The sequence below is a fragment of the Grampus griseus genome, assembly GCF_964374135.1.
Source record: "Grampus griseus genome assembly, chromosome: 7".
In the NCBI taxonomy this organism is placed as follows: domain Eukaryota; kingdom Metazoa; phylum Chordata; class Mammalia; order Artiodactyla; family Delphinidae; genus Grampus; species Grampus griseus.
This window is the reverse complement of record NC_139001.1, coordinates 8,600,405-8,672,078: the sequence shown is the minus strand read 5'-3', so window position 1 is coordinate 8,672,078 and position 71,674 is coordinate 8,600,405. Positions and strand designations below refer to the sequence as shown.

Below are 71,674 nucleotides of genomic sequence, written 5' to 3'. Positions count from 1 at the left end.
GCACAGTGGTTAAGAATCCACCTGCCAAAGCAGGGGACATGGGTTCAAACCCTGGTGCAGGACGATCCCACATGCCACAGAGCAACTAAGCCCGTGTGTGCCACAGCTACTGAAGCCCATACACATAGACCCCATGCTCCACAACAAGAGAAGCCACCACTCTGAGAAGCACATGCACCGCAACGAGGAGTAGCCCCCACTTGCCGCAACTACAGAAAAGCCCACACACAACGACGAAGACCCAAGGCATCCATAAATAAAATAAATAAAGTTTTTTAAAACCTTGAAAAAAAACCCAATTGCAGACATGGCAGATATTAATCCAACTATATCAATAATTATTTTAATGTGAATGGTCTAAATAGACCAATTAAAAGACAGAGACTGTCATAGTAGATACAAAAACAAGACCCAACTGTATGTTATCTACAAGAAAATTACTTTCAATATAAAGATACAAACAGATTAAAACTAAAGAGATGGAAGCCTTAAAAAGAATGGAAATTCTGCATATGCTACAACTTGAATGAATCTTAAGGACATGCTAAGTGAAATAAGCCAGTCGCACAAAAAGATAATACATATGTGAGATGTTGTCTGGAACGTAGTCAGATTCATAGAGACAGAGAGTAGAATGGTGGCTGTCAGGGAGTGGGACAAGGAGTTATTGCTTAACGGATATGGTTTCTGTTTTTCAAGATGAAAAGAATTCTGGAGATGGATGGTGGTGATGGTTGCACAAGAATATGAATGTCCCTAATACAATGGAAATGTACATTTTAAAACGGTTAGCATGGTAAATTTTATGTTATTTGTATTTACAACAATAAAAAAGTTTTATTAAAATTAAAGAATGGAGAAAAGGAAAGTAACAGAGTGTACCATGCAAACTAATCAAAAGGAAGCTGGGAGATAGCCTCATTCAACAGAGGGCAGACAGCAGAAGCAAGAAGAACTACAATCCTGCAACCTGTGGAATGAAAACCACATTCACAGAAAGATAGACAAGGTGAAAACGCAGAGGACTATGTACCAGATGAAGGAAAAAGATACAACTCCAGAAAAACAATTAAATGAAGTGGAGATAGGCAACATTCCAGAAAAAGAACTCAGAATAATGATAGTGAAGATGATCCAGGACCTCAGAAAAACAATGAAGGCAAAGATCGAGAAGATGCAAGAAATGTTTAACAAAGACCTAGAAGAATTAAAGAACAAACACCTAGAAGAATTAAAGAACAAACAGAGGTGAACAATACAATAACTGAAATGAAAAATACACTAGAAGGAATCAATAGCAGAATAACTGAGACAGAAGAACAGAGAAGTGACCTGGAAGACAGAATGGTGGAATTCACTGCCATGGAACAGAATAAAGAAAAAAGAATGAAAAGAAATGAAGACAGCCTAAGAGATCTCTGGGACAACATTAAATGCCACAACATTCATATTAAAGGGGTCCCAGAGGGAGAAAAGAGAGAGCAAAAGGACCTGAGAAAATATTTGAAGAGATTATAGTCGAAAACTTCCCTAACATGGGAAAGGAAATAGCCACCCAAGTCCAGGAAGCACAGAGTCCCAGTCAGGATAAACCTGAGGAGAAACATGCCAAGACAGATACTGATCAAACTGACCAGAATTAAAGACAAAGAAAAATTATTAAAAGCAACAAGGGAGAAACAGCAAATAACATACAAGGGAACTCCCATAAGGTTAACAACTGATTTCTCAGCAGAAACTCTGAGAAAAGCCAGAAGGGAGTGGCACAATATATTTAAACTGATGAAAGGGAAGAACCTACAACCAAGATTACTCTACCCAGCAAAGATCTCATTCAGATTCAACAGAGAAACCAAAAGCTTTACAGACAAGCAAAAGCTAAGAGAATTCAGCACCACCAAACCAGCCCTACAACAAATGCTAAAGGAACTTCTCTAAGTGGGAAACACAAGAGAAGAAAAGGACCTACAAAAACAAACACATAAAAACAAACACATAACAATTAAGAAAATGGTAATAGGAACATACATATCGATAATTACCTTAAACATGAATAGATTAAAAGCTCCAACCAAAAGATACAGGCTCTCTGACTGGATACAAAAACAAGACCCATCTATATGCTGTCTATAAGAGACCCACTTCAGACCTAGGGACACATACAGACTGAAAGTGAGGGGATGGAAAAAGATATTCCATGCAAATGGAAATCAAAAGAAAGCTGGAGTAGCAATACTCATATCAGATAAAATAGACTTTAGAATAAAGAATGTTACAAGAGACAAGGAAGGATACTACATAATGATCAAGGGATCAATCCAAGAAGAAAATATAACAATTATAAATATATATGCACCCAACATAGGAGCACATCAATACATAAGGCAAATGCTAACAGCTATAAAAGAGGAAATCGACAGTAACACAATAATAGTGGGGGACTTTAACACCTCACTTACACCAATGGACAGATCATCCAGACAGAAAATTAATAAGGAAACACAAGCTTTAAATGACACAATAGACCAGATAGATTTAATTGATATTTGTAGGACAGTCCATCCAAAAACAGCAGATTACACTTTCTTCTCAAGTGCACATGGAACATTCTCCAGGATAGATCACATCTTGGGTCACAAATCAAGCCTCGGTAAATTTAAGAAAACTGAAATCATATCAAGCATCTTTTCTGACCACAACGTTATGAGATGAGAAATCAATTAAAGGACTTCCCTGGTGGCACAGTGGTTAAGAATCCACCTGCCAATGCAGGGGATGCGGGTTTGAGCCCTTGTCTGGGAAGATCCCACATGCTGCAGGATGGACCAATTCATTCAAAGGCACAATCTACCAAAACTGCCACGAGGAAAAATAGATAATCTACATAGGTCTCTTCAAAGCAATTGAGTCAATAATTAATAAGGGTTCAAAAGGAAGAAAGCAGCAGGCCCAGATGATTTCACTGGTGACTTTTACCAAATATTTAAGGGGAAAAAAGTGATACCAATTGCAGGAGTAAAATCCTGTGAGAATTAATGATCATTGTGAAAGGCATTTTTTTAATGTACCAAAACAATTATTAAGAGCTTCTCAATAGATAAATCAGGAAGTAAATTGATGGTTAAGAGAGAATGTGTTAGCCAGATAACCTCAAGAAAAGCAATGGATCCTTTATAATATAACACATAATGTAAAGGTTTAGGGCTTCCCTGGTGGCGCAGTGGTTAAGAATCCACCTGCCAATGCAGGGGACCAGGAAGATCCCACATGCCACGGAGCAACTGAGTCCGTGTGCCACAACTACTGAGCCTGCACTCTAGAGCTCGCAAGCCACAACTACTGAGCCCATGTGCCACAACTACTGAAGCCTTCGTGCCTAGAGCCTGTGCTCCACAACAAGAGAAGCCACCGCAATGAGAAGCCCGCTCACCGCAACGAAGAGTAGCCCCCGCTCGCCACAACTAGAGAAAGCAGCACACAGCAACGAAGACCCAACACAGCCATAAATAAATAAATAAATAAATAAATATTTTTTAAAAAAAGATTTAAATGAGAATATTAAGCAAAATAATAGAGATTAGATTTTATCACAATTCTAATCTTTGTAAAATTGTTTAGTGTACTTGCATTTGTAACATTAAACAAAATAACCTTTAAGATGTCATTCTAAATTTTAGTTATACAATTCAATTATACATTTAGACTATGAGTCATTCAAGTAAAAGCCCAATTTGGGGATTCTTTATATCTCAAAATTTTATGAGGAAAAAATGCTGCAAAATCATATAAAGCAAAATCCATGACATATAAAATAAGGGATTAATATCCAGAATATATAAAGAACTCCTAAAACTCAAAAAATAAACAACCTGATTTTAAAATGGGTAAAAGACAGCTACCATCTATATCTTGGCCTTAACTTTGAAATTTTGAGATTATATGCAAACATGTGCAAAGACTCATGAATATGGATGATGCTGGAATTTCAGAAATTCTAAAATAAAACCTGAAACCAGAAAAAAGAATGGGTAAAAGACTTGAATAGACATTTCTCCAAAGAAGATATACAAATGGCCAAAAAGCACATGAAAGGTGCTCAACAGCCCTCATCATTAGGAAAATGCAATCAATTTCATTTGCACTGAGATACCATTTCACACCCATTAGGATGACTATTATTTAAAAACAAACAGAAAATAACAAGTGTTGGTGAGGATGTGGAGAGATTGGAACAGCTGCGCACTGCTGGTAAAATGGTGCAGCCACTATTGGAAACAGTATAGTAGTTCCTCAAAGAATTAAACATAGAACTACCGTATGATCCAGCAATTCCACTTCTGGAATTGAAAAGAACTGAAAGCAGAGACACAACAGACATTTGAACACCCATGTTTATAGCAGCATTATTCACAAGAGCCAAAAGATGGAAGCAACTTGAACATCCATCTACATACGAATGAATGGATAAACAAAACGTAGTGTATATACAGACAATGAAATATTTATTATTCAGCCTTTAAAAGGAAGGAAACTCCGACACACACTATAACATGGATGAATCTTGAAAATATTATGTTGGGAATTCCCTGGTGGTCCAGTGGTTAGGACTCAGAGCTTCCACTGCAGGGGGCACAGGTTTGATCCCTGGTTGGGGAACTAAGATCCCACAAGACAAGCAGCACAGCCAAAAAAATAGAAAAAAGAAAACAAAAATAGGCTGTGATACAAGCCAGTCACAAAAAGACAAATACTGGGTGATTACAGTTATATGTGGTACATAGTTTAGTCAATTCCTAAAGACAGAAAGTAGAATGGGGGTTTCCCAGGGCTGGCAGGAAAGGAGGAATGGGGAATAAATGTTTAATGAGTACAGAGTTTCAGTTTGCAAGATTAAAAAATTTCTGGAGGTGGGTGGTAGTGATGGTCACACAATAATGAGAATGCCATTGAATTTAATGCCATTGAACTGTACACTTAAAATGCTTAAAATAGTAAACTTTATGTTGTATGTATTTTACCACAATTTTTAAAATTTACTAGTAGTAATAATCCATGATAAATAGAGTGCCAGTATAATTTACTGGCTAACCTGGGACATTTTGGGCTGAAAGAGTAGATGCTTTTAATAACTACATCTGGACCCCAGGGGTAAAACGTGACTTTCCTGGGTAACCAAGCTGCCCTCAAGATATCCTGCTCCTACCTTAGTTGAAAGTGACAGTCTTTTTAAGTGTGACAAATATTCAGTAGAGTAACTATGGAAGAAATCTCACAGTTAACAATGCCTAGAAATAATTATGCCTGTTCTATAACCTCAAACTTCTTAAATTTGGCCACTAAACTTTTAAAATAAAATTGCCACAATCACTTTTGGATACATTTCTGATTTATGGTTTTGTCCCAGAAGTCTGTTCTACTCCAGGACACTCACCCTTGGTTCCAGACTCAGCCGTCAGTACATGTATGTGGGACACACCTGAACCTTCCTGCCTCTGTCCCGCCCTTCTTCCCCCTGTCTTCTTCCATCCCAATCCCACCCATCCTTTAAAGTAGGCCCCCCGGGACTTCCCTGGTGGCACAGTGGTTGGGAATCGGCCTGCCAATGCAGGGGGCACGGGTTCGAGCCCTGGTCCGGGAAGATCCCACATGCCACAGAGCAACTAAGCCCATGGGCCACAACTACTGAGCCTGTGCTCCAGATCTCGGGAGCCACAACTGCTGAGCCCACGTGCCACAACTACTGAAGCCCACGCCCCTAGGGCTCGTGCTCCACAACAAGAGAAGCCACTGCAATGAGAAGCCCGCACACCGCAACCAAGAGTAGCCCCCGCTCGCCACAACTAGAGAAAGCCCACACAGCAACTAAGACCCAACGCAGCCAAAAATAAATAAATTTTAAAAAATAAAAAAAAAAATAAAGTCGGCCCCCTACAAATGCCCCCTCATCTGTCCAGCCTTTCCTGACCCACCAGGTAGGATTTCTCCACTTCCAAACTTCAGTGGTACTTTAGTTGGCGTGAGGATAACAAGCTAAGATCTAGATTATCGAATGAAAGTTATTGACATCTGCTTGGCTACCAACCCTGAGAAATAGTCATAATTAAAATAGAAAAACTACCTTGGACCTCCCCCATGTATACTCCCTGGGCATTGCCTTGTTGTTTTCGGGAGTTTGTGGGGGACCTGAGGCCAAGTCATGGAGCAAGAAACTGATTGATTCATGGCCATGGTGGGAACTGACATTCCTCTGAGTGGTTTTGTGTGTGTGTGTGTGTGTGTGTGTGTGCGTGTGTGTGTAAAGGAAGTGGTAATTCTAACCCTCCCAGGTCTCAGGCTCTGACTCACAGGGGTCCCCCAGCCCCAGAGCCTGGCCTCCATGTCGCTAAGGCTCTGGGCAACACAGTAAGGTGCCTGGCTGAAAAATTCCCCTGGCGGAGCTGATCACGAGAAGGTTACACTCCCCATTCACGTAGTTTTATCAAGATGCCTGGATACTGCAGGCCTGGGCCAGGTCACCTTGATCACGCACATCATTGTAGATTTTAAAAGAGTCCTAAAGGTCACCTATCTCGGTAAGTATTTCACAGCCTTCCCCTAAGTTAATAATATCACCTCTGTTTTTCTGTACTCCCATAGCACATTGTGAGTGTGGCTATATGATGTAAAAAGTTGGTTTCTTTGTTGTTGCTTTTTTTCTTGCAAACATTAAGCTAACATCATGCTTAATCTATACCAGGATTCTCCTCCTATGGCTGTGAATCCCTGAGGTCATCAACTTAATGTAAGGAAAACAAAGACTAATCTTACTTACAGGAAAATGGAAGCTTTAAGTAGCCTTACAAAACCAAAGGGCAACATTAGCGCATATAATGTGACATCTCAAGATTGCGTCAAAAAGTGTATACTTTGACCACTTCACACCCACTAGGATGGCTAGAATCAAAAACACAGAAAATAACAAGGGTTGATGAGGATGTGGAGAAATTGGAAGCCTCATATTGCTTTGACCCTCATTGCTGCTGAGAATGTAGAATGGTATAGCTGCATATGGCCCAGCAAATCCACTCCTTGGAATATACCCAAAAGAATAGAAAATAGGGGACTTCCCTGGTGGTGCAGTGGTTAAGAATCCACCTGCCAATGCAGGGAACAGCCCTGGTCTGGGAAGATCCCACAGGCCACAGAGCAACTAAGCCCGTGCACCACAACTACTGAGCCTGCGCTCTAGAGCCCTCAAGCCACAACTACTGAGCCCATGTGCCACAACTACGGAAGCCCACACGCCTAGAGCCAGCGCTCTGCAACAAGAGAAGCCACCACAATGAGAAACCCGCACACCTCAACCAAGAGTAACCCCCGCTCTCCACAACTAGAGAAAGCCCGCATGCAGCAACGAAGACCCAACGCAGCCAAAAATAAATAAATAAATTTATTTTTAAAAAAAGAAAAAAAAGAATAGAAAATAGATGTTCAAACAAAGACTTGTATAGGAACGTTCATAGCAACACCATTCACAGTGGCCAAAAGGTGGAAGCAGCCTATCGTCTATCAGCTGAGAGATAGCTAGCAGGCTGTAGTATATCTGTACAATTAACTTGTCAACTGAAAAAAAGAAAAAAAAATACACAGCCTGAAAGTTGAGAATTATGTTTTACTTGGTGGACGGAACTAAGGACTTAAGCCCAGACACAGCATCTCAGATAGCTCTGGGGAGCTGCTCTGAAGAGATAGGGGAGGAGCCAGGGTATATAGGAGTTTTTGCAGCAAAGACCAGGTAGTCAGAACTTCAAACCTTAATTAAAGAAAACCAGGTATCTCAGGTTAAGGAATTTAGCGCTTTTTTTTTTTTTATGCACTTTTCTATGTATGGGAAGATGCAAGAGTCTGGGCTCACTGAAATCATTCCTTTGCTGTGCACCCTAGCCATCCAGGGCCAGTATCCGGTGCTTTCCCATCCTTAGCCCCCTCAGGGTGCACCGTTGCAGGTGGCTGCAGGGGCTGAGGGCTTGGCAGTGGGCAGCCCATTGGTCTCCATCCTGAGTCCCCTTAGCGCTCACCGTAGGGGGTGTGGGCAGAGCTGGGGAGGCCTTTAGTGGCTTGGTGGCGGCAACGTCCCTTGTTTACTGATATGGCCGGCAATGTTTTTCATTCACACACTAGTCATAAAAAGGAATGAAATACTGACACATCTGCGACGCAGATGAACCTTGAAAACATGCTACATGAAAGAAGCCAGATACAAAGGGCACCTATTTTATTATTCCATTTATGTGAAATGTCAAGAATGGCAAGTCCATAGAGATGGAAAGCAAATTAGTGACCGCGTATGCGTGGGGGGAGGGGCAACAGGGAGTGACTTCTTAACGGGTATGTGGTTTCCTCTGGGGGTGATGGAAATGTGGTTACAATATACTGTGGATGTTCTCAAAGCCACTAAATGTACACTTTGAAATGGTTAAAGTGTTGAATTTTATGTTATGTGACTTTTACCTCAATTGTTTTGTGTGTGCACTTTGACCAAGGCAAGTGTTTGTCACAGAAGCTGCTTCTCTCCTTGCAACTCTTCATTATCCCCCAGTGTCGGAGACCCTCCTCCCAAAGCCACCCACCTCCCAAGAGACGCCTGAGGACTGGAGGCCGGACAGGAGAGCTCAGCCTGCAGTGTGACCTTTGCCCTAATTTGCACCTTCGTCCTACTGCCTTCTCATCACTCTCAGAATCCCGAGGCTGAGCCAGCCCCGGAAGGATGCAGGTATTCCCATGCCCTGCATCAAGGGTATCACATTTGATCCTCCCAAATATCCAGCATCAATAGTTTGGACAAAAACCAACACCGAATGGATTCCATCCTAAGGCAGAATGTTCCAAAACAGGAAGAAATGAAAGTGAGCACCAGAGGTCTGTTTGCATGGGTAACAAAGTTCAGGATAATATGAAAAAGACGATATATATTATACTGTCTTTTGTGTAACGAAAAATAGAAAATGGGAACATGGGTGCGTTATTTTCATGAAAAGAAATACAGAAAGTATTAACAGAAACTAATGAAAAGGGTTAACTATGGAGGTGGGAGGGGACAATGTAGAAGGACTGGGGATGGCAGTGAGACTTGTATATCTTTTTATATCATTTTAACTTTGAACTATATAAATGTTTTATGTATGTGAAAAATTAAATTAAATTTTAAAAGACGGGATAAAGCAAATCCTACAGTGAAGTGCAAACAGAAACAAAACAAACTGATTGTATATCAAACGGATAACATGACCACACAGAAGGAATTGATTCAAGTACTCTAATTGTTCTAAGAACAAAAACATTTTTATACAGTTGACCCTTGAGCAACACGGATTTGAACTGCGTGGCCCCACCTGTATGTGGATTTTTTTTCACTAAATAGGTACTGCCGGACTACACGACTTTCAGTTGGTTGAATCTGCAGATGCAGAAACAGGGATACACAGACTAGCAATAAGTTATACACGATTTTGGACAGAGAGTGGGTGCCCCAGCCTCCATGTTGTTCAAGGGTCAACTGTACTTTACTTAGTACGTGTACTGTTAGTTGTAGTACTGGTCTTGTAGTTCTGAAACTTCTATGTATTATATAGTATTAAGCAAATACATATTTTATTGTAAGAGAAAAAAGATACTAGTAATAAGTACAGTACAGTAAAAGAAGTTAAAGAGGGCTTCCCTGGTGGCGCAGTGGTTGAGAGTCCGCCTGCCAATGCAGGGGACATGGGTTCGTGCCCCGGTCCAGGAAGATGCCACATGCCGCGGAGCGGCTGGGCCCGCGAGCCATGGCCGCTGAGCCTGTGCATCCGGAGTGCTCCGCAACAGGAGAGGCCACAGCAATGAGAGGCCCATGTACCGAAAAAAAATTTTTTTTTAAATTAAGAAGTTAAAGAGAAAACATATGAGATTAAATTTGAGGTGGAACTATCAGCTTGAACTCGTGTTATTTTTTTTTTAATATTTCCTGGTTTGTTCACTGATGGGCCCAGAAGCAACACCCCTACAGCAATGAGCACATACAACACTAAGTTCTTGTTTCCTACGTATCATTCACCACTAAGGGAACCAGGAACAAGGACTGCTTGAAGAAATGGTTAATTCTAGGTCTGGGGCTGAAAATGCACAACACAAGCCTGGAATATCTTGTCGTGCCAGAAAGTAGAAAAGTGCACAAGATAAATGTGATTGTGGCAAAGAGATTCAGGCTGTGACCTAGAGGCTCCCACCTCTCAGTGTGGGACATTGAGAACATCAAAATGAATAACAGTAGTATTAGGTTATAACACAGTTTTAAAATCCGTGAAGCCACAGTGATTTTCAGAAGAAAGAAAGAGGGTGGGGAGATTCTTACAGAAAAATGCCAGCTAGTAAATGTGGAATTAATAAAAGAATGAAAACCCACCACTTCTGTGACCCCCATTGCAGTATTTGATTTGGGCAAGTCTCATCAATGATTGCTAAAACTACCTGGATATTCAGTTGATCCTCTAACCATGTGACGATCCCTCAAATTACTTACTAATTACAAAGTGGAGAGGGGCTTGGTGATCGAAGTCAGCATCACCAAGGGTGCACAACAACCTGACAATATTTGCTCACCAAAGTGATGCAATGAGAAGTACATGATTATCACCTAGGTAGTGTTCCTGCCAAAAATATTAAACCTGAATCTAAACATGAGTAAACAACCGGATTAATCTACCATGTGGCACATCCTGCAAGGCTACTGGCTGAGACTTCAAAAAGACCTATGTCACAAAAACAAACAAACAGCAATAAAACAGCAGAAAGGTGAGAGACTGTTTTAGATTAAGAGAGACTAAAGGGACATAACCAAATAGCATACGTGAACCTCTATTGGATCCTGGATAGGAAAAAAATCCAGCTATAAAAGACATCGGTGGACAAGTCTATTGAATGCAGATGCTGTTATGGTTATGATAATGGTCTTGAGGTTTTGTTGGAGAACATCCTGATTAAGAGATGCTGAGATATTTAGAAGTGAAGTGTCAAGATGTCAGCAACTTATTTTCAAATTGTTCAGCAAAATAAAAGTATGTAAAATATACAGAGAGAGGGAGGAAGAGAAAGCAAATATAGCAAAATGTTAACCACTGGAGAATCTAGGGGACGGTATAAGTGTGTTCACTGTACTCCGCTTTTCTGTTGGCAATTTCAAAATAAAATGTTGGGGTCGGGGCTGTGGAGGGGGAATGTCGGGTGGACAGAGAAGGTTGTGATAGTTTGCCGCCAGGCCCAAGAGGTCTGCCACCCACACAGGAAGTTTAGAAAGGCTTCCTAGGGACTTCCCTGGCGGTCCAGCGGTTAAGACTCCGCACTTCCACTGCAGGGGGAACGGGTTTGATCCCTGGTGGGGGCACTAAGATCCCACATGTCGCATGGCCAAAAAAATTAAAAATAAGAAAGTCTTCTTAAATTACACTAGACTAACTGTCCTCTTACGTCTTCCGAAAAGAGGGAAGGGTCTCCATTCCACGTTCCTTGAACATCCTCACTCCCATTCAGCACCTGGTAAAACCTCTGCCAGTTACAGACATTCTGAACCCAGCATCTATTGGGAGAGGTTGATGAATGGAAAACACACCTGGCAAATACCATACAGGTACAGAGTAGAGTCTCCCCAGGCCCTACGCCCTGGGATGGCGATCCCCACCCCCCAAGCTCCAGGCCTGTGAAGCCCCTGGCTGGTCCCAGCCTTGAGCTTGGGTGGGAGGGGGTCCACCTACCACACCAGGGTTTCTCCCCTTTCTTTTCATCTAGGACTCCAGGGACTTTTCCTAAGTGGACCTCGGGTTCTGCAGGAGTGGGAGCCCTGGACTGTCCTTCACCCACTTGGCTCAAAATTGTATTTGTTGGGCTTCCCTGGTGGCGCAGTTGTTGAGAGTCCGCCTGACGATGCAGGGGACACGGGTTCGTGCCCCGGTCCGGGAATATCCCACATGCCACGGAGCGGCTGGGCCCGTGAGCCATGGCCGCTGAGCCTGCGCGTCCGGAGCCTGTGCTCCGCAACAGGAGAGGCCACAACAGTGAGAGGCCCACGTACCGCAAAAAAAAAAAAAATTGTATTTGTTCATTCGTTTGTTCAATTATTCAATTAGTTGACAAGTATTTCTTGAGCACCAGGCATTGTTTGGAGCACGAGGGACACCCTGACGGACAAGCAGCTGTGCTCCCTGCCATCATGGAGCTCACAGGCAAACTGCAACCACCACAAGCGCCACGAACGGGAGGAACACGGCGCCAACAGAGAGTTCTCAGAAGGGGAACTGCGTAGGTGACATTCGAGTGACAGGCAGGATGTATATCGGCAGGCTCTGGGGATGGGCCGGATTTGGGGGACGATGAGCACGAGGGTGTGAAGGAATACTCCCAGGGTTGGCTTGAGTAACCAGATAGACGCTGGTGGTCCTCACAGGACATCCTGGAGAGGCTTCAGTGGAGGGGGGTGCACAACAGTCAGGCACGCGGAGCAGAGGCCCGTGCTGGGGCTCTGTGAAGACTCACGGCGGCCAGACACGCCCTGCTCCTCCAGAAACCTTGGCCACGCCCAGAAGAACACTCAAGGACAAGTCTTCAGTCCTGGGCAGGCTCCTCTTATTCTGCTCTCCTTTGTCCTCAGAAGCAGATCTGGGCAGCATCCCATATTCCAGGTGACAAGCTCCTCTGGCTGGCTGGCTGGCCCGGAGGGTGCCTTTTCTTTCTCCCCTGGAAGCTAGGATGGGGACAGGGGAACAGCTCAGGGACATACATGTAAACACAAATTCTCTCTCTCTCTCTCTCTCTCTCACACACACACACACACACACACACACACACACACACACACTCGTATACACGATTCTGCCTCTCAGGATTGGCCATCCCAGAGGTGTATGATTTGCTTTGCAAAGGTTGGAGATCATTTTATTTTCCTAGGATCGCACTGGAGAACGGAACCCTCCTCTGCTACTCTCTTTCCCCCAACACATAACACATGGTTTCCCCAAAACAAGAAATTCCTGGTGCAAGTGCACTCTACATGGAATGAGACGAGGGGACTGAGTCTCACTTGCAGGTGGACATGGAACAAAATGGGGCAAAACAGGGCAAAACAAGCACATGTGGAAGAAGAGTCCTAGGAATACAAACCCTCTGGAATTAGCAGAAACTGTGGGTTGGAGTCTGTATTCATCTCCTGGGGCTCCTGCAACAAGTTGCCACAGAATCGGTGGCTCAAAACAACAGAAGTGTATGCTCTCACCAGAAAGCCAGAAGTCCAAACTCAGGGTGACAGCAGGACCACGCTGCCTCCGGAAGCTCGAAGGGAAGTTCTGTTCCTGCATCTTCCAGCTTCTGGTGGCGCCAGACGCTCCCTGGCCTATGGCCGCGTCACTCCAATCTCTGCCTCTGTCTGCACACAGCCTTCTCTTCTGTGTGTCTCTCCTCTGTGTGTCTCTGATAAGGACACTTGTCATTGGATTTAGGGTCCATCCAGATAAGGATCCCACAGATCTCTTCATCCTAAGATCCTCAACGATGTCTGCAAAGACCCTTTTTCCAAATAAGGTCATATGTAGGAGTCCCCAGAATTGTAAAGTGGACATATCTTTGGGGGCCACCATTCAACCCACTACAGCATGAGACTTTCACAGAACATGGGAGAGGAGAGGCAGCGGTTCATCTCGCTTTCTTTCTGACTTGGCGCTGGTGCCTTGTGGTGAGGGCCACTCATACTACAACTGCGCCGACAAAACCATCACTCCTTCAGGCTCTCACCACTTCTCGAAAAGAAAACAGAAGGCATTCTGGGAAATGCTGGGGGGCCCCAAACCCGTTCCCAGCCATGCAAATTATACCCTCTCTTCAGGGCCTATTCCCAAGCCCCCTGCTTTGAGGCCCCTTTGCCGGCCACCCTAGGCCCCAGCTGTGTCGCCCTCCATTGAACTCTGTGACCTTGGGCATCGATCTTGTTTGAGCCCCTCGACAAGTGTTTGCTGGCTGTCTACTCTGTGCTGGACCCCAGGCTTCCGAGAAAACTCATCTGGTAATTAATCCTGCTGATGGCTTTGCATGCGAGATTTGGACTTGTTCTGGGAAGTCCCAGATTCCTGGGGGGTGAGTGGGAGGTTCAAAAGTCAGTACAAAAAGCTTAAATCCCTGTAACCAAAATCACCCTCAGAGATCCCTTTTAAACCACCAAGAACCGGACCTTGAAGCTCAAAAGCAAAAATCAACTTGTTCCCTTGCAATGTAGGTAGGATCTCCCTTGCCCTGGGGCAGATCTAGTTTGAAAATAGGGGTGGGAAGAGGAAAAGGCATTAATGAGACTTTTCTTTTTTATTTCTTCATCTCGATTTTTTAGTTTGATTTCCTAAGTGATCGGCATGTGTGTGGCAACTCACTGGATGGTATGCTCACGGAGGAGCTCCCTGACGGCAGCTCTCCTCTTGAGTGAGCCAAAGAGCAGCCTGTGCAATGCTGGACAGGGCAGGGGCTGGATAAAGGTGCTGAGAGAGGAGGGAGGGAGGGGAGTGGTGCCCACAGCCGTGGGTCTCGCTTCTCCAAGCGACTCTAAGGTATTTTTCTGGAGATTGCTCCCATCAAGAGGAATTCTGGGGCAAGCGGTCCATCAAGGGCTTTGTCACCCCATAACCCGGGTCCAGTGCCTTCCCTCTGGGCTAAATGTCCACCTGAAGCCACGACAGGGACAGGCCCACACCGTCCAATTCTGGACTTTCAGCTGCAGCCACGTGCAGAGTCACTGTGCCCAATGCCTGAGAGCTCAACGTACAGCAGATGCTCGTTAAATGTGGAAAGTCTCAGAGAACTCTCAGGTCTGCCAACCTCAGCCAGGGTGCGGGGCTCTCTGTGTTAGTCAGTGTTCTCCAGAGAAACAGAATCAATAGGATGTGTGTGTATAGAGACAGAGATTTATTTTAGAGACTTAGCTCACATGATAGTAGACACTGGCAAGTCCAAAGTCTTCAGAGTAAGCCAACAGGCTAGAGACCCAAGGAAGAGGTGATGCTGCAGTTCAAGTCCAAAAGCAGTCTGCTGACCAATTCCCCCTTTCTCGAGGGAGCTCAGTCTTTTTCTCAAGGCCTTCAACTGATTGAATGAGGCCCACCCACATTAGGGAGAGCAATCTGCTTTACTCAAAGACTTGCTGATGTGAATGTTAAGCCCATTCCAAAAAAACCTTCATAGAAACATCTGGAATAATATTTGACCAAGTTTCTGGGCAAGGTGGCCCAGGCAAGCTGACACCTACAATTAACCATCACATTCCCCTACCCGAGCCACACTGAGGCCCTCTGAGTCTCTCTCTCTCATTCTCTGTGCCTACTCCCTTCCCTGCTGGGCTGACCCTGAGCTCTCCCCTGCCCTGTTCTACCCAAAGAGGTCCCAGGGATTTGAATTCCTCCTTCTTGGACCTTCCTCTTTCCAGCCAGGTGGATCCCATCACTCTGGTGGCTCCCAGAATTATATTTACGCCAAGCACCTCCTGGAGGGAATGGAGCATGATTGGCTGCACCCAGTGAATGGGAGGAGTGCCTCTCCCTGTGCCTCCCTGCCCCTGCATCACTGCCAGCCTGGACCAGGCAGAAAACAGCCTTAGATAGAAGCCCATAATCTTGCTTTATTTTCTTCTAGAGCTTAATACCAAATGAAATTATAGTATTGTTCTACCGACTTATTGTTGTCTCTCTCCTACCAAAATATAAGCCCCCAGAGGACATGGACTTCATCCCCAGAGCCTAGCCCATTGCCTGGCACAGCCAGGGCCTTGGAGGATTTGTTGACTGGCTAAAAGACATTTACTGAACTTCTCCTTTGTTCAAGCAAGGTGTGGACACAAGCTCAGCTACATCAGGAATTCACAGTTTCTGAGCATCTCCACACACATGCCCAAGACCCTTCATTTCTCTCTCCCTGGGAGCTAGACCCTCCCTTCCCTGAGGACAGAAGCTGTGTCCCTGGGTCTCCTGGAGTCCGCCCACCATTGAGTGTCCCAGGGCAGTGACTGAGACCCTTTCAGCCCCTGGAGGAATATGAACTGAATCAATGGGGAGATGCCTGGGGACTAGCTGGAGGAAAGGGACCTGGGCACACAGGAGGGCACAGGTGGCTGCTACCTCGATTCAGCTCCAAGGACTCATCCACAGTCACAGTCGTTCCGGGGCTTTGCAGAGGAAAAGGGCGCGGGGGTGTGCTTTGGAAATAGAGTTCCAAATTTGTATTCAGCTCTTCCTGCACCCCTGGCCCTGGAGACACCCCAAGGCCCCCGGATCCCAAGGAGGTACTGTTGATCTCTCCCTCTCCCTGACGCAGCAGTCCCTGGCGATCACGACCCTTAGTCCCGCAGCGCCACCTGCTGGTCAGCATCGCTCAGCCCGCGTCGTGAATCCACGTCCCGGCCAGGGCCCACGTTAAGCCCAGGTTTATTTTCTACTTTAGCCTACTTGGCCCGGGGAGAATCCAGGAATCCACCGTACACACCTCTTTCTTACACAAAGCAGAACTCCAGTAGGTTCCTCTTTTTATTTCAAAAGTAATGTGCATTTATCATAAAAAGAAAACACAGGTAAACAGAAAAATCACCTATATGGCATTGCCAGATAAAATATAGGACATCCCATTAATTTCGGATTTCAGATAAACAACGAATAATTGAGTGGGACATGCTTGTTCTAAAAAATTATTTGCCATTTATCTGAAATTCAAATTTGGTTGGATGTCCTTTATTTTTTATTTGCTAAATCTGGTAACTCTATACCATAACCTACTTAACACTGTGGTTAACAGGTTGAGGTGTATTTATACAGCTTTTTTTTTTTACTCCCTATATATACATTTTTTACTCATAAAGGGGGGAGAGGCTCATAAGATAGACTGTTTGCAACGTAATTTCTCCATTTAACAACATCCCATGAATGTCTTTACACGGCCTTGAATGTTCTCTTATAGCCTAGTTTTCCATGCAGACGTAATGTAAGACTCTTTGACATCTGCCGATGATTATCGTTTCCAGATCCCTGATTCTTTTTTTCCAGGCACTAAATGTCCTGATCATCCCTGGCTTCCGGTACTTCGCCACAGGGCTCCCTTTCCTCTGCTCTCGCTGCAGGGCATTTGTAACAGGTACCAGACGAAATTCTACAACACAAATAAACAAGTGCTGTCCTCAGAAAACACTGTGGGTCTGGCTCAGGAACTAGACTGGGGGGGTCCAATCCCTTCCCCGCTGCTCCTCACTCAGTAACTCCATGACCCTGGACGTGGCCGGTAACTGCACAGAGGTGGCCTCCTTGATTGCAAGATGCGGGTGGTGATCACGGTAGGGTTATTGTGAAGACAGATCTTTCTCTTTCCCCCTAGATGGCAACCTCCACATGGGCAGGAAACTCCCCTGTCTATCCCAGTCACCATTATATCCTTATAGAACGTGCTCAATGCTTGAACATCACAGGCACTCAAAAGATATATGTGGACCAAATGACCAAAAGATGGATGCTTTTCCACGGAAGGAAAGGATGTGACTGTCCACTTTGGGGGAGATGGTGCAGTGCTGTTAGGATCTGTTAAAGGATAAACTGAGGCATATTAAAAATTTTAAGAGTTTATTTGAGCAAAAATCAACTCAAATCAGGCAGCACCCAACTGGAAGTGGTTACGGGGACTCAGCCCGTAGGAGCCAGGGGAAGGACAGATGTATAGAGAAAGTGTGGACGCAAAGAAAGGAAATTTGATTGACTAGTGCTCAAAGCCAAGTTGGTGTTTGTGATTCGCTGTTCTTAGCATTTGCATTTCGTGAGCCTGGGGCATTTACAGGCTTAGATTTTATCTGCTTCCATAGGCACCATGGCATCAGCCCACCTCAGTCTACCGGCCTCCTTGTTTAGTTAAGTTAACAGATCTGACCTGTGTTCTAACCACAAGCTCCAGGGCAGCCAGATTAGCCTCCCGGCCCCACCCCACCAGCAGCACAGCACCCGCACTTCCTGCTCAGGTGACTCTGTCACTAGTGATCTGAGCTCTTTCTGCAGCAGAAAGTCTCTCCACTCTCTGGGAACCAGGGTGAGGTGGGGGGAAAGTGTGGGCCTCGGGTCCAACAGACCAGACTTAAGGCCGTGCTCTGCCACTTTCTGTCTATGTGACCTTGTATTCATTTCTTATTGCTGCAAATTACCACACCCTTAGCAGCTGAAAACAACACAAATTTGTTATCTTAAAATGCTGTAGGTTGGAAGTCTGACACAGCTTTCACTGGTCATAACTGTGTTCCTTTCTGAAGGATGGAGGGAAAAATCCATTTCTGCTATAGACTGAATATGTCCCCCCAAATTCATAAGTGGAAACCTAATCCCCAGTGTGTTGGTATTTGGAGGTGGAGCCTTTGGAAAGTGATTAAGTCATGAAGGTGGAGCCCTCACAAATGGGATTAGTGCCCTTATGAAGGAGACCTCAGAAAGACCCCTTGTCTCCTCCACCACTAAGGATATAGCAAGAAGATGGCCATCTGTGATCCATGAAGCAGGTCTTCACCTGACATCAAATCTTGGACTTCTTAGCCTGTGAGAAATAAGTTTCTGTTCTCAGCCAGCCAGTCTGTAGTATTTTTTTATAGCAGTCCAAGCTGGCTAAGACAATTTCCTTCCCTTTTAAACAGCTTCTAAAGGCTGCCCACATTCCTTGGCTCATGGCCCCTTTCCTCCATCCTTAAAGCCAGCACTCTGACATTCTTCTAATAGTCACATCTCCCTCTAACTCACCCCTCCTGCCTCCCTTTTAAGGACCCTTGTGGTTATATTGGGCCTGCCTGGAAAAATTCAGGATAATCTCCTTACTTTAAGGTCAAGGATTAGCAGCCACAATTCCATCGAACCTTAATTCACCTTTACCAAATAAGCTAACATATTCATAGGTTGTGTGTGGATTAATCCACACAACCTATGAATTGTTGTGGGCACCTTGCAGGGGGCCATTATGCTGCCTACAACAGATGTAGAATAATTACATAACTTCCAAGAGTCTGTTTCCTTATGAAGAAGAGTTCCTACAATGGTTGGAGCAGGGATTAGGAATGGTGATTATATTAGTCATCTAATTGCTGGGGAACAAATTACCCCAAAACTTAGTAGCATAAGGCATTATCATCTCCCACCTTTTCTGAGGATCAGAAATTAGTGAGCAGTTTAGCTGAGCAGTCTAGAGGGGGGTCTTTCATTAGGGTGCAGTTAAGATATCGCCCCAGGCTCCAAACATCTGAAAGATTGGCTAGGACTGAAAGCTTCCAAGGCAGCTCCCTCAGTGGCTGTGGGCAGGAGGCCTCAGTCCTTTGCATGTGGCCCCTCCAGAGGGCTGCTTGAGTGTCTTCACAACATGGCAGCTGGCTCCCCCCAGAGAGAGTGATCCAAGAGAGCAAAACAGCAGCCACAATTCCTATTTTTTAACCTAGCCATATGCATATACTACCTATTTAAATTATTTAATTATTTATTAAATATTTAATAAAATAATTTTTCAAAATAAATAAAAATTACCCATAACATTACTCAGTTTGGTCTAGTTCAGAAGCTCCCAAGACTTATCAGCAGAACTATTTCCTCAAATGAAATTTTACAGGAAATCCTAATATCACAACCATATACAACAGCAAGTGGCCCAGCAGGATGGGAGGCCTGGAGACTGTCTATGAGCCTCTCACTCCTCATTTTACAAACCTCTGGATTCAACCTTTTATCTAAGCAAGACCTTCCGGACTTTCCAAAGCTAGAAATAAAGAGCTTTGATGAGATCTGAAATTGTAAAAAGCCTATTCTTCCCTCCTCCTGGAGTCTTTTCCTCTTGATATCCCTTTATTATGAAGATATTTTATTTTATAATTTTTTTAGCCAGAAAGTTACCCAACCTTTAAAGGAAGGAAGGATTAGTCATTTGGTTTGAATAGGAATTCCCAAACTTTTTTCACTGTGCCCATAAAACCGTGTATCCAGAAGCCTCTGCAACCAAGTGGGGGGCTTGTCCCAGGGGCTCCCCTCTCCCCCATCTCTTCCGTCCCCTTCTCCACCACCCACCACAGCCAGGATTAGCCTCCAGAAGCCAGTATGAGAGAGGGTCAGCCCTACCTCTCAGCATCAGGATGCTGTGGTACTCACTGTGTCCTGGCAGCCACCTATAATCTGTAGCCAGTCAAATCTGGATTTAGATCCCAGACCTACCACTCATTAGCTGGTTGAATTTGGACAAGTTACCTAACCTTCTGAACCTCGGTTTCTGCATCTGTAACTTGGAGACAGTGCTCTCTCCATTGCTGGCTTGCCGTAAAGGTGATATAAGTAAACCTCTAGCAAGTAGAAGGATCTCAATTAATGGGGGTAATTATTATTAGACACCAAGGAGAATCTGTTAAATGTTCCTCAGTATCTGCTCACCCCTTCTTCCTTTTTGTAATAGAAATGCCAAAGGATTACCTGGGTGCCTGGCCACCCAAGCAGAGGCCCCATTTCTCAGCCTCCCCTGCAGCCAACGTGGTCACGTAGCTAGTTCTTGCCAGTGGAATGTGAATGGAAATGATGTGCCCAGCTTCTGAGTCGTGCCCTAGAAAGGATGCTGCCTTCCCCTCCCTCTTGCTTTTCCATCCTCCCACCGGCTGGAGAGATGGAGGGTCCTGGGCCAGCTGCCCTGGAAACAGGAAAGGAAGCTACCTGTTGAGGGTAGAAGAGCCTTCACACCACCCCTGGATCACTGACCTCAGAAGAAATAATCGTCCTTTCTAGGACAGTGGATCTGGACCTCTTTGTTACATCAACTTGGATGAACCATGAAAGAGTTTAAAGTTGCAGGTTCTTTGGTTGGCCTAAAGATTAAATTGACATAAAACAGAATAACAGGAGAAAAACAAATTTAATTTTGTACATGCGGGAGCCCCCATAAAAATACGAGACTCCAACGCAGTCAGGCAGCTGAGGCTTCTATACCGTCCTAAGCTAAGGAACGGGATAGAGGCCTGGGGCTCCAGAGGGGGGCAGGGCCGTTCACAGGAAGATGAGAAGAGCAAACGGTTGGCATCAGGTGTTTGCCCTGCCATGCAGGTAAGTCTCTCTGATTTTTTTTGTAAGTTTTCTCCGGTCGTAGCTCTCTTTCTGGTACAACACCCCTATCTTTTAGGCAGTTAAGGGAGAGGTAAAAATCTTTTCCTAAGCTTGCTGCGTCTTGATTGTTTTTACCTCAAAGTAACCCACATGCCAAAGGGGCACATTTTGGTTTTGGGGTGGCATATTCTGCTCCCCTTCAAAGTGTATGCTCAGGAGTCTTAGTATTCCCTCTTTAACACCAATTCATAGAGCCCTTGCCTTAGTGTCAGTTCTTAGGTCTCCCTCTCTCTCCTGCCCCAAAAAAGACCCCCAAAGGCCTGGGCCCAGAGAACCGCAGGGATGGCTGGACTCCAGCCTCATCTTCCTGCTCTGTAGGGTCCCACTGGGGCTGGGAGCCCTGCCACCCCTCTGCTCCTCTCCCTGTGCTGTGGCTTCACTGTGCCCGGGGCGTGGCCCAGGTGGGACCCTTTGTCAGTGACACTTGAGTCCTAACCTTCTGGTGAAGGCAATCTACTCTGTCAGACAGTTAAATACGAGGGTCCTCTGATAACTGTTCCCCTGACGGTTGAACTGGCAACGAAGGGCACAGCACTGACCCCTGGCGGCCCTGACCCGCTGTTGCCCCCAGTCAGTGGGGAGAGAGCAGGGGAGGAAAGCACCCTTCCTCCTTACAGTTCAAATCTGCGTATTGGGAGTCTGGGACCGCTAGTCCTTCCTAAACTGGCACTCCCCAGTTCAGGACTTGTTGATAAAAACTGGTTTAAAACGCACAGGTCAAGCCCAGGCCCAGGCAGGGCCTCCTGTGTCCCGCGGTCATCTAAATCTTGCGAGTCCACACTCAGGTCCACCTGTGTGGTGGGCTGGCAGGGCTGATTCATCCTGGATGAAACTAGCATCATTTTTTTTAATTTTTATTTATTTTATTTATTTATTCTTGGCTGCATTGGGTCTTCGTTGCTGTGTGCGGGCTTCCTCTAGTTGCGGCGAGCGCGGGCTGCTCCTCCGTGTGGTTCGCCAGCTTATTGAAGTGACTTCTCTTGCTGTAGAGCATGGACTGTAAGTGCGCAGGCTTCAGTAGTTGTGGGGCGGGTGCATGGGCTTAGTTGCTCTGCGGATGTGGGATCTTCCCGGACCAGGGCTCAAACCCGTGTCCCCTGCCTTGGCAGGCGGATTCTTAACCACTGCGCCACCAGGGAAGTCCTGAAACTAACATCATTTTAAAATGCAGGGACCCAGGGACTGGGTCACACAGCCAAGGCAGGGAAATGGGTTCGAGCCCTGATCCGGGAAGATCCCACATGCCGCAGAGCAACTAAGCCCATGCACCACATCTACTGAGCCTGCGCTCTAGAGCCCGCGAGCCACAGCTACTGAGCCCGCGAGCCACAACTGCTGAAGCCTGCGCACTTACAGTCCGTGCTCCGCCACTGCAACGAGAAGCCCGCGCACCGCACCGAGGAGTAGCCCCACTTGCTGCAACTAGAGAAAGCTTGCACACAGCAACGAAGACCCAACGCAGCCAAAAATTAATTAATTAATTAATTTTAAAAAACCCACAGTGACAGTGACTCAGTGTTCTAGAGAAAGGCACCCAATAAATTCCTGACTCTGACTGCTCAGATTCACTGAGGAAAGGGAAGTGGGCTGGAATGTTTTCATCAACACTGTCCAGATGGAGGGTGATCTGGGTCTCTTTGGGCCAAGGCTGAAAAACCAGGATGGAGAAAGAAAGAGTCCCCCCAGCACCGTCCAACCTGCTTCTGCAAAGCTGCTGGGGGCTTCTGCCTTCACCTAGTCCTCCCGAGGCTACCTGGCCTGGGGCTTCCGGAGCCTTTAGCAGGATTCCAGCTCAGAGTTTTCTGATTGGCAGCTTGCTTTTCAGAGTCTTTAATCTTTATGCTTTTCAAAACCATTTTAAGCAACCTGGTAAAGTTCATTCAAAAAAAAAAAATAATAAATGGAAAAATTTTCCCCACCATTGAGTTCCCAGTCACTGCGGCTGTCCTGGGTACCTCAGTCCTCCCTCCCCCAGACTCTCTTTGCTCACCTCATGTGCTAGGCAGATAAGGAGTTTTTATGCTTTTTGTTCTGTTTTGTTTTGTTTTCCTAGCACTTTGACAGACCTCTGGTGCCCTGTGAGATAACAGAATATATATATATATATATATATATATATATGAACAGTAGGAGTATCTCTTGTTCAAATATTTGGTCTTCGACCCTGGTTCCTGGGACTGAGCTTCTAGATCCCTTGGAATTTCCTGGATGATGGGAGTTTCTTTTGTTCTAATGAGGCCACTCTGGGTGGGCTTGTGGATGGGAGCTGGTCACCAGAAAGACCAGCCATGATTAGAAGCTTGGAATATTCAGCCCCATCCCCCATTCTCCAGAGAGGGCAGACGGGCTGGAAATGGAGTTAATAATTGATTTTGCCTGCATGAGGAGGCCTTCCCCAAACCCCAAACAGTATGGCATTTGGAGAGTTTCCCGGTTGGTAAACACAAGTGTGGGGAGAGTGGTGCACCCGGAGAGGGCACGGAAGCTCCACACCCCTCCACGCACACTTCGCCCCATACATCTCCTCCAGCTGGGTGTTCATCTGTATCCTTTATCATATCGCTTTGTCATAAACTGGTAAACTGTTTTCCTGAGCTCTGTGGGCCACTCAAGCAAATTAATCAAACCTGAGGAGGGGGTCATGGGAGCCCCCTGTTTACAGCTGATCAGTCAGAAGCACAGGTAATAACCTGGACTTGGGATCAGCATGGGGGAAGCAGGGGGGCCGTCTCGGGGGACAGCACCCTTAACCTGTGAGACTTTACACTTTCTCCAGGTGGATAGTGTCAGAACTGAGTAAAATTGTAGAATACAGAATTGTCTGGGGGGGGGAACCCACACATTTGGTGGCCAGAAGTGGCGGTGAAGTGTTCTGTGTGAGGTGTAAAGGAGAAACAGAGGCAGGAAAGACTGAGTTTCTCAAATGCATACCCAGAGAAGGCTGGAACTGAGGGGACCCCCGTAAGCATCTCTTGCAGCCCCATCAGTGTATAACAGCTCAGGACTCTGGCTCCCAGATCACCCAGACAGCAGCCAGGCCTCCCTCCTAGGGTGCAGCCACCTAGAACCAGCCTCTCTCTTCCTCACTGCCATTCAAACTCTCCAGGCGCAGTGAGCATCCGGGCCCCCTGCTTCTTAAATGCCCTGAGTGCCCAAAAATCCATTTTACTTGGAGGCTTGGGCACAATGATCCATCCCTGGAATAAAGGGATTTGTCCTTTTGACACCAAAGACATACAAAATGATAGCGAAACTAGTCACTGCCAGTGTTACACTGGCACCCACAGCAGCTTCCCTGTGTTGGAAGATTTCCAAAGAATAGGAGGCAGAGGCCCTTGGTCACGACAGGAAGAGGTAGGGCGCAGGGGTACTGTGACATCCTCCAGGGAAGGGCAGCTTTTCCCTTGGCCATCGGAGGCCCCGGCCCAGAGGGGCAAGAGAGCCGGACCGGACATGGAGCCCGGGGCCCAGCCCTCCAGGGCCCCGGGGGACGGGAAGGCCGAGCCGCAGCAACAGGCCCTCGCTCAGTCCATCGAGGGCCACGGCCAGGTAGTGCTGCTGGGCGAGCTCTGGAAGCAGGATGAGTGCTGTGTGACGCTGCAGAACATTCTGGAGCAGGGCCCGACCGATCAGCCCTCTCGGCCCTCATCCATCCGAGCCACGAGCGGCCATAGCAGCTCCAGCATCTGAGCCAGGCGGCGGCTCAAGCGCTCCGGAGACAGTTCGCGGAGGTGCGCCGATTGCCCGGCCGCCAAGTCCAAGCGCTGCACGCAGAAGCAGCCCTGGGAGCGGCGCAAGGCTGGGGACTCGCAAGAGCGCAAGCGTGAGGCGGCTCGGGCTGCGGCTCCGGCTCCGGGCTGGCGGAAGACGCGGCGTCGGGCTGCCAAGACCCTAGGCAGCCGCCGGCGGCGCCCTCGCCCCGCGAGCGGCTGCTCCTAGTGTCGCGCCGCGCGTCCGCGCTGCGCTCTCAGCTGCCGCGGCTGCAGCTGCTCCTGCAGCAGGTGCGCGACCAGGGCCACCGCCCGCCCCCCGCGCTCGTCGGGATCGTCGTGCAGCCCCGGCGCGACGAGGCAGCCGAGGCGCGCCGCCGCATGGAGACCCTGCTCTGCAGCGCCTTCGCCCCGCACAGCGCCTCCGAGGAGGTGCACACGGCCGTGTTCTGCCCCAGCCGCCCCGAGGGCACCCTGGACCTCCAGCTGGCCGCCAGCGGAGCGCACAAAGGCGCATCGCCGGGCTGCGTCCCCCTAGTGGATCGGGCGACCCAGACGGATGGTGAGGGGCCCGAGGGCGGGGGCCCGGAACGCCAGGTTGCCACGGGCGTCCCCGGGTGGGAAACTAATACAGAGGGAGTTCCCTGACCTTGCTGGTCCCGAGTAGTAGACAAATCCCCCGTGCCACAGTCCCTCTCCTAACGCCTCCACGTAACTCCGTTTTGGGTGAATATGAACTAGATTTCTCGCCCCAGGTGTCTCGCCGGGGTAATCTCGGGTCAAAAATGTTCGAATTCACTTCACGTGTAGTTAAAGCTCCCACCAACCCACCCGACTCCCTTCCGCCTTGCCCACTGCTCCCAATCAAGCTTTTCTAAGGTCCAGATTCGGGAGTGTGTAGCTCCCGGCCCCACCCCACCCCTCCACGTCCACTATTCCTTGCCTGGTTCCTTAGTCTCCTCCAAGGAATCGCAACTACTATAAAAAACATGCCTATGGTGAGCCAGGCACTGTCCTAAGGGCTTTTCACGACTAATCCTCACAACCCTCTAAGGAAGGCGCTGTGTTGGAGTAGCCCCGGTCCCCCACGCTCCTCGCCCCCAAGGCAGGATTCTTAGCCACAGCCCTTGAAACCCTTCCTATCAAGGAATCCAGGCCTGTGGCCCCAGCGGGTTAATCTGTGGGTCTGAGGGCCCTGGGCCACCGGCCGCTCCTAAATGAGCACCAAGTGCCTCTGCTGCCCAGAGCCCTTCCAGGGGCAACAGTTGGGAAGAAGGAAGTGCTCTGGGCTCGGTAGCCCACAGCCCGCTCCCGGGAGGCTCTGACGCCCTTCTGCTGGTGACCAGAGCACGTTGTCTCCTCCACCGATTAGCTGCCCTTCCGACACATGGGGGTGAAGGGTCAGTTGCTGTCTGTGGTACCATCCAGATCTAAGATGCTAGTTTCAGGACAAACGGTGACTGCTTGTTCTGGGTGCCCAAGACGCACCCAGAGGGCGAGAACTACCAGGGACCCTCTGGTCAGGCCCGCATCCTGACTACCTAACTTTGAGCCCTTTAGACTCATTCTTCTCGCTCTCCTAAATAGTCCACGAGGTCTTCCCATGTCTGGCTTTCCTGCTTCAGAAAGCCCCTTGCCTGGGGGCTGTTCCCACCATGATCCTCAGGCAGGTCCAGAAAATCCCAGGCCGTCTTTGCAAACAAGCCGTTCGTGATGCAGCTCCAAGGTGCCTTGTCCCCGCTCGGCCACACCCAGCCTGCCTTCAACGATTCCCCGTGTTCCTCGACCTCCCACCGTCACCTTCAAGCAGACTGCATTGAGCCCCTTCTCTGGACTTTGGCCCTAGATAAGACGAGGGTAGAAATCATTCTAACCCCACGTAGGATGTGATCTGGGGCCCAGAGAGAGAGAGATTGCTTCCAGTTGGGGACCTACAGGAAGGCTTTTTATGAGGAGATGGGTCCACTGGAGGTGAATCTTGATGATGGGAAGTGTTATGACAGAGAGGGAGAGGGGCTTGATGGAGAGGAAAGGGCTTCCACAAATGCAGGAAAGTGAGGCATGTTCACCAGACCTCTGGTGCTCACGGTCAGCTGGAGCCGGACACGGTAGCAGCAAGGTGGCCGATAAGCCTGGGACAGCGCGCCGTGACCGTGTTATGGAGGTGTCAGACTTCCGGGCTTGAAACGTGTGCTCAAGTCAGAAGGCAGAGGGGAAAATATTTTAGCTAAAACTATTGCAGTGCCATTCTTCCTCATCCTTCTGGGACAACCTCTCACTCCACAAGTGCCTGCCTCTCTGCTTCTTGGGATCACGCTTGCTATCTTCTCCACTGTCATGGAAAAACTCCCCCCTCCTCCTGAAGCCTGACCCTCTGTGTTTCCTTCATCGCTCTCCCGGGGAACAAGGATTTGTTATCTGTGTCCTGTTTGGCTCCTTGGTGTGAAATGGAATGTTTCTTTCATTGGTACCAGGAAATCCTACCCATATATGTCTGCCCCTCTCTAATTCATTTAAACCAGTGGTTCTCAATGGGGCAATTTCTCTCTCTCTCTCTCTCTCTCTCTCTCACACACACACACACACACATACACACACACACAAGCACACAACATCCTGGGGACATTTAGCAATGTCAGTAGACATTTTGGGTTGTCGCAACTTCGGGGGAGGGATAGTTGCTACTGTCATCTAGTGGGCAGAGGCCAGGGACGCTACTAAACCAATTCCAGTGAAGGATGGCCTCACAAGAAAGAATTATCCGACCCAAAATGTCAATAGGGCTGAGGTTGAGAAACCCTGGTTTAAACCAGGTTGCAGCCCTCAGTCAAAAGCCCGTTGGTGCCTGAAAATCGAATTTTGCAGACATAAATGCCTTAGGAGTTCCTGACCTGTCTGCTAAATCTGGACAGTGTTCCTGACTGAGGTTTCCAGTCTCTCTGATTCAAAACTGAATCCCCCGCCGAGGGATCCATTGCTCTCAACTTCAGGGAATCACCACCTTCTTGTAGACTCACTTGTTCCGTGAACATCCACATGCCAAGGGTCGACCAAATTCAATCCACCTTCTTTGATCTGAGCTTCCTTTCCTTTCTAATCCTTCATGCCTTTGCTTTCTTCAGTCCTATCAAGGGGTTTTAAAATTCATCCATTTTAAGGCCTGCATCATTATCTGACTCCCTATTGCCTTCTGGAGTCACGAAATGAAAGAGCCCCGAATGGGACTTTAGCCTTGTCGATGCCTCCAACCAGCTGTGTGACCTTGGGAAGGTAATTTAACTTCTCTGAACCTCAGTGTCTCTTCTGCAAAAAAGAATCATTAAGGTCTTTTCAGGCTCTATAATCCTTAAAATACGTCCTGTCCATTTTATGTCTCATGTCAGGTCTGGCCTTATGTGAGGGCTCCTCCTAGGTAGGTCTGCCCTAAACCATATGCTGGGGCAAGCGTATGAGTCCCCAGATTCCAGGGGTTCAGTCGAAACCTCAGCCACCTAGTGGTGCATTAATGTTGGAGGCGGAGTCTCCTAATGTGAACACGTTCTACATTGCAGTCAAAGTGTGAAGTTTAAGGTTGTCTTTCTAAAGTGCTATTTCCTGTTCTTTCCTAAAATGAAAATTACATTGTTAACTTCCAGGAAGGGTCACAGTCCCCTAATTGGCAGGACAAGTTGGGAGTTTGAGAGGTGGTCTGCCAGTTGTCAGTGTAGTGAGTTTCAGAAGTTTAGTTTTCCAAACAGCTGTTGTGTTTTTAGGGGAAATTCTTTTGCCAATTGCGATGGTTCTTATCAAAGTTAGGGAACCCCCCCCCCAGCCCTTTCCCATAGCGGGGAGGGCCGGCTTTGGGAGAAGGGGGAAGCCGCTCCGTATAGGATAATCTCGGGGGGGGGGAGACAACTGACATAGCAGAAGGCTGCGGGCCTTCCACGGACCCCCAGATCTTTAAACTCACAAAATGCATGGTGAAGTTGTTTGTTTGTCCGTTTGTTTGCTTTGGGGGGTATGTGAAAACCAGTGACAGAGCGAGCATCACAGCCAGGGTGTCTTAAAGAGGAACAGCACACAGGGACCCAGGAACACACCAGCAAGCAGGTGCCTGAAAGAGGCGCTCGGGGGACAGAATCGTGGGCGTCCAAGTTTCCACGGGCCCCGAGGCCAGCGTTCGCCAGGTGCCCAGGTCCGTGAGGGGCACGGCAGCTGCTCTCCACCCATCCGCAGGAACCGAGGAGGAGGGAGGACAGCAGGCTGGTGTCGGCAGAGAAGACTGTCCCCAGCACCCTGCCATGGGAGCCACCCTGGCTTTTGTGACCTCACAGGAGGGCTGTGGGTGACCCTTTCCTGTGGGCCCTGGGCTCAGACGGACGCCAGAGCCTCCCCGCAGGGCAGGGGCACACGGCCCCTCGGGGAGGGAGTCAGGAGATTAGGCAGATCCACGTAGGTGCACGTTTAGGTGAGGAGGACCCACCATGAAGAAGGGCAAGGGGCAGAAGTCGAAGGCCAGGCGCCGAGGCTCCGCCTCCCAGCACGCCAGCTCCGAAGGCACCGGATCCAGCCCGCAGCCGCCCAGCCCCCCGCCCACCCGGCCGCCGCCCAGCACCCCGACCACGCCGCCGCCCAGCTCTGGAGTCACCTCACAGCCCAGCAGTGAATCCGTCCCCCCGCAGCCCGTGCCCCAGGCTCTCCCAGCTCCCGAAGTCAGCCGCTGGGCTCGGGGCGTCGTGTCTCCGGACACTGGCACAAAAGCATCCCCTCGATCCAGCAAAACAGGTGGGCAGCCTGCCTGCCTGAGTGGTTCTAGCCTTCCTGCTGATGGAGTCCCAGGGCTGCCCCAGAGGCTGACACTTTTCTTATTGGGTACTGATGCATGGTTAACGTGTGTTCTGGAACGGTGCGTGGGGAGTGCGAGGGGTTTGGGTTTTGTTTTTTTACCCAGGAGACCAGGATTCCTGGGTTTTGTCATTCCTCACCATACCAAGTCTCTCTGAAGACAGCCACGCAAACATATTAACATTCAGCGTGGCTCGGTGGTAATCCTAGCTCACTGGGAGTCAGAAGTACCACGTGGCTGCTAAGAAATAAACACCAAGGCTGCATTAGTACAAGAATACAGTTAAGGACAAGGGAGGTGGTCACACCGCTTTACTCTGTCCTCATCAGGCCACTTGTGTGCTGTAAAAGGTGCCCAGCGATCTAGTCCAAGGAAGATAGTCCAGGTTGGGGGGATGAGAAGGGTGGCGGGGAGGCAAGAACCTTCTGGTGTATGAGAGCCAGTTGAGGGAATTGGAGGATATGTCTGTCAGCTGGAAGGTGTGAGTAGATTTGTTCCATGTTGTCCTCAGATGTCTGACTAAGCGTCCCTGGATAGGGTTGCCAGATAAAATACAGGCCACCCAGTCAAATTTGAATCTCAGATAAGCAACACATGATTTTTAGTATAATAAGTGTGTCATGAATATTGTGCGGGCGTCCTGTATTTTTATTTGCTAAATCTGGCGACTTACCCTTGGAAAACACTGGAGAAGGCAGATTTCTGCTCAGCGTTAAAAAAAATCCAACAGTTAGCTCTCTCTGAAAATGGAACGGCTGTCCAATGGAAAGCGGTCCCCCATCTTCTTGGGTAGCCAGGATCCAAATGAGCATTGGAGCGTGTCGAGGGAACTCACACAGGCAAAATCAATTATTACCTCTCCACGTTCCTCTGGGACCCACAGCCCAGGACAGCAATGGGAGGTGAGCTTGGGGAAGTATTTCAAAGACTGTCCACTGGAGTAGCAGTTGTCTTCTGGTTGAATCCGAGAGCCCCAGAGAAATGGAACGTGACCGCTCCAGTTGCAGGAATCTCAGTGCCACTTCTTCTAGGATGGACAGTCACCTGCTGCCGTCCCTTCCTGTGAATTCCACGGAAAGAGCACAGAATTGAGTTAGAAATCCTGCGTTGAAGCCCACTTCTTCCATCTCCTTGCTATCAGAGCACGTCTCTTCTATTCTTTGAGCCTCGGTTTCCATATCTGTAGGCTGAGAATAACCACATTCCTTTTCACAGGATTGTTCTGATGATTGAATGAGATGGATGATGCCGTATAGAACACTGTACAGGTGTCAGCTGTTACATCGGTGTTCTTCGTATTATTCCCAGGTAGCACCAGTCTAGAAGACAACTAGTTCCCCATGCAGTTGGTCCGCTCTCCTCTGCACACGCCACTCCTGGTGTGGACACCTCCCGCAGGCAGTGGGCCCCTCACCTCTCTCCTTCTCTGTCCAGCAGGGTCTGTGACGCAAGCGGGCCCGCGCGCCTGCTGTTCCTGTTCCGCTTGTCCCGGCAGCTCTGCTTGCTGGCATCGTCTGGGCCTGTGCCACAGCCGCATCTTCGATGTCCTTCTGCCTCGGGCCTGGCCGACCATGCCGGGGAGAGGATTCCCAAACCTCCTCACCTTCTACAGGTCCTAGGGCGCGTGGGGGGCGGGGCCCTCGGGGCACACAGTGTATTAGCAGTCGTGTGTAACTGCTTCCTCTCGGGACTCCCAGGCCCAAAGGAAATCCACGTCCTGGGGGTTGGCACCCGGGCCTTTCTGACTAGCCCCAGGCCCAGGTACCCCACCTTCATGGAGAGGTGACGACTTTCTTCCTTACCGGGCATGGCTTCTTTGGGGTTCATTTTTCGTCGCTCCATAGGCAGCCTCCTTGCTCACAGCACACTCCCCCGCAGTCCGTCCTAAAGTCCCTGTCGCTCCTTCCGCAGCCTGAGCCATAGCCCAACGCTTCCGGCTCCTGACCCGCACGTGAACACCCCCTGGAATTTAGAGATAAATACGATGTAAATCACATAACCCTTGGTGCCAGGAAGACCTCTACCCCCTTCAGCGGGTCTCGGGCTGTTCCTGGCAGCCCCACAGGGGTCTGTCCGTGACCCGGAGGCCCACACAGCATCGCCTGCAGCATCTGCCCTTCTTTTCCTCTCCCACGAAGCCACCAGGTGGCCGCCACTTCCTCTCGTGGGAAGACCCCTGTTGAGGGAACTGGACTGAAGATGTCCCTCACCTTTTCCGGTGGCACAGGGCTACGCACAAGGGCTGGAGAGGGGCCTCCGCCTACCCCCAGCTCTGGGCCCCAGGGCAGCTCTGCTTATACTCAGGTCTCACAAATGTCCACAGAAGAGGCCTTCCGCCTAGGCATCTCCCAGCCCAGAAGCTGAGCCCACCCGTCCTCCATCCCCATCCGGCTCCTCTTCCCAGCCCCTGCCCCACCAAACCCGCTCTCTTGTATGTTCGTGAAAAGCACCATCTCTCAGTCATATGAAGAGAGGCAAACAGATACCCAGGTGTGTTGGGAGAACATGCCAGAGTAAAAATACCATACTGCTTGGTAAGTCAAGGAAGGGCCTACCCCCCACCCACCATGATCAGCTGTCCTTCCACACACTTAGTGCTTCCGTCCGTTTAGTGCCAAGTTGTGCCCTGGATTCATAAACCAACAAGTAGTAAAACCGACTCTGCATAAGGATACTAGGCACTGGGAGGGAAACCAAAACAGGGAACTGTACCCTTAAAAAGTGTGCAGTCCACATGGTAAGCTAAGATATGTACCTTTAGAAACTAATGTGCAGGCCAGGAAGTGATACGTGACCTATAGGAGATGTTCAAAGAGCTTCACTCCTGAGCTGGGGTCCAGGTAGACGTTGTAGTATCAGTTGTAACTGAGCTGAATCTAAAAGGATTTTAGGATCCTCTATGGCCTATTTTAAAGGGAGAGCTTTCCAGGAGGAGGAAAAGGCACAAGGCAAGGCTCAGAAATAGGAAAGTGACGGGGAGGGGCAGAGTCCAGCCTGGCTGGGATGCAGTCCTAATTCTGCTGAAGTTTCACCTGCTTCCATAATCTTTACATTCCTCTGTGGAGTGGAATGTTGACTCTGGGCTTTAAGTACACATTCACATTAGATAAGAATCCCTGCTTTAGTAGGATTTTTGCCCAAATGGATATTGCATCTTGTGAAAGCCTTCTCACAATTAATAGCATAATCATATACTTTCCTTTTCCACCACCTTCGTGGTAGGTGTAGTATGTGGTTTCCTCAGAAGCCTCAACCCCAGAATAGAGCTACATGGTAGGACTACTTCACAGGATGGTTGTGAAGCTTGAGGAGGACACTGGGTGTGAGGTGTTTAGCACAGGGCCTGGCACACGGCAGCCTTGACTACCTTTGTCACCTTCTCTCTGAGTGTCCAGGGGAGCTGGCATCCCAGGCCAGCCCATCCTCGGATCCTGGGGGGTCCTGTGGTAGAACTTTATTGGGAGGGGTGCAGGGAGTTGTGTTCCTTTGAGAGGAGGAGCCATAGGGGGAGATGGACATTCCTGTGATCCTGAGGGACCCCACAATTTCCACTTTCCCCTGCATATAGACAGGCACTAAATCCCAGCTGCCCCCCAACCTGTGGGCTTTCTGCTTTGCTTTGCAGAAGACCTGCAAGTAAACATTCCACTCATCGTAACTTGCGTGCTCCGAGCCCTTGGGACTGTTGCTGTGGCTCTGGGAGCCCTAGGAGCTGCCTACTACATCACTGAATCCTTGTGAACAAGTCTCCAGGCCTGCGGCCCAGCAGGTATGTGGACCCCCTTCGTGCCCACGGCCCTTTGCAGAGTGATTCTGAAGCCCACTAACTCACCATCCCTGCAGCGCAGGGCTGATGGAATGTCTGTCTCTTCTCTGAATGGAGGAGGTCTCTAGGGGTGGGCGAAGCCCCCAGCCTCTCAGGGGAATCTTGAGAACTGAGTGACTTGTTTCTGGCCTCAGGGTCCACTGGCACATCTCTCTCAGGCAGCCCTGGACACTCGTGGACAATGCTAGACTCATTGTGGGATCTTCAAAACAGAGTTTCCCACCTCTCCTCTGGCCTGGGCTTGGTTCCCCTGGTCGTGGACACCAGATAGGAGGAGATGGGAGAGGCAGGGGCAGAGGGCCCTATGCATCTCAGAGCCTTTCCTCCCAACTTTCTCCCTGCCTGTCACACCATTTCCAGCCCTACCTACCCTTTGTGAACTTCATGTTCCGTGGAGCCTTCCTCCCATCTTTGTTATTACTGTTTTCTCCAACCTACTCCATCCCATACTGCAGATGATTTTTATGTACACATGTGGCCTGTCTCCACGCTGTTTTGCAAGATCCTTGAGGGCAGGGAGCATGCCTTCCACAACATCTTCAATCCTGCCCTGTCTCAGGCTGGGCTCCCTAGAAGCAGAGCCTGAGACAGGGATTTGGGTGCACAGGATTTAGTGGAGGAAAAAAAGTGAGGGAGGCAAGAGAGGGAGGGGAAGGAGTGGAGCAAGGACAAGGTCTCAGCTGAAGTCCACTTAGCCCAGTCCTGGGGAGCTCTGGAAGGTGAATTACAACCAGAGTTGGTCTCACCGTGAGCCCAGAGGGTTGGCCTTTCATGCCCGTCTGTGAGTCAGTCATTGGCTACAGGGTGAGGTGGGGAGTACATGTCTTTGTGAAAAAGTGGCTCCCATTTGGGTGAGGACAAGTCCCTGAGGAAGGAGACAGCTCTGAGCCTTTAGCAACCAACATTCATAATTCACAGGAGCTGGGCGATGGATACGCCAGCCCAGAAAGGGGATCTAGGCGGGTACCGAGAGCACCCCCAATTGTCCCCATTGTCAAGTCCACATGCGGTGAATGCCTAACAAGTGGTGATGGGGGTGGGGCAGGGGGTAATGGGAGCATTTCAACCCACCCCAGGCCTCCAGCAGCCACAGCAGGGCGTGTGGTGGGAATAGAGGCTCAAGGTAACTCAGAAGCCCAGCCCGGAAAATAAACTCCAGTGAGAGCTCACCATCTCCTCAAGGGCTCTGCTGCCTGATCCTGGGACATTCATGAAAGAGCAGAGAAGCACCTTAAGCTTCACAGAATTCCACAGCAGTTGAAATCCTCAGTTTCCTTATCTGCACATAGGGAAGATCTTGAGATCGTTGGGAGTATGAGACGAGTATGAGGCAAGGTGCTTGGAGGGCAGAGAGCTGGCCAGCTGGGGGAGTCTTGTTACTGTTACCATCATGGAGGTGGTGGTTGTTGGAAAGACGCTGGTTCTGGAGTTGGAGCCGTAGGTGCTAGCCTTGACTCTGCTGCCTGGTCGCTGGGTGTTCGGGGCCACGTTACTTGACTTCTGTGAGAGTTTAGCATCTCTAAAGCGGGGAGAATAACAGCTACCTCCAAGGGCAATGGTTGTGAGGATCAGGCTAGGGGATGCGCAGCCCTGCAGGGCCTGGTCACAGGTTGGGTAGATGGTGGCGACTGGCAGTGTGAAGATGGCGCCCAAGCCCAAGCTTAGGGCTTAGAGCTCAAGCTTGAGCTCAAGCTTAGAGCTTAGAGCTTGGAGCTCAAGCCCAAGCTTAGAGTCTCCTTCCAGCAGAGCCCACTGGTGTGAGCTTGGGTTCCAGAGGCAGGAAGCCTTGGGATCAGATCCCCCTTCAACACCCAGTATCTCTGGGGCCTGGGCAACTCCCTTAACTCCTGATGCCTCATTTTCTTGTTAAATGGAGATAATAATGCTACAGCTCTCACTTGGGGCCGGGGGGAACTGGGTAAAAAGAATGCATGTGAAAACACTTAGCATAGGGCCTGGCACAGGACAGGCCCTCAACATAGCAGTGACATCACCATCATTATTTTTTAACTCAGTATTCCCCAAACTTTATTGACCTTTGAAATCTGGAATGTTACTTTTTTTAATATATTTTTTGAAGTATTATTAACCTACAATACTGTGTGAGTTACGCTGTACAACATAGTGATTCGATATTTCTATACATTACAAAGTGATCCCCACAAACACTAGTTTTATTAAAACCTAAAATCATTAATGTTAGTAGATGGGAAAATAGTAAACTAGAAGTCAAAATATAGTCAAGCTATGTTTTGGGATCGATCACTTATTTTCTTTAAATTAGCTTCCTTTTCAACTTAAAGGCACTTATTTTCAAACTGGCCGTAAATGGAAAATCCTATCCTTTGCCATAAAAAAGACTCACAGTAGGGCTTCCCTGGTGGCGCAGTGGTTGGGAGTCCGCCTGCTGATGCAGGGGACGCGGGTTCGTGCCCCGGTCCTGGAGGATCCCACATGCTGCAGAGCGGCTGGGCCCGTGAGCCATGGCCGCTGAGCCTGTACGTCTAGAGCCTGTGCTCCGCAGCAGGAGGGGCCACAACAGTGAGAGGCCCGCGTACCACAAAAAAAAAAAAAAAAAAAAGACTCACAGTAAATATAAATACCATAAAAACGAAATGTCATGGAATTCTGGCGGATAGGGTGCCTGAAAAAGTCTCAGCTTTGGCGTCAGTGCCCTGTGTGTTCAAAGATAGTTGACAAGGGTTAGATGTTAACACTGGCCAGCTCCACGCTAAGACCCTCTTTAACCAGAGGGTTGAAAGATAGCGGGAATGGGCCGTGATTCCACATTATTGAACTCGGTGTCCAGTGCCACCCGAAGTGTCTCAGTGTCCACGAGGGAGGGGTGAGTGTCTCACCCACACTGTAGTTCACACAGCCCTGAGCCCTGGGGGGTGGGAGGAGAGAGTGGCGGAGGAGGGGAAGTGAAGGAGGCAGGGGGTGGCGGGGGGGGGGGGGAGGACTGGAATGGAAACCTGCCCTGGGCCTGGCGTAGGTCATTTCCCCGGGAATAACTGAGAGTCTGCAAAGTTAAAGAGGCTCCCCAGAGACTGAATCCAGTCTTCACTCCATCCCCCAAAGCTATGTGTGTGTTGCCAGCGGTGGGGGGATCTTGTTTTGGGGCCCTGGCATCACTGGCATCACTTACAAACCACGCAGTGTGCAGACTTCACACAGCTCTGCTTCTTCTGCTCTGAGGGATGATTCCTCTGTCTCCCTAGGGCAGGCCCCTTTCCTGATGCAGGGTTAGGATAGGCAGGTCCTCCCAAGGACAGACCCTCTCTCTTCTGTCCCATGGCGCCTTGTTTCCCTGGAGAAGAGGGAGACTATGCCAGCACCCCTGCTCCATGCAGTGGCCTGAAACAGGGTCCTTCCCAAGCCCCAGAGCCCATGCCTGGTGATTCTGAGGAGGTGGCTTTTCCTCATGGGACCCTCTGCTTTTGTCAAATTGCTCCTCTGGAGACTGTTCTGGAAGCAGCGTTGGGATCGATGCTAATTGGCATTCGGGTGCTTAAGATGTTCAGGTCCCTGCTTCTTCCAGACGTGCCAGGGCCAGGCTGCGGTGTCACCTCCCATGTCATTCAGTGCGTGCTGTGGGCCTGAGGGTCTGATGAAGACACCACCAGCAGGGGTCAGGGAAGCATCTTCTGGAAGCCCAGAAGTTTCAGCCGCCGTTCCTAGACACTGGTCGCCATGGTACTTCCCACCCCGACTCCCCAGTGTCCCCCACATACCCCCCGTGTAGCTATGTAAGTGGGTCACCTCGGCTGTCACGTATCAGCACCGATCATGTGCCCAGGTGCTGTGAGACGTGACGACACAGTGGTGAGTGGACAGCCAAGTCCATCAACAGACCCAGGCTAAGCTTAAGACTTTGAGGTCTAGTAAAGTCTGTGGATCTAAGCCAGCCAAGGCTCCCAGGCAACGGGAGCAGAGGTGATAACTCAGATGTAGATATCTGACTTCCAAGCTAGAAGGCGGCAGAGTCCAGATGGGAGAGAGTGTTTGGTAATTAAATAATGCATTCATTCATTAAGTATTTCTTGGGCACCTACCTTGTACCAGGACAGGAAGGAGCCCTTCCCTGGGAGCCTACATTCTAGTGGACACAGACAAGTCAGTGAATAAACAGGATCACTTGATTTGGTGGTCAATTTTATCAAGGAAATAAAAATATAAAGTTGATCTGATAAAGAGCAGAGGGGCGGGGTGACCAGGAGGGGCCGCTGCTGGAGCCAGGCTGGTCTGCAAAGGCCTCTCTGAACTGAGGCACATGTAGCAGAAGGAGGCAGACTGTGCAAATCTGCGGGAAGAGTGTTCTTGCAGCAGGAACAGCAAACCCAGTAGCCCCGAGGCAGGAAGGACTCTTAACATGTTTGGGGGCCATCCTGGCACCAGTATGGCTAGAGTTGGGGGGTCAGGAGGCCACTTTTGGGGAGACCAAGGTCAGGCAGGCCCGTGGAGCTTCCATTGTGTTCTAGAGGTGGTGGGCATCCCCTGAAACAGAGCAATAGCAAGTCCTTACACAGGCACGCTTCTGGGTGTTTTACGTTTATTAACTCATTCATCCTCCCCTCAGAGGGGAGTATCTCAAGCTGCTGGTTTAGATTTCAAAACAATCACAGTGCCTGCTGGGTAGAAAATGGGAAGGGGCGGGGGGCCGGGGAACGACCAGGTAGGACTCACTTGCACTGGTTCAGGCAGGCGAAGATGGTGCTTGGACCAGGGTGATGGCTGTGGAGGGGAATGTGAACAGCTATACTATGGGGGTTGCACCAGCAAGTCTGGCTGAGAGACTGGATGAAATAATGAGGAAAAGAGAAGCCTCAAGGATGACTCCAAGTTTGGGGTGTCATTGCCAGAGGATCAACATGCAAGAGGGGAAAAAAATCAAGAGTTCTGTTTTGTTGTTAATTTTGAGATGTTGGACAACCAAGTGGAGATGTCAGGTAGGCAGGGGCATAGAGGGAGCTCACAGGAAAGGCCAGGTCTTAGCTGTAAACATAAGGGTCAATCGCTGACATAGGGAGAGAGCATGGATAGAGCAGAGGGCCAGGAATCAAGCCAATGTTGAGAAGTCTGATAGTAAAGGAAGGTGTCTGCAGAGAAGACACCTGCTCTGGGTCTTCTCTGGGTCTAGGGAGCACATGGGATCCCAGGAGGTTTCCAGAGGTGAGGAGAACAGGTAGGCTCAGGTCAAAAATGTCCACAGGTGGGGAAAGGCAACAGAGATGCATCTCAGTGGGAGGAGCTGGTGAGCTGTGACCTCTGATCATAAGGACCCAGCAGCTCCTTTCTGCTTGTTCTCCTGTTCCCTGAACGTGGACAGGCAGGCCTGTGTTTCCCCATCCTGGCACCAGGACCCATCCCCATTTGTACAGTGAACAAAGGGAGGACCCCGAACCAGCACCCAGGTTCAGGTCTCACGGCCTCTTGACTAGATGGGCCAACCCTGGTGCTCACTGAGGTCCCCCTTCCCAGGCATCCTGTGTGTTCAGCCACCACTCTCTATGCAGACCCTTTCAAGTGCAAAAGGTTTTCACTGCTTCAAGAGGAAAATTCCTTAGCTTGACAATTGAATGAAACTCACCTACCTCCCGTGGTTAAGGTTCTTCCCAGTAAACACTGGGAAGCTTCTACCGATGGCATTGTGCTGATGTCTCTCTTTTTAATTCAGTTGTAAAATGAAAGGGTGAATTGGTAGGTTTCCAAATGCCACAAGGCACTTTAAGACTTGATTTACAAGTGGATTATGCGTTCGATTACTTGGTGCTGCAAATTTCAGCAAACCTAATTCAAAATTATAGTAAGGAGATTATCTCACATAACAAAACAGTCAGGAAGTGTCAGGGCTGGCGAACTCAACAGTGTCATCAGAGACCTGGGGACTTTTCCAACTTCCGGCTCTGACACCCTCAGCGGAGGGCGCACTAGTTCCCCTCCTGGGCAGATGGCTGGAGGAGCCCCAGAATTATATCCTCACACCCTGACAACCAGAAGCAGGGAAAAGGCCACCTCCTTCTTGTGTCTCTTCTTGAGTTAAGAAACTCTTCCCAGGATCCCCCTCCCCTGGTATACTTGCCCCCTCATTGCGGTGACATGCCTCTGAATTGGGTCTCATGCTCCTTCTTTTTTTCCTAATATTTATTTAGTTATTTTCCTGCGCCGGGTCTTAGTTGTGGCATGCACGATCTTCATTGCAGCATGCAGGATCTTTAGTTGTGGCGTGTGGGAACTTAGCTGTGGCGTGCATGCGGGATCTAGTTCCCTGACCAGGGACCGAACCCGGGCTCCCTTCACTGGGAGCACTGAGTCTTAACCGCTGGACCACCAGGGACATCCCTCATGCCCCTTCTTAAGCAAATTAATAGCATGGAGGGGGTGAATTTTCATGACTGGATTAGACCAATCTAGATCTACTTCCACACCCTGCCCCTATGGACAAGGGTGGACAAAGGAGGGGAGCATCAATGCTCCCAAATGGGGCCCCCGCCAGGAAGGCAGGTGTGTGAGTGGATTTGGGGGGAGCAGCCAGCAGTGTGTTTTAAGATATGGTAGCCTGTGCAGGATGAACTTCAAAGCAGACCTGTTGGCCTGGGACCTCTCTGGCTTTAGCCCCTGAAAGCCACCCTGAGGGTGCTGTGAGTCAGTGTGCATGCATGTGTTGGTGGTAGGGGGAGGGATGAGTTCGTAGACTCAGTTCTTAGACCGTCTGGGAGGGAAACAAGCAGTTTGGTGTCCTTCCCAGTCCAGAGCATGAAGAACCATCTGATGACACTGGCAGAGCCTCCTCTCCAGGGAAACGTGTTTCTAGAATTTTCTTCCCAAAAGCTTGGAGAGCCTCTCTCTCTGCATCCCACCAATGAATGATGCAGCACTAAAGTCAAGGGGCTGCTTCCCCTCTCCTTTTGGGCACTGAATGTAGTAAAACTCACCACCGTGGCCTGGCGTTTGGGAAGCGAGGCTCCGTCTTAGCTGCCGGGATCCCTGGGGGAAGGGAGAGGAAACAGAAGGCACCCAGTTCATGCCAGACACTTTGCAAAAGCTTTTTACAGCCTGAAGGGAAAAAACAAAGTCTTTGAGAGGCCGAGTTCGGACAAAAGGAAGAGTGGACGTGATGAATGGAAGAAATTTGAATCCTAAATTTATTTTCCCACAGGAGGATTTTAGCTGTTAAACCCTCACCCTGAGGCTATAAAACTGGAAAGCCACCAGAATTCTGGGGTCATAGAGTATTGTCTAAGCTCATGGCTCTGTCCTTATTTTTCTTACAGATCCAGTTTTCCATCAAGGATCTCTCTCGTCACCAAAATAAACAAAACAAAACAAAACAAAAAAGAATTCTGTTTCTTTAGTGTATTCTACCCAGAGACACAGAGGTTGGCCTTGGCAAATGGGTAGGGAGGTAAACTTGGGGGTGACTCTGTGAGCCTCAGGGAAGCCAGGGTGGGATCCTGCTGTTCCTGTTGGCGGCCGCACACCCAAGGTGGGCAACTTTCTCTGCACACGCTCACAGAACAATTTCAGATCCTCCCACTATAAATGCAGACATCAGACAACTTAATTCAATACCTAACATACTTCCGGGCCGGGCCCGGCTTGCAGCCTTGTGGTCTGTCTGGTGACTTAGCTGCACCCAGCCATTGCCTGGTGTGTTTGGACATCTAGCTTCTGAGCGGCCGAGGCAGAGGTCTTACTTCAAGGTGACCCCAGGAAACACCAGTAGACGTGAAACAGAAAAGGGAGGACAGTGAATACAGGTGCAGCGGCCACTGGGAGCAAATGAAGCTGAATCCTGCTGGGGCAGCGCTAGGAAACAGAACACACACATCAGAGTAATCTCACCCAAGGAGGGGAAGCCAGGCGTTTATACACCCATCGGTTAAGGGCTGCTGGGAGGGAGGTGGTTAATTCCCCCGCACTTTTGTCCCCTGGGGAGTGCGGAGGGTGGAGGTTGGGAGCTGAGAATTCACTGAAGCAGTTACACAAGAGGATAGGAGGGGGCAGGTAGTAGGGGGGAACTCAAGTGGGTGAGTGCACAGAGCACCTGGGTGACCCGCTTGCCTCTAAGAGGGGGCCAGGTTCGGAGCAAGTGGGATTGGGCTGGAGGGTGGGCCAGGCAGGTTACCAGGAATCCCGGACCCCACCCTCCACCTCCCAATCCCAGGATGTCCCTTCCTGAACAGATGCTGGGAGATTGGGAGAGGGTACCCTGGATTGACAGGGTCCTTCTCTGGGAAGCCAGCCTCGGAAAGAATAATGCTGACTTCCAGGGTGGGGTGTGGCCATGTTGAGGTCTGTCCTGCAGATCAGGATGAAAGGGACCCGTAGGCATGGCGGAGGGGACCGGGGACCCCGGGGCTGCTGCCACTGGTCAGCACAGCTCCTCTGACTGAAGATATTTGGCTCCCCTTTCTGGCGTATTACTTAGGCCCCCGTTTGTTGTAAATGTCAGACAATCTAACCCAAAGTGGCCTGAGCAAAACGAGCATGTATTAACTCCTGTAAAAGTCAAGAGCGTTCCAGTCCAGACGTGGTTTGTTCCAGAGGTGCCGGCTGCGCCCCCAGAGCCCATTTCTCTCCGTCTGCTTTGCCGTGTCAGTTCCATGCTCAGGCAAGCTCTTCCCACAACGTGGCCAGCAAGGTGGCCAGATGGCTGCTCCGGCAACAGCCCCCCAGCCTCCGAGGTCAAGTCTGGCAGAGAAGGCCTCTGATGGGGCTGATTAAGTCCTGTGTCGCTCCCGGAACCTGCGCTCTGCCCAGGGGAATGCAGTGCTCTGATTGGCCAGCCTAGCCCCACACAACCACCTCTGGAACGGAGGGCCAACTCCACAGCAAGTGAGAGGGCTGAGAGCAGGGAAGAGACCAAACAGTAATTTTGGTAACCTTTAACCAAAGGAAATGATAATGGATGCAAGGCAGCTGAAAACAGCAGATACCTACTCTGGGTAGGTTTGGGCCTGCGACCAGGGCCCTGGTGCTGCCCTCCCACTCCTGCCCCTTTCCCATCCACCCCGACCCCTTCACCAGAATGAATGCCCGAGTAGCCAGGAGCTGAGGATTCACAGCCGCTTTGAGCCCCAGACTCCTGGTGGATGGATTCCCCAGGGCAGCAGTGACCTGGGCAGTACTACCCTCCCACCCAGGGAAACGTATAGGCAGTGCTGGTTGTCACAGTAACTAAGGGATACTATGGGCCATTAGTGGTGAAGGCCAGTCCCACACAATAAATAATTATCCCACCTCAAATGCCAATAGCAGCCTCCGTGGCAATCACTGCCGTTGGGTCCACCTGTGGGTACTCTCCTACACTGGCTTTGCCTTGGGTTTCACAGCACTTGTCATGGAGCCTAGACCTCACTCTTAAAGAGTGGACACCACATGCCAAGAGTCCCCCATCACCCTTCCTCCTGCTGTGTGCAGTTCTGTTGGCATGTCCGCCTCTCCCCTCTGTTAGGTTCTGGAGCCAGAGACCAGGTGTTTTTCCTCTCTCAAATCCTTCCCAGGACACAACAGAATCTCACGAATAAACAGGCCTGCCACCGTTGGGACCATTTTTGGAGAAGATGAGCTTTGAGTTGGACCGTTATATTCAGAGTGGTTTATAAATGTGATCATTGGATTGAGCTACAGTTGACCTTTGAACAGCTCAGGTTTGAACTGCACGAGTCCACGGCTATGTTTCAGCAGTAAATACTACAGTACTACGTGGTCATGGTTGGTTGAACCCAAGGATGCAGAGGAGGTGCAGATACGGCGGGCCAACAATAAATGATACTCCTATAACCCCCCATGTTGTTCAAGGGTCAACTGTGTTGTTTTGGGTTTTTTTGAAAATTTAAACTTCTTTATTTTACATTTTACAACTTGGATGTTTTACGTTTCGACGTTTGAAACAAATATGCAAACGATGACTTTTATGGAAAACTACACATCATAAGCAGTAAGCACTCTAGCTATTTGATTGGTTTATGAACAGTCTCCAGGAGGTTGAAAATAGCTAAGATTCGACTGTGTTTTCATTACTGCCAATTTCAAGTGTTAGCTCCGAGAGGTGTTTTTGAAGTTTAGAGCCAGAAAGAAGCGGAACCAAGTATACTTGCGAACACAGTGCAGTAACTAAGGCTGCCCTGGCTGTGAGCTTGGAGACAGTCTGGCTGAGACTAGGCTTCAGGATTTAGCATCTTCACCAGGCTGGACTCACACCTCGGCTCTGAATGTGGTCTCCAGACCACAGGTTCGTTATTCTTGGGAAAGTCAGGTCTATATCCCACTGGAACAATCCATTCAAGAGTGAGAGACGAGAGTACAAGAAGGAAAAGGCAGAACCAAGCCCAGAAGGACCCATCTTCCTACAGTGGCCGTCTGGTCCATGCAGCTCATTGGTGCCAGGAGTCTAGGACCAGGTGAAAGGTCCTGAGCTTTCCAGACACCACTGTGGTCTCCATTCATCCCACCCCCACCTCCAGAGGACAACCACTCTCCCACTTGCCATGAAGCCTGGTGGGTTACAGGTAGAGTTAGTAGCCAGGATCCAGAGAACTGAACTGACAAATCCAGTCATAAAATTCATGCGGAACACCGAAGTACAGCCTCTTCTGCCTCCGGCCTGGGGTCTCAGGCTCAGTACCTTGTCAGGCAGGGAAGTAAACTAGGCCTGCAGCCACTGGTAACCCATTGGAGGAAGGACAGCTCTTCACACTGCTCCTGCAAGTTCTGACTTTACCAGCAAACTCAGGAAGATCCTATCTCCCCAGGCAACTCCTCCTTTGCATATGCAGAAACAGCATATATGCTTATAATATGCAAATTATATGCGTTATCACACCTCACACAGCCAGTCACGGGTCCACAGTGAAGTGAGAAGGGATGGAAAAGGAGCCCATCTGAGCATGGGGCTGAATCCCACATCAACACCCAACAGCCAGAATCGCCCCCTCCCCAACGCTGCCCCCTGAGCTGCCATGCCCCTCCCCGCAAGGCCATATCCTCAAGGCAAGAGGAGGCTGCAGAGCATGGAACAGTGGCCCCTGGCATTGAGAATAAGGTTACGTGTTTACCTCATGCAAACCAGCTCCCTGGAAACCTGCAGGGGACAATTGACTCAACACACACATCCCAGAATCCTCGCCGGCTCTTGGCAAATGTGCCTTCCCCCACTGGCTCAGCCGCAGCTGCCGGGATGCCGTGTGCCTCCTTTCTCTTCTCCCTTCTGTACTGTTCACATGGAGCAGCAAACACAGAAAGACTTTATTCACAGGCTCCAAGGCTCGGCCTTCTTTTGAGAGCTTTCCGAATATGCAAATTCCTCAGTGTTGGATTCTTCTTCTCAAGGGCTTGAAAGTTGTGTACTCCCACTGTGCACAGTTAAGCAGGTCAAGACTTCCCTGGGCAGGAGCTTCCTTAAAAATAATTCTTCATGACATTTTTTTTCTTAAATTCCATATATATGTGTTAGCATACGGTATTTGTCATTCTCTTTCTGACTTACTTCACTCTGTATGACAGACTCTAGGTCCATCCACCTCATTACAAATAGCTCAATTTCATTTCTTTCTATGGCTGAGTAATATTCCATTGTATATATGTGCCACATCTTCTTTATCCATTCCTCCGATGATGGACACTTAGGTTGCTTCCGTGTCCCGGCTATTGTAAATAGAGCTGCAATTTTGGTACATGACTATTTTTGAATTATGGTTTTCTCAGGGTATATGCCCAGTAGTGGGATTGCTGGGTCATATGGTAGTTCTATTTGTAGTTTTTTAAGGAACCTCCATACTATTCTCCATAGTGGCTGTACCAGTTCACATTCCCACCAGCAGTGCAAGAGGGTTCCCTTTTCTCCACACCCTCTCCAGCATTTATTGTTTCTAGATTTTTTGATGATGGCCATTCTGACTGGTGTGAGATGATATCTCATTGTAGTTTTGATTTGCATTTCTCTAATGATTAATGATGTTGAGCATTCTTTCATGTGTTTGTTGGCAGTCTGTATATCTTCTTCGGAAAAAATGTCATGAAGAACCTAGGGATAAGACAGGAATAAAGACACAGACCTACTAGAGAATGGACTTGAGGATATTGGGAGGGGGAAGAGTAAGCTGTGACAAAGCGAGAGAGTGGCATGGACATATATACACTACCAAACGTAAGGTAGATAGCTAGTGGGAAGCAGCCGCATAGCACAGGGAGATCAGCTCAGTGCTTTGTGACCGCCTGGAGGGGTGGGATAGGGAGGGTGGGAGGGAGGGAGACGCAAGAGCGAAGAGATATGGGAACATATGTATAACTGATTCACTTTGTTATAAAGCAGAAACTAACACACCATTGTAAAGCAATTATACTCCAATAAAGATGTAAAATAATAATAATAATAATTCTTGCATTTAAAGGAGAAACTTCTGAAACTGCCATAAAGCAGAACTTGCAGCTGCGAAGTCAGGCTTGACGAAAAAGGGCCGGAGCCCAGCTTCACCTCGTTGTGGGTACGCAGGTGGAAACCCCCTACTTTTGCTGTCTGTGCCCTGCTCCCACCTTCGCCTGGCCTCCTTCATTCAGAGCTGCCCTGTGCCTGTGTGCACGCTAGTCCTGGGTGACTAGAGACTCAAACCAAGACAGTTGTCGCCCAGAAGCTCAAATCCAGGGAGCTGGACGAGCCTCTAAATGAGCCGGTTCTCCTCTCTCCAGGGGCCCTGGGCCTGCCTGCTCCCTTCACCCCTAGAACGAGGAGGTTCCGATCTCAGCCCCTCCTGGACAGAGCAGATCCCAACTGGCATGACTGTTGTGTCAGTAAGCAGCAGGCGTTTCAAGGTTTGTCGTCCTGTCTGGGCTCCTCCACGGTGGCATTTCAAAGACTAGGTCCCTTCCCCCGAGCTTCTGGTTCACCCTCTGTCCAGGTCTCCCTGCAGGACGGGGTGCCCTCTCCTCCCTCAGGCATCAGACAGGGTTCAAGCTGAAATAACTAAGGCAAACAGGATTCCTCTCTCCTGCCACTACCTTTCCCACCCCCGCCAAGAGATCCCTTGGTTAAAATGGGACACTTTTTCTCGATTATATAGGATTTCACACCGTATATTTGTTACACGCTCTTGTCACGTCTCACAGAAATCGTTCCATGCAAGATCTCATGTTAACAGCTGCATGATGTGCCGTCACATGACTGTTTCTTTTTTCGTTTTAAATTTTTATTGGAGTATAGTTGCTTTACACTGTTGTGTTAGTTTCTGCTGTACAGCAAAGTGAATCAGCTATATGTATACATACGTCCCCTCTTGTTTAGATCTCCTTCCCATTTAGATCACCACAGAGCACTGAATAGAGTTCCCTGTGCTATACAGTAGGTTCTCATTAGGTATCTATTTTAGACATAGTAGTGTATATATGTCAGTCCCAATCTCCCAATTCATCCCACCCCCTCTTCCCCGCCTTGGTAACCATAAGTCTGTTCTCTACAACATGATTGTTTCCTTTTTTTTTTCTTAAAGTCTTTATTGAATTCGTTACATATTGCTTCCGTTTTATGTTTTTTGGTTTTTCGGCCGTGAGGCATGTGGGATCTTAGCTCCCCGACCAGGGATCGAACCCACACACCCCTGGTATTGGAAGGCGAAGTCCTAACCACTGGACCACCAGGAAAGTCCCTCCACAACATGACTGTTTCTTAATTGATCAAATGAGCCTCTGCAGGTTCTGCATAGTGCTGGCTCCCAGTACTGCTCAGTGAACACTGGCTATGATACCCATCAGAGTCATTGACAGGGAAGGGGCTTAGACATAAGGGAAACAGGGCCTCGTGATCTGCAGTCTACAGGTCGGGCAGGCTCTGGGGTGAGCTTAATCCAAAGATCCCACTTCTTTCTTTCTCCCCACTCTGCCTTCCATGAAGTCAGCTTCATACTAAGATTAACTCTCCTTGCGGTTGTGAGATGGCTGCCAACAGCACCTGTTACTGAACCAAACTTAGGTCCACTGGCTTGCGCAGTAAAGCCAGTCTGCTTGCCACCAGGTTGTGGTGAAGGAGAGTGCAGCGTTTATTGTAAGGCACCAGACAAGGAGTTGGGGGCAGCTAACTCTCAAAGAACCCGAACTCCCCGATAGGTTTCAGGGAAGCAGTTTTTAAAATTTTTTATTGAAGTATAGTTAGTTTACAATGTTGCATTAGTTTCTGCTGTACGGCAAAGTGAATCAGTTATACATATACAATATCCACTCTTTTTTCGATTCTTTTCCCATATAGGTCGTTACAGAGTATTGAATAGAGTTCCCCTGTGCTATACAGCAGGTCCTTATTAGTTATCTATCTTATATATAGTAGTGTGTATATGTCAATCCCAATCTCCCAATTTATCCCTCCCCCCTCCCCAAGGAAGCACTTTTAATGGCAAGGTAAGGGAGGGGAGTCACAGGGTATGCGTTCAGCTCATACACAATTCTCTGATTGGTTGATGGTGAGGTAACAGGGTGGTGTCCCTGGGGTTAACATTATCAATCCTCAGGCTCCAGTAGGTCTGGAGGCTACCTGCCCATGGTCAACAAGTACTTAACTTCTTCCATTTAGTGGGGGTTTTAGCATCTGTAGAACAACTCAGGAAATGTGCATCAAATACTATTATCTAGGTACTTCAGGGAGAAACTAAAGATTCTGTGATTGCCACATGACTGATTTACTGTTTAAATTCTTACCAGTTCTCCTGGCCCAACTGCTATTTATGTCACTACACGTTCACATTCTTTCAGTCATTAGTTCTTGAGCCAGGCTTTTGTAACTGAGGGGAAGCCGACAGCTTTTCTACAAACAAGAGGCAGGCAGAGGACATGGGGGGAAGGGTCTGTCCCAGGAAGGCCCCATGGCCTTAAACACCCAGGGCCACAAAGGGTGGCAGAATATGCTACCCCAAAATATGCCACTTTGGCATAAGGGTTGCTTTGAGCTAAAAACACTTAAAACACAGATGATGCAAGAAGGACATTCTAATCTCCCCTTTCCTTCCTGAAAATAGGAGATAAAAGGTCCCACATAAAAGAAGTCCTCCCTGTACCAGAAAGAAAGTAGCATTCTTATCATCAAGGACAAAACGTTAAGACTGAGATAATTCTACACAAACAGACCTTGTTAAAATAATTCTTACCTTCCTTTAGCCTCCCCACACAGTTTATTAACTTTTCCACAATTGCCTCTCTTTGTCCAACCTAACATAAAAGCAGGTAGGTTTTGCCATTTCTTGAGATGTTCATTGCCTTATGAAGGCTCCCATGTCATATAAAATTTGTATAAATGTGGATGCTTTTCTCTTGTTAATCTGTCTTATGTCAGTTTAAATCTTAGGCCCAGCCGAAAAACCCTGAGAGAGTACAGGGAAAACGTTGCCTCCCCTACAGATACAATGGGTCTTTGTCAACATGCAGAGAAAGTGCCCACAAGCCTGTGCATTTCCCAGCACTCCAAGCAGGAGTCCTATAATTCACTCTAATTGGACCACCTTGGGTTACATGACCACCAGCGATGGGGAGGGACGGGAGTGTGCCGACTGGCTTAGGCCACCCAGGGCCCACTCGTGAGTTGGATTGGTTTAGTTTCCCCTAAAGTGACTAGACTGCATGAGGGAAGGCAGACGATCTGAGTGAAAATTGGGTTATTTTAATAAGCAAGCACAGAATGCTGAGGAGGTGATCAACATGCACATTCTCAATATTGGGTTTTTCCTTTTTTAACACGTCGCCTACTGATGGATATATACATTTTTCCTATCTTTTCGCTTTTATAAACAGTACTACAATGAATGTCCTTAAACATACCTACCCTTTTGCACAGGATTTCTAATACTCTCTTCAAACTTGGGCTACACCTCTCTCTCCACGTTTGGGGCCCCCAAAACAAGCTGCCTGACACCTTTACTGTCGTCACCTCCACAGCTTGAGTAATGAAGACAGAAATGAGTCAGGCTGGCTTCTAGGGTTGGGAAAAGTGATGCCTGATTCTCACTGCACAGCGGCCCAATTATGGCCAGGGAGTACTCCCCTAGGGCCACAAAGCCTGGTCAGATACCTTCACTGGTCCACCTGCCATGTGTCTTTAGATTAATTCTGTGAACTACAAAGACCAGCTAGGTCCCTGCCACACACCTGACAAATATTGGTGAGGCAGAGGCGTAAAAACGCAATGCTCTCTCGTTCAAAAAGTTGAGGCGAAAGAGGGACATATAGTCCATAGCTCTAACAAAAAAGTCTTTCTACATACTGATTTAGTTGCACCTCACAAATTTTGGTGTTTTATTTTTACTTTTATTCAATTCAAAATGTTTCCCAATTTCACTTGTGTTGTTTTCATTTGTCCCACAGGTTACTTAGAAAGTGTGTTGCTCAATTCCCATATATTTGAGGAATTTCTAGATATCTTATTACTATTGAATACCTCAGATAACATACTCTGTGTGTTTTCAATCCTTTGAAATTGATTGATGCTTGTTTTATGTTTTTTTATACAATCTGATGATCTCTGTTTTTCACATGTAAGTATTTGGTGCGTTGATATAAATAATTATTAACAAGGTTAGATTTCAGTCTACCATCTTGGTTTAGTTTTCTATGTCTCCCATCTGTTCTTTTTTTCTATTCATCCCTTCTCTGTCGTATTTTGGGTAAGTTGATTATCATTTAGTTTGCCATTTATTTCATCTGTTAATTTTTTTAGCTAAGCTTCTTGGTGTCAGTTCTAGTGTTTTCTTCCTGGAAACTGAAACATTCATTTTAACTTACCCATGTTATTGGGCTCAAGCCTGCTTACCACCCCCTGCTTGTTACCTCCTACTTGTGAAATGTCTGTCCCTCACTCACACCATTTCTCCAGTCCCGGGAGCTGTTCATTCATGCATTCATCTCTCAGATACACACTTAATGAGTACCAGGATGTTGCAGGAAGAGGATGCCAAGTCTCAAACAAGGCATAAATAGGAAAAGAGTTGGTTCCTTCCACCACCAGAAGTGATGAGGCAGTACAATCATTATCTCTAGCACCAGTGTGAGAGGATGCTGTCACTGTAGAAAATAAGGCCATTATAAGGATGAAGCCAGACGCTCTCTTCGATCATCTCCCAAGCAGTCCTGGTCAGCCAGACCTGAATGTGAACAAGTCAGGCTTCCTGCACAAAATGATTACCCAGGTACAGGCAGAAGTCATTGAACTGGAAAAGCCAGAAAGATTATGGGCGACTTGGAGCCAATTTTCCACACTAGTGCATCTGAGGAGGATTTAAGAGCATCTTGAAATCGTAAGACCAGTGCACACGGCCTGTATGTGTCCGGTTGTGCACAGAGGTGCTTTTTATAAGTACTAAAAAGTTCCCAACATTAGGGCACTGATGAAAATAAAGTATCGTTAGTCATATACATGATACTATTTAGCCTTTTGAAATGAAATGTCAGTCTATAGATGTCGACATGGAAAGATATCCAGGATCTGTGGTTCCATGAGAAAAGCAGAGATCCGAACACTGTGCGCTGTGTGACGCTCTCTGTACAGATGGGTTATGGTAGAGTAGATCTATGGTAGGAGGCATGGAGTACGGATCGTGTCTGGTTTTGAATTCTGTCATATTCCAAGACATAATACAGGGATTTATATATACTAGGCCCTCAATAAATATTTGTTGAATATAACAAACACTTTGTTAAAAACCTGGAAGGTTAACCCCCTAGCTGTTAATAGTAGGATGGTGGGTGATATTTTTTTCTTTTTTATTGTCTTTATTTTCTGTTTCTTCTGCAAGAAACATCCTGAGAAGGGGATTGATCACTGCCTTCAGAATTACACTGTAATACATACATTCCTCTGTAAGCACACGCTGGGTTTTCAGGTCCCTGGTGTATGTGTTGATGGCTGAGGGAGCTGGAGGCCGGTGGAGGCTCCGATCAGCTTCAGTGACTACAGATTGTTCTTCTCAAGTTTGCCTCTCAGACAAACTAGTGACTTTCTGACGTTGATCTGTACCAGATCCATGCCCAAAGAGGAAAAAAAAAAAAAGCTTAAAAACTCAAAGTTCTTAGAATTCTTCAAGAGGATTCTAAAGCTCCATGAGGATGTGAGTTTCTGAGTCTCACTCCATATCCAGAGAATAAAGATAAGCTCATAACTATTGTGTCGGGTGTCAAGTAAACATCAGATGGAAGAAGGGGAGGGAGTTTTTTGTGGTTTTTAATTTATTTTTGGTTGCATTGGGTCTTTGCTGCCGTGCGCAGGCTTTCTCTAGTTGCGGTGAGCGGGGGCTACTCTTCATTGCAGTGTGTGGGCTTCTCATTGTGGTGGCTTGTCTTGTTGTGGAGAATGGGCTCTAGGTGCGTGAGCTTCAGTAGTTGTGGCACATGGGCTCAGTAGTTGTGGCTCGTGGGCTCTAGAGCGCAGGCTCAGTAGTTGTGGCGCATGGGCTTAGCTGCTCCACGGCATGTGGGATCTTCCCGGACCAGGGCTCGAACCCATGTACCCTGCGTTGGCAGGGGGGGTTCTTAACCACTGCACCACCAGGGAAGCCCCAGAAGGGGAGTTCTGAAAGAATGCAAGTGGGTGAAAATTCTTTCTACCACAGGAATCACAGAAGTGGTGGCAAAATGATTATTCTCAAAGACAAATAAAAACTTTCAATTCGATAAAACACCTGAGCTCCCCAGATTAGAGAATGGTACAGAGTTCAGTATAAGTCCAAGGGAAAACATTTTAAATATTTTATGTGTATCTTTATTTTTATCTTGCCCTGACTAAAAAATAGAGAAAAAAAAATTAAGCTTGCTTGCAAAATACGTTAATAAAATATTTTTTTAAGAAGTCACAGAGGACATTAGGAAGAAGAGAGAATTAGCTTAGGAGGAATAATGTGAAGCCAGGGATAAGATTAATACACAAAATGCTTGCCATGAAAGTGCTCCACACTTGCTAGTTATGAGCCACAATTTGACTCTGAGCTTCCTAGCAGCCCATGCAAAGAAAGAAACAAGAACAGCTGTTTTACTCACGATGTCCATTAGGTTAAAAACAAATCGGGGGCTTCCCTGGTGGCGCAGTGGTTGAGAGTCCGCCTGCCGATGCAGGGGACACGGGTTCGTGCCCTGGTCTGGGAAGATCCCACATGCCGCGGAGCAGCTGGGCCCATGAGCCATGGCCACTGAGCCTGCGCGTCCGGAACCTGTGCTCCACAACGGGAGAGGCCACAACAGTGAGAGGCCCGCATACCCCCGCCCCCGCCCCAAAAAGACAAATCAGGTGCTTAATTCCAAGACCAGAAAAGAATTTCTTCCATGTGTTTCCATAGTGAACAAGGGGTCCCACTGAACACACAGATCTGGCAATGAAACTCGTGTTTCCATGCACTCAATGAGCCCATCCTTCTGAATCTTTGATCCATCCCTCTGGGCAAGAGAAGTGCTGGCTGGGAACTGGTCTGATCAAGAAATGTTATCATAAGATTAATATTTAGTGGTCACCTCGTTCTATACCAGGCTCCCTGTGGACAATGTTCATGAAGTCACCCACTGTTCATATCCCCAAAACACACTTCCTAGATCTCATCAGCTGGAGACTAAGGGGCTGAGAAAGTGCACAGAATGAGACGTATAGGTACAGGAGCGGGGAGTCCATGGTGAGCACCGGCCCTCAGGTCCAGCCCCATGGACACAGCTGGCATTGTATTTGACAGTCTGTAAAGGGTGCTCACTCTGAGCCTTGGCTGAGAAATAAGGATGCCTCCTGTGATTACTGACCTTTCATCCACTCTGACTTTGAGGGGCCTGGCAGGTAAAGGGTGCCTTGTCGGTCGAGGTTGGTACATTCACGATATCCTAGGGGAGGTACGGTCCCATTCCATTCTCAGAGTCCCTGGCCACTTCTGGCCACTCTTGGCCAGCACAATTCTACCGGAGGGCTGGATCTGGGGAGACTCAGGCCCAAGCTCTAACTTCATCTGGCCAGGCAGATTTTAAAGGAGGACCACTTTGAGTGGCTTCAAGATCACCCCGTCCTTATAGCACAGGTCAGCTGTTGTTTCTTCTCTGCCCCACCAGACTCTCAGATGTTGACAGAGCCTCACAAAGTCACCTCGAGCCCATGGCCATGGCCACGGCAGCAGGTGCAGACGCCCTCTTTGAGGTTGCAGGTTGAGGCTACCTTTTGCCCACATTGTGCTGGGCTAAGGATGCAGACGTGCAGACCCTGCTCAGGCGAGCTTGTCTGCCGCTCCTGGATGCCAAGCAGAGCTGGCTGGTGCCCGCGCTTCACACAGATGTCCTTTCAGTTGTTGCTCCCGGGTCTTCAACCATGTGCCCCTCAGTGGATGGGTAGAGGAGGGATGGAATAGGATGGCTGAAGGGCGGCCTGAGTACAGGTGTCTACTGATGGAGGATTACCTCCCTGCCGCTGCCCCTCACTCAGCCAGTGCAGGTGTGCCCTGGGGGGCTGCCCACTCCTCCTCCTGACACCAGCGAACCATCGTGGGCCCAGCAGGGGTACTGTAGGGGCTTAAGCCAGGGTCTCTGGCTCAGCATCCCCTCCCAGGCTTCTTAACAAACCTTCATTAGACCCCTAGAGTTCAGGGAAAACTGAGATGCTTAACCCCCAGAAGGACACCAGCTGTCACACAGATCTGCACTCCCAGTGCCCTTATGGGAACCAGTCCTGGCCAGGTATTCGATGAAGGGAAGCGGAATATGCCACCCCAAAATGTGCCACTTTGGCGTGTGGATTATTTTGAGGTGAAGGCAATGAAGACCCAGCAGACTTAGGGGAAGCTTTTAACCTCTCCTCTTTTTTTTTTTTGGCCACACTATGCGGCATGCAGGATCTTAGTTCCCCAACCACGGACTGAACCAATGCCTCCTGCTTTGGGAGCATGGAGTCTTAACCACTGGACTGCCAGGGAAGTCCTTCCTCTCCCTTAACTGCCTAAAAGATTTTAAAAAGGAAGCCTGTACCAAAAAGACAGCTATTACCAGAGATAACTTTTTTTCTAATCTGAAAGACTCACCTGCATGGCAGGGCAAACATCTGGTTGCCAACCACCTGCTCTCCTCATCTTCCTGTGAATGGCCCTCCTCCCCTCCGGAGCCCCAGGCCCCTAACCCTTTCCTCAGCTCAGGATGGCAGGTAAGCCTCCATCGCCCAACTGCCTTTGCATCTCCTGTCTTTGTGGCGCTCCGGTATGCACGTAATTCAATTTGTTTTTCTCCTATTAATTTGTTGTCTGTCGATTTAATTACTGAACCAGCCAAAGAACCCAGAATGGAGGAAAGGAATCCTTTTCTTCCCCAACAATGAGGAAATGAAGTCCTAGCACACTGGTGCCCTGTCTTGTCATCCAGCAGGCAGGACACAGAGGTGAAACGGCTAGGTGGTGCTGCGGGGGGCTCCAAGGAGCTCCGGTCCTTTATGTCTCAGCACAGAAAGAATTCAGTGAGAGGCAAAGTAACAGATAAGAAATGACTTATTACAATAGGATGCTTGTGAGGGTGAGAGGGTACCACCCCAAGAACTTAGGGGGCTACAGCTTTATAATCAAAGGAAAAGTGGGGAGGGGGAAAAGACCCCCCTCTTCCTCATTCCTGAATAGACATCACACTTCCATCATCAGCTCCTTCTCCAGGTTGGGCAAGGGAGTTTTCTTGTCCCTACATGGTCAAGCCAAGAGTGTCGTGGCGCTATGAAAAACTATTTCAGGTCTCAGTACAATGAGGGTCTTTCACTTTGAAATGTCACCTTTCCATAAATTATTGTGTTTTTATGTGTGCAGAGAACATGTCCTAGGGATCATTAACTTACTGAGCTCACTGGGCAGGATGTGGGTCTCATGCCACCATTGTTTTATTGTTTGGGGGCATGTCTCACGCTTCTGTTGCACAGTTTTGTTGCTAAGCAAACCTTCTTTCTTGAGTGATCATTAACTTCCAGGGGTCTCCCATACTTTTTGTTTACTTACAATCCCCTAGTGGGATTACCTATTTAATTACCTAATTTGTCCCTTTACCCTGTCCCTGTCAGAGGGGGCTGCTCCACCATGGGGCCCACAGTTCCTCGTTGGACCCAGGCTTTGAACGTCCTCCCATGCCTCCTCCCACCCCAACCTCATTCCTCTGTGGTCCAGGGGCTCCCCCAATTTCCTTTCCCTCCATGGTCTTCGTCACATTTAAGATCTCTTTTCCTCTATCTGTCTCACCAGGGAGCCCATACAGTCTCCCCAGGTCCCACCTTCCTCGCAGCTCCCAAAACAATTGTCTTGGGGAGAAAAGAGAGTGTGGAAGGACAAAAGAGAGGAAAGAAAGAGGGAAGGAAGAGTGATGATAAGGGAGAAAGGAAACGGTGGGGACACGGGAAACGGGGAGCGGAAGGAAGGGAGGGGAGGGGAAGGAAGAAAAGGAGAATAGGATGAAAGAGAGGGAGAAGAGAGGCGAAAGAAAGCAACTCAACCAAGACTACTCCTTGTTTTCCAAATCAGCACTTTTCTGTCACTCTTCCTCCCAAGTTCTGCTTGAGTGAACATGAAGAAGCAAACTGTTTCAGAAATCCCAGTTTCACTTTACATCTCCATTGATAAACCAGAGAAACAAGAAAAAAGCCTGGTTGTTTTATGATTTTTAGGGCATGGACAGAGGGGGGGAAGAAATATCCTTGGCATCCTGCCTTTTTCCTAAGGTCTTTGTAATTTCGTGTTAATTTACTACCTGAACCTTTGCCATGTAAATAATACAGGTAAAGATAAACTTCACTAGCCCTGGACTCTGACCTTTGTTTAATGCCCCACCCGCTGTCTGATCTACCCTCCAACCCACCACTGGAAAGTTTGGTATTGTTACCTGGAAATTTAGAGCCAGAGAATAAATAGCTGGAGAGGCAGAGCGTGTTGGTTTTAGACAAGCCTCACGAGAAAGTACAAAAACACCAGCACAGGGACTTCCCTGGTGGTCCAGTGGTTAAGACTCTGCACTTCCAATGCAGAGGGCACGGGTTCGATCCCCCATGCCGTGCAGTGCGGCCAAAACAAAACAAAACAAAAACACTGGCACCTCTGAGAGTTCCTCTCTAATCAGCTGATAAGTTTTCCTCTCTTCCTCAGAAAGGTAACCAAATGGGGCCAATTCCTTTTCCACTTACCTGGTAGGGCTCCCAGCCACTCTGCCGCCCTCCCAGCTTTGCCCGCCCGAGCTGTGCTTTGCAGGCACCACAGTGCACCGTTTACTTAGACAAGAATAATTTAAACAAGTGATTTAATCCCTCTTATTCCCTATTGTTGAGCACACCTGTATTTATTTCTCTTCTTGTTGGAATGTTTCCTCTAACGGTGCTTTCAAAGAGCGGCTGTATGTGATAAAGGCGTTATCTCCTGTATATGCCTGATAATTTAGCAAAATCTAGCTTCAAAGTTCTTTCTCTTTGATACTTTAAAAATATTATTCAACTATCTTTTTTTTTTTTTTTTTTGTCTGCACCACACAGCATGTAGAATCCTAGCTCCCCAGCCAGGGATAGAACCTGTGCCCCCTGCAGCGGAAGTGCAGGGTCTTAACCATTGCACCGCCAGGACAGTCCCTATCTTCTTAAATCCAGTGTTACTATTAAAGAAATCTGAAGTCGATTGAATTTTGTTCCTTCCTCAGCCCTCTGCTATCCAGCTGCCTGGAACACAGAGGTAATGACTGGAGCTTTAGCTGCGCGTTTGAATCATGAAGAAGAGATGGCGGAATAGTGATCTGGAATGCAACCTGAGTCTTCAAAGACCTAGTAAAACAGAGCTACTACATCAGCCATAAACTGTCCACCTCCAAACTTCTACAAGAGAGAAAAATAAACTTTCATTGTGTTTATGCCACTGTTATTTGTAGTCTGTGTCATTAGCAGCTGAAATGAATCTTAATTCATTTATTGATTAAATCTGTCCTGGCTTATACTTTCCAGAAATCTGATTAAACTAATAGCTTTCATTGTTTTCTTATAACAAAGGTATCCCATTTATTTTATATAGTTAGAAAATACAGATAAGCAAAAAGGACAAAATAAAAATTACCTGTCATTCTTACTATCTAGAGATGAGTATGACTACTTTTTGAATATATTCTTCTGGACACAGACACACACACACATATTGTTTTAACTTTAGAAGATGAGGATCATCTGGAAAGGACTTCTGTTTCTCTCCCACACACCACAACCCAACCACCTGCGGCCTCCAGGAAGGTAGGGTGGGGGAGGGCCCGTCTCATAGTTTTTAGGTTTGTTTCTCAGTCCTCTTCAACCTCCTTCTTGCTTCCGTGGCATCTTCAGGGTTGCACGGGAATGGGCCAGCATCTCAAGCACATTACCATAGTGTCAGCCCTGCATTATTTTTTTCATTGCACCAACCACTGTCTGAAGCTGTTATTTATGAATTTACTTGTTTCTCGTCTTTCTCTCCCAGCCTCCACTAGACCGTCAGCTCCACAAAGGAACCTGGCCTGTTCACAGCTGTCTTCCCAGCACCAGCACAGTGCATGGTAGAGAGATGTTCCATAAATACAGATTGGTTGACTGAATCACTGAGCTGGTGCTGGAACCCAACCTGACTCCAGCCCAGGGCTTCTTGCTCCATATCTTGTGTTTTTCCCACCCAAGCCCCTGGATATCCATCATGGGCAGAGATGGTATAGAGAGGCACAACAAAGCCCACAACAAAGATATGGGGTCCTTCCCCCCAACATTGGCTATACCACTGTAGGATGATCAGACTTAGGGCAGAGCTGCTTGGATATGTTTGAATCCCCACTTCTTGCACACAGGAGGTGCTCAGAAAAGGTTTGCTTTATTGAATGGACATACAAACTCTCCAGGAGGAGATGTTTCAACATAATTACAGGGGGCAGGAAACACAGTAACTACAAGAGCAGATTGTGGGTTATACGGTGAAGGAGAGAGCTGAGTATTAACAAGTTATTGACCCAAAGGGGCCTTTGGTCTATACCGAGTAATAGAGGAGAGGTAAAGAGCGTTGACCAGCGCTGCCCAATGCCCTAGCCACTCACTTCATGTGGTTATTTACACTTAATTGAAATGAAATAAAATCTAAATCTTGCACTAGCCAGATTTCAAGTGCTCCATAATAGCACATATGTCTAGTGGCTACTGCATTGGACAGTACAGATAATATAAAACACTTCCATCACCACCAAATGTTTTATCGGACGAAGCTGACTTAGACCCTTAGAATGAAAGGAAATGCATTCCTGCTTCTGACCTGGCCTACTGACATCCTCTTGTCCCCCTCCTGCACACATAGATCAGAACACCATCCGTGCCCCGCATCTGCCCCCTAGACTTTCCGTTCCACAGGGAGCAACACGATCTGCCTCCATTTCCCAGTGCGGAGGACAATGCCCTGCAGGTCATGAGGACTTGTTGAAACAATGAGCCCTCAATTCGTTTTCTAAATGCTGAAGGCCCAAAAGGTGAGTCAAGGACAGAAGTAACAGAAGAGACCCCTGCTTCCCTTCTTTTCTCACCTCATTACCCCCTTATCTGGTGCCCTGCCCCACCCGCCAACTTCACTTCAAAGCAGCAGTCACCGGCAGCCCGGCCTCCAAAACTTCCTGTCCCCGAACCATGAGAACTCAGAAATCTATCTGCTCCAGGCCTCAGACCTATCTAGCTTGTGAAGGTCCATTTGCTCACATAATAATTTTCTGTCTTCCTCTACCTTCGGGTCCTGTACACCTAGTAGGTGTTCAATAAATGTTGGATGGATGGATGGGTGGATGGATGGATGAACGGCTCAGTTTCCCCGCGTCTGCCGCAGGGACTGCGGGAGGCGCCACCATTAGAGGCCTGGGGGAGAGCCTCCGCTCCCGCCCAGCAGCCGGCTAGAGCTGGGCGATCCCGGCCCATGGGCCGGGGGCCGGGCGGGGCGCAGCCCTCGGGGGCGTGTCCTCCCGGCCGCCGCCGCCGCCGTCTCCGCCGCCGCCGCTGCCGCTGCCCCCTCGAGAGGCAGGCAGCTGGCCAGGCAGGGCAGCAGCGGCCGCAGAAGGCGGGAGGCGGCGACCATGGAGCGCGAGCTGGAGGCGCTGGCTGCTCGGCCCGCGCGCGCGGCTGAGCCGCCCTTGCAGGCGCTGGTGGAGGCGGCGGGCGGCTGCGGGCAGGTGTTGCTGGTGGGAGAACTGTGGGAGCGCGAGCAGAGCCGCGCGCTGCTGTGGGACTTCGCCCGGGCGGTGTTCCCGCCCCAGCAAGCCGCGGGCAAGCCGGGCGGCGAGGCGGCCGAGGGCGCGGGGCCCGGGGCGCCGGGGGCGCAGAAGGTGCCCGCGACCCGGGCGCGCGCCATCCGCTCACCGCTGGTCTTCGTGCTGTGCCGCGCGTCATCGCTGGCAGCCCGGGAGCCGCGGCGCCACCTGCGGGAGATGCTGCGGGACGTGCGCAGCCGGCGGCGGCCCGGCGCGGCGTTGGTCGGGGTGCTGGTGGCCGAGGCGGAGCCCGAGGACGCGGTGGCTCCGGAGCTGCGGCTACTGGAGGCGCTGCTGCGCACGGTATTCGGCCGCCAGGCTGGAGGCCCGGTGCAGGCGGCTGCCTACTGCCCCGGCCACCCGGCTTCCAACTTCACTGTTCAGGCGGCCGCCTGCAGGGCCCTGCAAGCCGCCGGGCGCTTGCGACCAGGTGAGTGGGCTCTAGGTCCCGGACGGCGTGGGCGGGCGGCGGCTGGGGGAAGGCCAGCTTTTTTGGCCAGCTCCCCCCTCATGGTACACCGAGGTAAACTGAGGCCAGGAGAGAGGAGGTGCCTAGCACTAGGCCTCCCAGGTAGGGCGGAGCGGGCCCTGGGCAACGGGCCGAGTCTGTCCCTGGTGGATCCTGAGTGCAAGGGATTCTGAGTGCTTAGGAAAGCCGAGGGGGCAAGCAGAAGGCAGGGGAGGTTGGTGGAAAGAGGGCTGGACTGAGCTGGGCACAGATCTGGGATTGGGGGGGGGAGGGGAGGAGGAGACGGGAAAGCCTTGGGATGCACCAGTTTCAAGGTGGGAGGAGGACAAAATTGGGACTAGGGGGATATTCGGTGCCAGGAGCTTCTAGGACGCTCACAGCTAGGGATGCGCTAGAGACGCGACGGTGAAACGCCGCGGGGTCAAAAGAAGGCAAGGAATAAATGCCGGGGACTTGGAGGTGAGGGGAGAAAGGATGTGAGGGACTGAGGGCCTAGAGTTTACCAGTCCTTCTTGGCTACCCACTGCAGTGTCTCCCTCGCTTCCCTCCCCACTCTCCTGAAGTGTGGGGAGGGGAGTACGGGTCTTCTCCCAGCCCCAGTGACTGCTGCCATCAGCAAAAGGGTCAGAACCTCGTCCATCCGGATACACAGGGTTTTACAGAAGGTTTCCAGTGCCCCGAGATTAAAATATGGATGTTAAGTACAGCTGGATCTGGCAAAGCGGTGAAAAGCCGGAGTGATTTAGCTTCTAGCTTCTAGCTTCCTTCCCCCCACTCCTCTCCAGCACCTGCCGCCCTCCAAGCTTTCCAGCCTCTGCCAACCTTCTTGCTAAAGAGTTAATGACGACAGAGGCTGTGTTCCGCCTCCCTGGGCATTGGTGTGTTAACTCAGCAACTGGGTGATGCCAGACTTACAGGGGTCGGGGGTGGGGCTTTTCCTGCAAGGAGACCTGGTACTTCTGATGTCGCAAATGTCACAGACTTACCTGCCAGCGTGGCCTGCCTAGGTGAAGACCATTCATCTCAGCTGTGGAGCCTGCCCTAACCTTCTCCTCCCCTTCCCGCAACTCTTCTGTTGAGTCTGTGAGGAAGCCAGCTAAATTTGAAACTCAAGGACCAGCATTCTGAAAGACATGGAGAACGTCCTGAGGTGGACTGTCATTCGGGTTGTTGCTGCCAGCACCTTTGCTGACCTGGCCCGATGGGGAAAATTTTCTGTCCCCTAATGAGCCTGTGCCTAGAAATTCTCTGAGCCCTTTGTCTCTTAGACATCTCTTATTCCCAGGGAACAACTTTTTTTTTTTGAATTTTATTTTATTTATTATTTTATACAGCAGGTTCTTATTAGTTATCCATTTTATACATATTAGTGTATACATGTCAGTCCCAATCTACCAGTTCATCCCACCACCCCCCATCCCCCACCCCCAGGGAACAACTTTTAATTCCCCAGAGCCAAGCTTGCTCTGGGCTCCTAAACTTTTTTTACATTGCAGTTGCCTCAGAGAGAAAAGCCTTTTCTTCCATCCTCCTTTTCCTGACCAATCCCATCTCACCATTCAGAACTGGACTTCCTCCTCCAGAAAGCCTTCCCTGACCCGCCCACTCTCATTTGCAAGTTCACAAATGAAACCCGTACCTGCTTCTGCATGGTTTTGTCACTTTCCCTTGTGAGTTTAATCACCACTGTATTCCCATTTCCTGACACCCTGCTTGGCATGCAGAATCCTTGCCTCTTTTTAAACACTAACATTTCAAATTTTTAACATTTTGCAAGGGAATCATTCTATATATTGTGTTAAAGTCGATTGTACTTTTATCAAAACATACTGAACATGAAACCTTTCGTTAATGACTAAAGGTCACGGGTGTAATTATAACTCATTGTCCAGTAATTTCTTCCAGGCTTTTGCGGTGGGTTGCACCATGGATTCATGCTCCTGAGGTTTTGCTAGTGCTTGCGGAGCTTTCCAGTCTCTTTCTCACTGTCTGATGCCTATTCTTATACTTGTAGGTTGCCTGCCTCTTGGTAGTGCTCTTTTACCCAGTTTATGCTTAATTCAGATGCATTTTGGTTGAAAAACAAGGACCCAATCTTTTTAGAATTGGGTACAGATTAAGAGTAAATTGGCCCCAAGTGAAGAATTATGAGAAAGGATTTTCTGTGTCTTGGCTCTCCGGAGTCCTTTTTTAAAACTTTGTTCCAGTTGACCTTATTCCAGATGGTTAGGGATCTCAAGTAAATCCCCAGATAACTGAGGTGGTACTATAATAAGGAAACTCGAATCGACGTGTAATTGTTTTGTGTGTGATTATCAAAAAAGATTAATTCTATTTCTATTAAGAAATAGTTTGATGGCCATTTCAAGAATAGTTGAATGGCCATCATTAAAAAATCTACAAATAATAGGGACTTCCCTGGCAGTCCAGTGGTTAAGATGCCTCACTTCCAATGCAGGGGGCGCGGGTTTGAACCCTGGTAGGGGAACTAAGATCCCACATGCTGCGTGGCCCCCCCGCAAAAAAGTCTACAAATAATAAATGTTGGAGAGGGTATGGAGAAAAGGGAGCCCTCTATACTGTTGGTGGGAATGTAAATTGGTGCAGCGATTATGGAAAACAGTATGGAGTTCCTCAAAAAAATAAAAATAGAGTCGCCCTATGATCCAGCAATTCCACTCCTGGGCATATACCCAGACAAAACTATAATTCGAAAAGATACACGCACCTCTATGTTGATAGCAGCACTATGTACAATAGCCAAGACATGGAAACAACCTAAATGTCCATTGATAGATGAATGGATAAAGATGTGATATATATATATCACATTGTGTGTGTGTATGTATATATATATATATATATATATATACACAAAATGGAATATTACTCAGCCATAAAAAGAATGAAATAATGCCATTTGCAGCAACATGGATGCAACTAGAGATTATCATACTAAGTGAAGTAAGTCAGAAAGAGAAAGACAAATACCATATGTTATCACTTATATGTGGAATCCTAAATGCGACACAAATGAACATACCTACAAAACAGAAACAAACTCTCAGACATAGAGAACAGACTTATGGTTGCCAAGGAGGAGGAGGGGTGGGGGAGGGAAGGATTGGGAGTTTGGAATTAGCAGATGCAAGCTACTGTATATAGGATGGATAAACACCAAGGTCCTACTGTATAGCACAGGGAACTATATTCAGTATCCTGTGAAAAACCAGAATGGAAAAGAATATGAAAAAAGTATATATATGTATGACTGAGTGACTTTGCTGTACAGCCGAAATTAACACAACATCGTAAATCAACTAAACTTCAATAAAATTTAAAAAATAGTTTGAACTACAAATCCGGGGGTAGGGGGGCAATTACTGCTTCTTGAGTTTTTTCTTTGGTGCTATGTAATTGTAATTAATTTCATGTCATTTTTGTTACTGTAGTTTCTCCAACATGGTACCTACATAGAGTTTTTGCAAAGATGAAATTAGGTAATAGGTATATAAAAGCAGTCTTTCTTTTTGTTTGTTTGTTTTTTAAAGCTCAAAAACCTACCCCCTTTTGCAAATCAGAATCTTTCTTTTTTAATCAGGCAGTTAAAACTAGGGCAGTTGACAGTTGAAGCTCTTGGGTGGCTGAACAGAAAGTCTCTCAGTCGTGTCATGCCCCATCTGACCCCACTGCCTCTTGGACCTTGTGTTCTTTCTAGCAGAAGGAGCGTGGGAGAGACCCGGCCTCCCAGGACTGCTGGCATGCTTTTCCTGGGGTCCCTGGAGCCGGGGGAAGGACCCAGATGGCACTTCCCCCAGTGACCCAGCTCAGGGTGAGTGTGTCGCCTTCCTGGCTTCCTGGACCCTGAGGGGGGCCTGGGGTTAAGGTCACGTGCACACAGTGGACCATAGGGATGGAGTGGCCCACCATCGGCGAAGACGTTGCCTTGTGCGGGACGTGGGGATGAGCAACGTGAGGTGCCTTGACCCCCAGGCAGCCGGCACTCAGGCTGGGTCATCGGGGCTCTCGCCCCAGGAGTCTGACTAGGGAAGGGGTTGTGGGCGGGGCTGGAAGACAGTTGCCAGACGTAGGTGATGGGGCACCTGGAGCCAAACGCATTGTCTCCCCTGAGGATCCAGGGAGTTTAACAAGTGACTTTTGAGCTGGAGGTTGGGGGATTTTCTTAGAAATGGGAAGATTTGGAGAGGGAACACCATGAACAAAGGCTTGACAGCATGATGTCAAGCTCAGAAAAGAGTGCCCTGGGGGTGAGGTGCAAAATGAGACTGGTGAGGGCCGAGGCTGAAGAGGAGAGTTGGAGTCACATCAGGGCCCTGGACCCAAGTCTGTCAGGAATAGGGAACCCTGGCGACTTCTGAGCAGGGGTGTGCGCTGATTAGGGTGTATAGCGAAGTGACTGGACTGCAGGAGCAGCGAGAGACCAGAGGCAGAGCCCACCTAGGGGGGGACTGCACCCTGCTGGAGCACTGAGGTCCCCACCTTGCTGGCTGTCACCTCCAAGAGGCCCTGAAGCTGTCTCCTCTCCCAGGCTCCCTCAATACACAGCAGCTGCTCCTTCCATCCTGAGGAGAATCTCCAGTCTCCTATAACATAACATAATCACAGGAGTGACTCCCCATTACCTTCGTCACATACCCAGATCTATGGCATGACTATCTCATCAGAATCACAGGCCCCACCCACACTCAAAGGAGGGGATTATGCAGGATAAGCACACCAAGGAATGGGAATCTTGGGGGCTGTCTTAGAATTCTGTCTACACAATTGAAAGCTCAAAAAATACAAAAGAAGAAACACAAATATTAAAAATCATTCATTTAATTCCCCCACTCAGAGTCAACTATAATTTGGGTAGACCATTCTGTCTGTCTGTCCATCTAGCTATCTATTTATATTGCCTTGTACTACTTAAATATTAATAAATTCACTTCTATATAATATATAAATCATCTGCAAAATACATCACATTTTAATATATTTAACTGCAAAAATGTTAACGTCAACCTCTCCATCATCATTTTGGATGTATCTGGAAACTAAAGGGGAAAAAAAGCAAAGGAATCATAAACATTTTTTTTTTCTTTTTTTTTGGCTGCGTTGGGTCTTCTTTGCTGCGCTTGGGCTTTCTCTAGTAGCGGCAGGCAGGGGCTACTCCTCATTGCAGTGCTCAGGCTTCTCATTGCGGTGGCTTTTCTTGTTTCAGAGCTCAAGCTCTAGGGCACGTGGGCTTCAGTAGTTGTGACCACAAGCTCAGTAGCTGTGACTCAGGGGCTTAGTTGCTCCGCGGCATGTGGGATCATCCCGGACCAGGGCTCGAACCTGTGTCCCCTGCATTGACAGGCAGATTATTAACCACTGTGTCACCAGGGAAGTCCCCATAAACAACTTTATGTAACTCTTTGATCACCTCTCTCTGTAGCATATACCAAATTGTTTAGTCTCATGTAGAAGTGAATGTATTAAATGCAAATTGCGTGTGCAGGCTATACATAAACATTTATAATATACATAATAAATAGCAGATTATACATACATACATTTACATACACTGTTTTAGAATCTGCTTTCTTTATCAATAGCATACTGTGATTGTGCAGCATTCCACAGCGATAATTATATGTCAACATCTTTCATCTTTTTTTTTTTGAGGTGATCGTAGATTCACATGCAATTAATCTTACACAATTAATTGCATGTGATTACACAATTACACAATTGTAAGAAATCACATTAAGAGATCCTGTGTACATCTTGCCCTGTTTTCCCCCATGTACATGTCGCAAAACTATAGGATAATATCATAGCCTGGGTGTTGACATTGAAACAATCCACAGACCTTACTCAGATTTCCTGAATTTTACTTGTGTATGTGTGTGTGTGTGTGTGTGTGTGTGTGTGTGTGTGTGTGCATTCAGTCCTATGGAATTTTATACATCATTTTTATTTATTTATTTTTGGCTACCTTGGGTCTTCGTTGCGGTGCACGGGCTTCTCATTGTGGTGGCTTCTCTTGTTGCGGAGCACGGACTCTCGGCACGTGGGCTTCAGTAGTTGTGGCTTGCGGTCTCTAGAGCGCAGGCTCAGCAGTTGTGGCCCACGGGCTTAGTTGCTCCACGGCATGTGGGACCTTCCTAGACCAGGGATCAAACCCATGTCCCCTGCATTGGCAAGCGGATTCTTAACCGCTTCTCCACCAGGGAAGCCCTGTACGTCATTTTTAATGCCTGAATCCCATAATGTGACTGAGCCACAGTTTACTCAGCCAATCCCTTTGTCAGATATCGAATCAGTTAGGATGCTCTCAGCTATAGGTAAAGAAGCCATGACTCAAACTAGCAGAAGCAGACGAGGAATTCATCATCTCACCTAAAAGACAGTCTAGAGGTGGAGTCAGTTTCAGGGCTGGTTGATTTAGGGGTCCAGCAACACTTTCAAGGACCCAGGTTTTTTCCTTCTCTTTGCTGGGCCGTCCTCAGTGCTGTTTCCATCCGTATGCTGGTAGCAAGATGGCTGGAGCAGTTCCACTAATTATTCCTAATTATTTCCTTAGGATAAAATCCTAGAAGTGGAATTGCTGGGTCAAAGGGTATGTACATTTTTAAGGTTTTCGCTACGTATTTTGTTGTGTTTTTAAAGTAGAGAGTCACTGGGGCCAACTCCTTCCCTTTCATTCCCAGCTTACCCCTCATAAACTTCACCTTCTCATTGGGCGATTCCTTCTCTTGTGTTCCAGGTAACTTCCAGGATCCTGAGGAGGAGCTGGCACTGACAGTCGTATATCCCAATGGAGATTGCGAGGATCCCAGAAAGGGTTCAGTAGCCTGTGATAGAGTTGCCTCCACTCCCACTGAGCCCGCCGGAGACTTGAGATGAAGGCTGGACCCGTGGCTGCCCCGGCTCTAACCTACAGACAGGGGGCTGGCTCTCACTGAGCTACCCTGCCTCCATGTTGACCTTGGGATGCTACAAAACCCCACCTTCCAGGGGGCTGTTGCATTGACCTGTTACCAGCCAAGCAGCGGGACTTACTAAGCTAAGCAGGACCTAAGAAAGTGTATCCTCCGGGAATCTGCCCCCCCCCTCGCATTTGCTCACTCTCTGGTCACTGTGGGGTTATTTTTTCTCTCTGTGCCGTGGTTTCTCTATGCCATTGAGACAGCTGGCTATCTGCTTTGAGGTTCTGCGGTGCTGTGACATCCCATGATTGTTTGCATGAGTATCCATCATTTCAAGAGCAGCTGGACTAGAAATCATCAGATCTGAGAGGGGAGCCTTGGACCTGTCACTCAACCTTTGGGTCTTCTGTTTCTCAAACACGTGAGGGCGCTACCAGCCTAGTGGCTCTCAGCCAGGGGCCAGGCTACCCGCTCCAGGCAGTATTGGAAATTTGTGTGTGTGTGTGTGCATGTGTGTGCATGTGTGGTGTGCTGGGAGAGTCACTGCAACTGTGGGACACCCCTGGAATTTAGTGGGCATCTCACAATGTGCAGGGCAATCTCCAGCAGCACAAAATTGTTCCATTCAAAATGCCAATCATGGCAACTCTGAGAAACTGTAGATGAGACAATCTCCTCCCTGTCAAATTCTAGGAAGAGTCCCCCAGAGCAGAGAGAGTTGGGCTTCCTGGGGCTTTGGCTCCCAGGGCAAGGCAGAATAAAGATGCATTGCCACCCTGGGGGCCTTTAGGGCCAGAGCCAGTATGGTCCCTGTGCTGCAGGCCCAGGGTATAAATAGCTTTGCACATTCTTGAGAAGAAAGGACCATGTTTCTTCCTCATGTTGACATTAACTTTCTGTGCCGCGTTCTTTGAGAATAAAGATGCTAGGGACTAACCACAGCACCAAACAGAAGGAAAGTTAGGGGTATGGATTACAAGAGCATAGGGTCTGTTCTCGATCTCAGGTCCTAACCCGAGGTCAAAGCAGATGAAGCCCAGAGGTGCCGAGTTCCTCAATCCTTTTTTCTCTGTTTATGAGTCAGTCAGGGTCAATGATGTTCCCTTAAAAGCCGGGAAGACCATCTGACTGTTCACTCAGAGAGGGAACTCTGTATTAACTCCCTTGTCTTTCTCACCTGCCCCTGGAGAAATCCAGTCTTTGGAATGGCAAGCACAGCTCCTGATTTTCCCAAGTAGAAAGCACTGTCTAAGGGAAGCAGCTAAATTCATTCATTCACGCATGATTCACTCAGCAGACGTGCAGTTGTGCCCAGCACTCTGCAAGATGCTACGTAACTTGTATTAGTTATTTCAGTTCTTGCTGTGATGGCGACCAAATGGGGAATGGGAAACCTGTGGCCGAGGAGCTCTTTGATGCTAAGGAGGGGCCCTCCCTGCTCTATGCCTCAATTTATTCTCTATAATAGGGAGCCTGGTCCATATGAGTGTGAGGGCAGGTAGGATGACAGGAAGGATACAGCTGACTTCCTCCTACACAAAATGAATTGCTGTTGACTTTGTTTTAAAATGGGGAGCCCCATTCCTTGGACCTCTACCACCACGGCCACGGCCATCTCCCGGGAAGAGAGGAAGCAGGAGAGGAGCCCACGTTGCCTGTCAACCAAGTCCTCCAGCTGCCCTGAAGAGTGCAAGATGTGCGCCTGCGCAAGCTCGCCTGCACCCTGCTCTGATCCGAGTTGGATCCAGAGTTGCATACAGACCAATTTCTGCATCAGTGTTATCTCGACCAGAGGCTAGGGCTGGAGAGGGCTCTTCAGGACTTAATGGGGCCCAGAATGGTGTGTCTCAGTTAATCCAAAGGGAGTTTTAGACCAGTGCAATCAGCAGAGACATTGATACTACAGCCAATTTTATTGGTGCAGGTGCTGCAGCACTAGGAGTGGCTGATTCTGGTGCTGTTATGGGAACAGCCTTTGGCAGCCTCATCATTGGTTTCGCCAGAAACCCTTCGCTGAAGCAGCAACTGTTCTCACACGCTATCCTGGGATTTGACTTGTCTGAAGCTATGGGTCTCTTGTTTGATGGTTGCTTTCTTGATTTTGTTTGCCGTATAACAGAAATTACTGCTTGAAATGTTGGCATTCATATTAATTACAGATATAATTCTGTGGATCTTACTGTGACTCCAAAAACTGTAGTATTGGTTTCATGGAAATGAATGTTATTTCCAAAGTCATTTCATTAAAGATGAAAACGTTAAAAAATAAAAAAATAAGATAAAATGGGGAGACTGGTATTTTTTTTAATAAATTTATTTGTTTTATTTATTTATTTTTGGCTGCATTGGGTCTTCGTTGCTGCGCGCGGGCTTTCTCTAGTTGCCACAAGCGGGGGCTGCTCTTCGTTGCAGTGCGTGGGCTTCTCATTGCAGAGCACGGGCTCTAGGCACGCGGGCTTCAGTAGTTGTGGCTTGTGGGCTCTAGAGCGCAGGCTCAGTAGCTGTGACACCCGGGCTTAGTTGCTCCGCGGCATGTGGGATCTTCCCAGACCAGTGATCGAACCTGTGTCCCCTGCGTTGGCAGGCGGATTCTTAACCACTGCACCACCAGGGAAGCCCCAAGACTGGTATTTTTGAAGCTGCTATATTTTTCTATTTCTCTGTTAATTTCTTTGTAATAATTTGGTTGAAGTTTTGTTATTTGATGGGGGGGGCGGGAGCTTATTTTAAGTTAGGAAATTGTCTAAGGCAGAAGTCACATGACAGTAGCCTCTGCTGTGTTTAAAAATCTTCTGTATTTGTTGCCAACATTTGAAACTTCGGAGATTGCATGTAAAAAAGCTGGTTTTCTGGGTGAAGGATGGGGCATGTTGTCCTCTCCAGTGTCCTGCATCCCTCCCGCCCACCTCTGCCACTCCTCTGCTTCTCTTCATCTGAATATGCCATTGCCTGGTCCTGGTCCAGGTGGGCAAGTGAGTTTGCAAGCCTCTGGTATAAAGGGTGGTTTACTCATTATTTTTTCGTTACCTTCAGTATTTGCTGTGAATAGTTGAAGAGAGGTCTTTCTTTACTGAGATTTGGGTTCTGCCTCCCAAATGTTAAACGAGACTGAGACCCATCTTTGCTTCCTTGAGAATGGCTAAGATACGCCCCATCCTTTCTGGAAATGTTGCCGTCTTCTAGCAGACAGAAGAGCTAGGTAGCAGAAGGGATGGCTTTGGCAGTGGGTCTCTCCTCTAGGGACCCTTTACAAGGCACAAAGGTTGGGGTGGGCCTGTCTGAGGGCAGAATTAGGTCAGTGGTACCAGGAGCCATCGGTGAGGGGCCTCCAGTCAGGTCCCCGTGTGGGCCCTTCGGTGCTAATCTTTCTAATATGGCAGTGGTTGTGTTACTTCTGACTTGAATCAATAATTCCTAATATCTAATAAAACCAAACAGTACCTAATTGCCGGCTAATTGGAAACGGAATGGATCTTTATTCTCATAAAAGTGTTCCTTGAAGGGACCCTTGGGAGCAAGGCATCTGGTTAAATGGCAGATGGAATGGAATTCCATGGATAATAAATGGAATCGTCTGGCCTAAAGTCCCTCAGTCCTGCCCTGGGTGACATCTCCACAACCCTATTGGCTGGGATTGGAAAACATGTAGCTGGAAAGTGTAAGTAGATATTTAAAAAGAGGGTTTTTTTTTTAAGAGATAGCATTTAACTTGGTATTTATTAGGGTGTGTGTCTGCACACGTGAATGTCTAACGAGATAAAATGGCCTTAATGGAGTCTCAGAGAACCCTTTACACTACGTGTGTGACAGTTTCCTCTCAAAATATTTGTTTACGAGAACTTCTGCACAAGAATCCCTTGGTTATCAAACCAAAGTTTAAGGCAAAGCTGCAAAGGGGTCAAGGGCTGAGGCCCCTCCACCTGTGGTCTAAACAAGCCCCTCTTACCGGGGGCAGACCACCTAGGACCCCACCTCCCTGGGGAAGGTTGACAGTGGCCACGTGAACCTGAAAGCAGTCTGTACTTCAAAGTGTAGCAGATCCGTGCTGCAGGGCTGCCCCTGTGGTCAGGAGGCTGCACTTTGTCCTGTTTGGGTGGCAAACATAGCCAGCACAGTAGAGGAGCCGGTTATTTTGTACCCAGATGACCCCCTTCTGACCTGGTTTTGTGTGTAAGTGGATCAAGGATTGGGACAGACGAGGAAGTTGGCCTGGGCAGCCTGCCATATGCTGACACGTGGAAAGTTCAAGGGGAAATGGAGAGGACAGGGGTGACGCCCAGGACCCCACACGTATCCCTCTGATGCCTTTGGCCCCTGGGCCAGAGCCCTCTGGTTGCCTTTTATTTGAGGCTGCCTAATACGGAGGAGAAACAGAGACTACCCCACTGGGCCATGCTGTGGTTCACAGGGATCTTGGAATTCGACTCCAAGGGACCATGGTGTGCGACTGGGCGCTAGGGCTGCTGTGGGTCCAGGGCTCTGGCAAAAGAGAGAATCTTGTCTGGCTTCCTCCCTGAGCTGCTCAGCTCCAGCCAGG

General features: G+C 48.5%; 2 protein-coding genes across 2 annotated transcripts; both read left to right on the top strand.

Annotated features, from left to right (window-relative positions):
• Positions 1–24,626: 24,626 nt before the first annotated feature.
• Positions 24,627–40,858, top strand: SPATA3 (spermatogenesis associated 3; the record flags this gene model as incomplete). The annotated part of the gene is made up of 6 exons (XM_082658253.1): positions 24,627–24,814; positions 24,869–24,996; positions 25,041–25,445; positions 31,146–31,320; positions 33,334–33,477; positions 40,809–40,858. 5 exons carry the CDS (start codon positions 24,627–24,629, stop codon positions 33,437–33,439), a joined length of 1,002 nt encoding a protein of 333 aa, XP_082514379.1. The 3' UTR covers positions 33,440–33,477; positions 40,809–40,858.
• An 18,719-nt stretch (positions 40,859–59,577) lies between these two features.
• On the top strand, positions 59,578–69,428 carry LOC309825435 (uncharacterized protein C2orf72; the record flags this gene model as incomplete). Its single annotated transcript, XM_082658972.1, has 3 exons — positions 59,578–60,181; positions 63,939–64,052; positions 66,975–69,428. The coding sequence occupies 3 exons, from the start codon at positions 59,578–59,580 to the stop codon at positions 67,112–67,114; spliced, it is 858 nt and encodes a 285-aa protein (XP_082515098.1). The 3' UTR covers positions 67,115–69,428.
• Between the last annotated feature and the right edge of the window lie 2,246 nt (positions 69,429–71,674).